Source organism: Ochotona curzoniae, unplaced genomic scaffold (genome assembly GCF_017591425.1).
Source record: "Ochotona curzoniae isolate NIBS_2020 unplaced genomic scaffold, NIBS_Ocur_1.0 scaffold_1037, whole genome shotgun sequence".
Taxonomy (NCBI): domain Eukaryota; kingdom Metazoa; phylum Chordata; class Mammalia; order Lagomorpha; family Ochotonidae; genus Ochotona; species Ochotona curzoniae.
In genome coordinates, this window is record NW_024467083.1 from 31,932,825 (window position 1) to 32,001,077 (window position 68,253).

Genomic DNA, 68,253 nt, shown 5'->3' on the forward strand with positions numbered 1-68,253 from the left:
ACCCCTCCTACTCCCCACTGTTTTCCCCTATATTATAACAACAGTCCTTCATCAATAGTCATAAGTCTATTTAAGTATATCATGACGATAGAGACAATGGTAGAAAATCCTTCATCCTATTGTCAAGATATATTTATCTAGAGCAAACTGTTTTTTGAAACCCCTCCTCACCCTGGGAATGAGGGGGCTCGCCCTGCACAGCCCTGCTCTCCTCCCAGGAGCTTAGCTCTACCCATCTTGCACAGGCACGGTCCGGCTAGGGAAGCACGTGAGTACTGGCCAATGCAGGACAAGTCCTACGCCCCTCTACCCCTGGGTGCACCTCCACACACCATGCCCGTGTCCAGCCCTGGCCCAGACTTGCTCAGGCCATCTCATCCCTGTTTCTACCCCCATCACCCCATCTGAACTTGACTCCTGCAGGAGCTCATCCTTTGCCCCTGCTAGAATAATATCCTGGGTCTGTTGCCTCCAGGAGAGGCTGCGTCTTCCTGCCCCAGGCCAAATCCCCCTGTAGACCAGAGCAAGCTTTTTTCCTTCACCTTACATGGTCCTCAGGAGCCGGAGCTGTGGCCCTGCTTCTATAGTAAGCTACACAGCATCTCAACCTCCCTACTCCGACCCCAAGGGATTCTCACCCTCTGGTACACTCTTGCTCTCTCTCTCATTCTCTGCTTTGAGAATGCAGAAGGACCCAAGGAGCCTTCACCCTAGTCAGAGATCAAAACCTGGGGAGGGAGAGAGAGGAGCTCCCAGGAGGTCAGCAAAGGTAGGGGTTGGATACTGAGAGGTGCCATTTGGGCTTCTGAAAAGGGTTTGACTGGCACCCAAGTTCCAGCTCCCAAGGCCCTGGCAGAACTGTCAATGGCCAGGGCCTCAGGGAGAGCCGTTACAGGTGCCCAGGGCCCTTGTCCCGAGCACAGTGAGCCTCCTTCAAGGTCATCCTCGCAGTTTCACTGGCTCTGCAGGGACGCTGACAAGGAGGTCAATGACTGCGTGCAGCTCATGCCCACCGTGAGTTACAGGCTATTGCTGAGCATTCTGCAATAGTCCTGGAAAAGGAGAAACCACCCACCACTTTCCAGGCCGAACTCTGCCACAACCCCTGCACTACGTGCAGCTTCACCCAGGACCTTGTCCCTGGCACCTACCCAAGAGCTGCTGGTGATGGGCAATGGCAGCCCTCAGTCAGCAAATATTGGTGAGCAACACGGTGCAGGAGCTAATCCGATTAGTACTGGGCCTCTTCCTCAGTCTCACCCATCAACTTGCTGGCTTTGCTCAAAGCTGCAGTCAAGGGAGGCGAGGCGCAGCGGGGCACACACCTGACCTCGCCAGTACTGCGGTTTTCCTACAGAACCTGCCCAGGGATTTAACCAAAGCACTAAACAGAAATCCTCCCACAGTTATTCACCAGAGACACTTCCTCTTCCTAAAACCCCACTTCAATGCAAAAACAAATCTCTCCAACTCTCACCCAGTTCTCTCTGTCCTCTTTATCCTTCGCCACATTTGCCATTCCAGGCCAAGACTTGCCACTTCAACTTCTGTTCCCCCAGCCATTGGCTGGCCGCCATGGGGAGCAGAGTCCCGCTCGGCTTCCCAGGAACTCCACTGGCCTGCTCCCTTTCCCCGCCCCCACACCAGGAGGCACAGGCATACACAGAAAGTGGGAATATCGCTATATAGCAGTAACTATTGTGTTAGAGCAAAACTTTCAAATAACTAGATCTCCACCTAACAAAATGCTGTGATTCAGAGACAGGTGTGGAAAACTTCAGATATGCTTGAAGATGGACAGACCGCGGCCTGGCTCTGCTAGATGGCAGGTGCATTGCTCAGGGGTGACTGCTAAGGTGCCAGGGTGAAGGTATGAAGGTGGAGAAGTACAGTGGAGCAAAGATCCCAGCACTGGAGCCAGGAACGTGTGGAAAACATCTTTGGGAGAGGGTGGAGGAAGGGCACCCTGGGAATCAGCGAGCAGTGACATAGTGCGGCCAGGAGAAAAAGAGCCCAACCCAAGAAAAATGTCCTCACATTACAGCGTTTATCAAAAGGCACCAATGAAAACAAAAGCCATAGATATAATGGGATAAAAATGTTACACATAGAACTGACAAATGGGTAGTTAACAAAAACGTCCAAAGACTCCCACATATTAACCACAGACAATAAATAAACACAATATAAAATATTTAAGGAATTAAAACAAGCAGTCCATAGAAGAAGAACAATAGAAATGTAAGTTTTAAGTATGTCATTCTGACATATGGTTAGGAAAAAATTCTTTAATATTTTAGCATTTTGAGCAATAAATATTTGCATGATCTTTTCAGACGGAAGTTCCATAATATCAACTAGAACCTAAAAATATACACTCGCCGTATCATATCTGATATATTCCCTAGAGAATCTGTTGACACCTGCTTGAGAATTGTATGTCGGATTATGTTGAAGCATCATTGTAACAGCAATAAAAGGAAGCAATCCGCCAGATGTGAATAAATGGGAGACTGGACAAACAAATTGCACAGAATTCCTCAGATGAAATACAGCATGTACTTCAATGTTTTTTTTAAAGATTTATTTTTTTATTTTTATTGGAAAGGCGGATATACAGAGAGGAGAGACAGAGAGGAAGATCTTCCGTCCGATGATTCACTCCCCAAGTGAGCGCAACGGCCGATGTTATGCCGGTCCGAAGCCAGGAGCCTCTTCCGGGTCTCCCACGCGGGTGCAGGCTCCCAAAGCTTTGGGCCATCCTCGACTGCTTTCCCGGGCCACAGGCAGAGAAGCCGGAAGGGAAGCGGGGCTGCCGGGATTAGAACCAGCGCCCATATGGGATCCTGGGCGTGCAAGGCGAGGACCTTAACCACTGCGCCACTGCGCCGGGCGCCATGTACTTCAATGTTAAGGAATGGTGAAGATGAACTATCCAGCATTGCATCTGTCCATACGCACAGATCTCAGAAAAAAAATAATAATAATGCTAGGCAAAAATAAGTCAGATTTCAGAAGCATAAAGCAATCACGCCAAAAAATGCTAACTATAGGGCCCAGTATAATGCCTTAATGGCTAATCCGCTGCTGCAAACACTAGGATCCCGTATGGGCACTGGTTCATGCCCTGGCGGCTGGACTTTCCATCCAGCTCTCTGCTTATGCCTAAGAAAGTGGTCAAAGATGCCCAAAGCCTGGGACCCTGCACCTGTGTGGAAGACCCAAAAGAAGCTCCTGGCTCCTGGCTTTGGATAAGCTCAGCTCCAGCCATTGTGACCACTTGAAGAGTGAACCAGCACATGGAAGATCTTTCTCTCTCTTTTTCTCTGTAAATCTGACTTTCAAATAAAATAAATCTGTTTTAAAATGCTAGCTATGCAAAGGAGACAGTAAACACTGAATTCAAGGTTTTTTTTTCCTTTGAGTGTGGGGAGAACAGGAGCGCATGGGACTGAAGGGGACGCAGCTCTACGTGGGATGCTCTCTTGTTCAATCATAGCAAAGTTCACATAGCTTACCATTCACCATCTGACCATGTTTAGATAGTCAGTGTTGCTATGCACATGCGTACTGCTATTCACCAGGCTTTATCAGCCATCATTGTCTGTGACTAACTTATTCCACTATTGGAAAAAAGCAATCAGAAAAGAGACAAAGACCTCAACACCTATGGATCAGGAGCCACACTTCAGTTGGCAGAGCAGAAGTTCCTCCAGCAGATGCCAAGAGAATGCAGGCACGCACAAGCTGGCGGCAAGCAGAGGTTCATATGTGGGTTTTTTACATTCTGCTGAAGACAGTGTGGGAGAGAAACTTCTTGATTGTCTGGGCTGTTTGGGCTCCTCTGCTTCTCGGTCGTGGGTCCAGTTTAACATCTCTGGGCTTTGCTTTCCTTGCTTGCATCAGGGGTGTAATTACATTCACTTCTCAGAGTTGAAAAGTGGTTAGCATGGTGCCTGGTGCAGAGAGAGCACCCAGGACACAGTCTGATGAGTGATGAAAGGCTGGGGTCCGTGCGGTAGCTGTGGCTGACAGGAAGGTGTGAAGAGAACAGCTCCCTGTTTGGCAGGGTCCAGGGGAGCTTTCAGTTGTTTGGCAGGGCCTGGCGGATGTCTCTCTGACCACCTTGACTCAGTTTCACCCCCTCTTTGCATGGACACTCAACCACCCCACTAAGAATTCTGTAACCTATTGAGGCATTTGTTTGCCCCTGGAATATGGGTTTTGTAACCGACGTGAGCCTCGGAATTAATGTTATTGATAATGCCCTGGTGAGTGGGCCTTTACGCACAGGAGTACAATTAAGCCCATGCCATTTCTGGATATCTTATTGTGTGCCTACACATTGCCCTGGCATCTGGCCCAGACATATAGCATGTCTTCTGGGAAATGGCTTGATAAGAATCTTACAAACCGATGAAAGTGATGAGAGTATGAGTGGAAACTGCTATGGCAAAAAAATATAGTTACTGTGACCTTAAAGATTAGCCTGTCTTTGCAACTCTTTAGAGCATAGAAAATGTAGCTGTTTTAGGTGCTTTCCTAATTTTTTAACTAGAGGAATTACAGGGAGATTTTATTAATGTCATAGAGATATGCTTTTGATTATTGTTTGGTTGTTTATGGGGTTATGGAGCCTGTAATTATAGGGGGACTTAATAGTTGAAACTTTTGTCTTGTATTTTTACGTTTTCTCCCTTGTAACATATTTCTCCCATTAAATGATGGGCAAGTTGTGGAAATAGAAATGTGGTAGGAATGTACTACTGATTAGCAGGTAATCACATGTGCCTTGGCGTTGGAGCCCTGACTGTCGCTCCATGGCTGTTACTGAAAAATGAACAATGGCTTGCTTGGAAGAATATGAACACAGTATTTTGCAGAATCATCTTTAGGGACAGCTGCTTAGCCCTGAAATACAGACAGAATAACCAAATGTCTGTACGTGCCCCCTTAGTCTTGAAAGTAAAAATAGAACAATCTGTTGTTTGTGTAGAAGCTTGTGATGTGTCTAAGTAATAAAAAAGGACAGCTTCCTGAGTTGTTGCAAGAGGTCACCAAGTGACAGTGTCCGTGTCTTGTCTTATCACCGACTCCATACACCCTTCTCCAGCTCCCTCCAACTCAGCTGGAGCTGGATCTGGCAGTGAAAGGCACCAGGAGGCAACATGCAATCTACAAAGGCAGACAGGTGGTCGAAACAGTGCTACAGGGACCAGCACTGTGGCATAGCACAGGAAACCTGTACCTGAACACTGGCATTCCACCCCCTCTATCCACTTTCCTTCTCAAGACAGAAGTCAGGACCCGGCCTTTACTCTGGATCCCAGCAAGCCTCACCACTCTGTGAGTTCCCCCCAACCCCCCAAAACATCCTCACCATACCTAATGACCAGGTGAGATGTGGCCCAATTTTTCTTTGCATTTTCTCTGCTGTTGCAGTTATTAACCAATCCCACACCTGGCAAGTAAGAAGCACAAAACACCCCCTGGGGGTGTGACAGCAAGCTCTCACCTAAACTCATCAGAAAAGGCTGGAACCAACCTACCCTGAGCACCAACTCAGTGCCATTTGGATGAGAGCAATCCTGTGCCCATGTGTGTGTCCACTAATTTCCCCAAGGTCACCCAGCATCAGTGTTTCCACCAAGGACTCAAAATTTAAAAAAAAAAAAAAAATCTTACTGATTTGAAAAGCACAATGACAGAGAGAGAGAGATTTTCCAGTGGCCAGTGCTATGACATAGCCCGATAAGCCTCCATCTGCGGTGCCAGCATCTCATGAGTATCAGCTCGCGTCCTGGCTGCTCCACTTCTGATCCAACTCCCTGCTTGTGGCCTGGGAAAGCAACAGAGAATGGCCCAAGTCCTTGGCCCCTGCACCCACATGGGAGATCTGGAAGAAGCTCCTGGATGCAAGTTTCTTTTTTTTTTTTTTTCAGATGTTTCAGGGACTTTACAGAACCTAAATTTTGTCATTATTATTATTTTGGACTACGTTAATATAGTTGATCAGAGTGGGATGGATCGAAGGTTAGGGAAAAGTGGATGGGATCATTGTTTCCAAATTTTCTGTTTTTCTTTCTTGTTTCGAGCGGTGGAGGTTGATGGAGGATACAGGAAGAAGCCATACCCAACCTCCCAACCAGCCCAGTACCCAGGGATTGAGAACGTCCACCCGATAGCAAGCTAGGGTCCCAACACAGCTCATACGCCGAGGGTTCTGCCCAGGTAATTTCGATAGTTCTGAAATGTTGTCAATCTTGCCAATCCTAGGATGAGGTGCCCCTTTCAATGTCATTTGGCTGACATCGTTGGCCTCAACGTCTCCATTCACCCAGATATTTGCTGTCATCGTTTGGCTGGATTGTTGTCCGATTTGTTCTGCCAGACGTCTTATAGGTCCATACTTCCAGGCACACAGAATTCACCTAGCGTGACTCAAGGGCCTGCCAAGGCATCCCGACATCTGGCAGGGTGAAAGTCCCTGGTCACGGGCCTAGGCTGCCTTCCCTCCCCACAGCCACCACTGTGTGCTGCTGGGGTGCAGGGGGAGAGGGGCGGATGGAGCTCCTGTCGGAGGGCCTAGCACAACCCAAGATCCCACCAGTGCTTCTCATCACTTGGTGGAGTATCCAAAGGGGTGAGGGGTAAGGGATGTAGACCCTGTTAGGTATGAACAATGTGGTCCAAAGACCCACCAGTGCCTCTCAACATCTGGCCCATAACTTTGTTTTGTGTCTGGGTATGCCATTCTTTGCTCCATCTAAACCATCAAGGAAGCTCTGATTTGCAGGCGGGGGACCTGTCCATGAAAGTCCCTCAGCAGTCACCCCTCACCTGGAGAGGAACCCCCAAGTCCCTGAACGCCCCCACCTGTGCCATAAGCCAAGCCTCCTCTGAGCGCAGAACCTCAAGCACTCGGAGGACCAGCTGGGCGGCCAGTGGGCTTCACTGGCACCAAGGTGCCCAGGCGGCCTGGGCCCAGGTAGGGAACCCCAGACCCAGCCAAACCACTGCCCCAACCTCAGGGCTCAGAGGCCCAGTACAGCGGCACCACGTAAGCTACTGAAAAAGGCCTAGAGAGGAGACCCCAGGCCTTGTTGGACCCATTCTCCCGTGGGGCTCAGTGGCCTGTGCACCCAGGCTTCAGACAAGGCCGGTTCCAACTGTTGCAGCCACTTAGGATGCATCCACAATGGGTGGAAAATCTCTCCCTCTCTCTCTTCCTCTCCCACCAATTCTGCCTTTCAAATAAACCTTTAAAAAATTAGAGATCTTCCATTCACTTACTCCCTCCCCAAAAATGTTCAGGGATAATGGAGATGGAGTGACTCCCCGAGGTCACAAGCTGGTGACAACAGCACCAAGCGCTAAATCAGGCAAAAACTGGCTTCCGCCTGGCCCCGTCCTGGCTATTGCAATCCTTTGGGGATGGCAGATCTCTCTCTCTCCCCCATGCCCTACCACTCTATCCCCATAACCAGCTTTCAAATGAATCTGTAATTGAGAGAGAGAGAGAGAGAGAGAAAAGTGTGCTCTGGTGCCTACCCCTTCCAGGTTCTTAATTTCCAGCATACCCAGGAGTGGCCTGGTCTGTGGAGTCTCTCTCCATGGGGGAGACAAGGAGTTCTGCTACCAACAAATCAACAGCCCGGCCCTGGGCCTCCACATTCAAGGTGAGTTTTCCAGGTTGAAACTGGCTGGAGGGCAGAGAGACTGAGGCGGCTTTGATCTCACACAGTGCTGGCAAGGGTGGAGCATCCCTCACAGCCAACACCCAACCCAGGGTGTGTTTGGACCCCAGGAGACAGGCCAGAGCTCTCCTCCTCCCCTCCTCCGCGGTTCTTCCAGGTGCCTCGTCTGTCAGGTTTTCAGCAGTCACTACTGGCCACCGCTCCTCCCTTCCAGCAGACAGCTCCTCAGTTGCCCCACCCCAACTCTCCCTATCCACCCCCTTACCCCTTCTACCCTCCCTTATCTCCCCCCTCCCCGCCCCCGACACATCTGCCACAAAAACTGGAAGTACTAGACACCTGTTTTCCAAGCCTGCTTTGTACCTGAGGGCACCTAGCTGGAACCCAGCCCTGGTGCAAAGAAGTTCAGAAGGTTGGGGTGGGGGACTGGAGGGATAAAGTGGCTTTGCAAGAAAGCTTCCTGCCCACCCCCCCCCCACTCTCCCTCCCCACCTTGCTGCTTTCCACACTGTCAGGGGGAGGAGGTAGGATCATAGCGCCTGCACATGAGGAAAGCATCACAGAGCATTGCCATAATGGAGCTGCAGAATTCACCCCACCAGTGGTTCACGCCTCTGGATCTCCTGTGGCTGTCCTGTGAGATAAGCAGCCCATGTTTGTAATCTGCCTTTAGCCAGCTCCTCTGTTGTTTTGCTTTCGCAAATAAAAGCATCCCAACTACTGCCAAGATCCTTCTCCCTATCACTGTTGAGATCAATACAATATCCAGCTCCCCTCTGCATCAACCACACACCACCTTCCTTGGGCTAAACTCCCGCCCCGCAGCCTACCACTGAGGGACCAGGCGATGGAGCATTGACTCAGATTAGAAACCTTGCCCCTAGAGGAGGCACTGGGGTGATGGTGCTGGAGCGATCCCACGCTGCTGCAGTCGGAGCGAGAATTCTGCCATCTTGTGGATGCCCAGTTGTCTGACCTCCTCCTTCTGTGGTTCTCTCCTCATCGAGTCTACTTCTCAGTACACCTCTCCTTACCACTGCCACCCTTGCCTTCAAGGCCCTCTGTAGCCCACCCCAGCCAGCCTCCCCCATAAGCCAAAGTAGCAGGCTGTGCTCCAAACTGACAGGCCTCCCAGCACTGCACACAAGTGCTGAGAACCCACTGCCTGTCTGCCCTTGGGCTGTGCCCCAGCCTGCCCGTCCCCCCTCTCTTGCCTGCCCATGGCTGCCCCTCTGTCCAAGTTCAGCTCTCACGTCCCGCTTGCTCTGTAAAGTCTCCCTAGCCACAGAACCCTTCTATGTTCTTCCAGCTGCAAGTAGAACTGTTTTCTCCACCACACCTGGGCCAGTCCCCAGCAACTGCCCAGTCATCTCATTCACAGCCAAGAATGCTTATTGCACATCACACCAGAGAACAGAGAAGATGCAGGCTCCACTGGCTGGCAGGTGCTCCAGCCCAAGGAAGCAGGTTTAATCTGTCCCAAAGCTGACTCAAAGCTGGACGCGTTTATAAAAGTTTGCTTTGGGAAAACATGCACTCTGCCATCACCCCAACACAAGCCCAATATGCCATCATCCAAAGCAGCACATCCCACAAATGATACCTGATGTCTTTAAGTCAAATAGCAGCTTCAGATGTGTCGCTTTAAATTTTATTTATTTATTTATTTATCCAAAAGGCATAGTTACACAGAGAGAGAGAGAAAGAGAAAGAGAGAGATCGCACTTCCATCTGCTGGTTCACTCCCGAGATGACCACAACAGCCAGAGATGCACCAGGCCCAAGTTGGGAGCCTGGAGCTTCATCCAGGTCTCTCACATGAGAGCAGGGGCCCACTAACGTGAGCCGTCTTCTGCTGCTTTCCCAGGCACATTAGCAGGAAGCTGAATGGGAAGTGGAGCAGCCGAGACTTGAAGTGGCACCCATATGGGAGGTCAGTATCACAGGCGGCAGCTTTACTCATTATGCAGCAACACTGGCCCCAGCTTATCACTTCAACACCTGTGATCCATAAACCACCAACACTGTCTCCAGGCATTTCAAGCTTTTCCAACACATGCCTCCAAAACAGGCTATGTGTGTGTTTCTCTCAGCTGCAGCCTATGACACATTCTCGTGGCCTTTGAAGCCCCCAGTGACGCCCAGGGCCCTGTCTCTAGCCCTGGTCCTGCCCCAATGCTATCCCCTGTCCCATGTGTGTCCAAGCCCTCCCCAAGATTCTCACAAAGCATGGGAGACCCCACGTACTGGAACTCACCCCTGCGCCTGGAGCCTGTCCACTGATGAAATGCCCGTCCTGTGCCATGAGCCTCAAGAGAACCTCAGCCTTTTCCTCCCACTTCTGGCCAGCTCTCTCCCCGCTGGGATTCTGCTGCCCCCTGCTGGCCTTGTCTGCTCTCCAGCCAGTGGTCCCCGTCTGACCAGAATTTTTAGACTGTAGGTCTAATGTTTCCCTTTTTGCCACCCCGGCTCTCCCAGGAGGCCATGGGCACGTTGTCACCTTCTTGGCTCAGACTGGAGGGGTCTTAAGGGAGGATGTTGGGGTGTCTGATACCTCGGAGAGGTGCTGCATGGTGTCCTAGCATTATTACCTTTAGCCCAGCAAGTCCAATGGCATGATCATGGCTGTTGTCCCCCAGACTGGGACAAACATTGGGCAACTCTGAGTGTAGAGTCACAGCCTGTCTCCTCCTTGGCTTCCTCAGGCCAGTGGACAGCAAGCTGGTCAATCAACCAGCAGCAATAAGCAAGTGTGAACGCCCAGCTAGTGAGCACAGGTGGGTCCTGTAAGACAGGTGACTGGGGTCACACCTGCTCCCAACTGCACCAAGACAGGACAAAGCAGTCGCTCCCCAGGTGTGTTGAATTTTCCCCAGAGATTAATCCCATTACCAAGGTGCAGAACACATGGTCCCCTTCCTGTCTGCTGCCACAGCTTCCCCCACCCACCTCCAACCCAGCAGTCCATGACCTTGTCCCTGGCCTTCATTGTTCTGGGTCTCACCCCACACCCTTTCTCCCTCCTGTATATACCCCCTCTGGGTCCTCCCAGACACCATGAGCAGGCACACAGGCCACATGGACTCTGGGGATCTTCAATGGACCTTAGCAAGAACCAACACAAGGCTGCAAGACCTCTGAGAGACTGGCAGGGCGGGGCCCATGCTGCAGCCAGTGTGTGACCAGGGCATGGAATCCCACCTCTGCCTCCATCATGGTTCCTTCCCAGGTCTCCTCCAGTGTTCAATCCACGTAGCACCTGCTGAGGGGCAGGCTGCCTGCTCTGCTAGGGAAATAACGACAAGACAGACGAAACCCTCACGCACTCAGAGCTCCTAACCTGAGAAAGAAGAGGCCACCTGCCTTTTTAAAATTTTCTTTTATTCACTGTAAGTAGGAAGTCATCTTCAGGAACTTTGCAGAAACTTTGCATAAGGCCAGCGCATACTGATGAGAGAACAAAAGCCACCTGACATGACAAACAACCTTCAATGATTTGTGTTGCACTACCTTATTTTTTTGTTTCACAAAACTAATGCATGCACATCATTTTTTAAAAGTGAGATAGTTCTGTAAAGTCTATAGTAAAAAATAATAATAATAATAATAGCCTCGCCCTCCCCAGAGGTCGCCCCCTCCTCGTAGGCTCTCACAGTTTCCTCTGTATGACTACTGACGCCCTGCCCACCGGCAGCATCCACGGAACCCTTGCAATCTACTCTCCCACTTCCTACTGAGGCTGGGTCCCGGCCTTGGAGGAGGAGGGGGTGCCCACTTCCTGAGCCCCATCTCACGGTTCCTGTGTGCACATGCTAGACAGGCAGGCGTTGCAAAGCAAGACCTTGGCGTTGCCAGGACAACCAAGGCGAAGGGAGCTTCCCTGCCACTTCCCTGTCTAGACCTCGGGAGTGGGAGGCCACAAGCCGTGCTCCCAGCAGAGGACCAGACAGTCACTTGAACAAGACTTCTCTTTATCAGCCCAGACACCTGGGTCCCCATGCCCCTCCCTGTGTTCTTGATTATGAGAAAAAAACAAAGAAAAAGACTCTTTTAAAAGCCCAAGCCGTCTCCCCTGATGGCGGTGTCCAGGCGGTCACTCCACTTCCCTTCTTCATGGGAATGAAGACTCGGCCTAGCAAAATAGTCTCATTGCTAAAGTCCTCGCCTTGCATATTCCAGAATCCCATAGGAGCGCCAGTTCACCTCCCAGCTGTTCCACTTCCCATCCAGCTCCCTGCTAGTAGCCTGGGAAAGCAGTAGAAAATGGCCCAAGGTCTTGGGACCCTGCACCTGCATAGGACACCTGGAAGAAGTTTCTGGCTTCAGGTCGGCTTAGCTCTAGGTATTGTGGCCACTTAGGGAGTGAACCAATGCATGGAAGATCTTTCTCTATATATCTCATATATCTTTCTTTCCAATAAAAGTAAATAAACCTTTAAAAAAAAATAGTATGCTTGGACCTGGCACAGTAGTCTAGTGGCTAAAGACCTCACCTTACATGCACCAGCATCCCATTAGGTGCCGGTTCTAATCCCAACAACCCTGCTTCCCATCCAGCTCCACTTCCCATCCAGCTCCCTGCTCGTGGCCTGGGAAAGCAGTCGAGAACGGCCCAAAGCCTTGGGACCCTGCACCCGCGTGGGAGACCCAGAAGAGGTTCCTGGCTCCTGGCTTCGGATTGGCTCAGCTCCAGCCTTTCCAGCTGCTTGGGGAGTAAATCAATGAATGGAAGATTTTCCTCTTTGTCTCTCCTCCTCTCTGTATATTATACTTTGCAATAATTTTTTTTTAAAGTACTCTCTTACACTTAGGCTTGCTTCCCAGATTTTTATTCCAATACTAAACTGAATAAAGAACTCACTGAGCTTTACCAATAATACCTATATGCCTAGGTCCTAATAATTGCCCACCCAGCGTCTCTTTCTTCTCTCCTATAACTGCTTCCTGCCCTGTGGTCTTTCAGGAGTTGTATCCTCTCAGGAGACAGTGGGAGAAGAGGCAGGGCGCTTGCTACCACCTGTTGAGGGGTAGCCAGGGGTAGGCATTGTGAGGCAGCGGGTTAAGCACCTGCCTGCAATGCCAGCGTCCTGTAAAAGCACCAGTTCAAGCCCTGGTTTTACCACTTCTGATCCAGCTCTCTGCTTATTATGCACCTGAGAAACCAGTAAATGATGATCCAAGTCCTTAGGCCTCCGGCATTCGCTTGGGAGACCTCAATTTTGAGAGTGAGCCAGTGAATCATATCTCTCCTTCTTTCTCTCTCCTATAACTCTGCCTTGTCAAATAAATAACTAAATCTTAAAGAAGAAAATAGAGAGATAATCATGTAAAGTAAAATCAAACAAGCATTGCAGAGCTGTCTGGTGGACAATAACCCTGGGTAACCAGGAGCCTGCAGCCTGCCTACGTAGGAGCAGAAAGAGCCGCCCGCTGTGGGCATCAGCATCTGCGGAGCTCCTGGTCCTGGGGTCCTCACCGACCACGTGGAAGTTCAGCAGGAGGCACGTCCACGTGTCGAGGGAGAGGAAGGGAGGTTGAGCACCGCCCTGAGGCGGGGTCAGCCCTGACAGGGGCCGTGGAAGCCCTGGACCTCCTGTTCCTGGGCCTCCTGGTCTGTCGTTGCGCCCCATGCACTCTCTGACCTGCGGGGCAGCAGGAGGGAGAGGTCAATGAGGCTTCCAAATCCTGTCACCCTTGTACCTCCACCCTGAACATTTTTTTTTTTAATTCAAACAACGAAACTGCGATTCCTGTTTTGTTTTTTTGTGGGTTTTTTTTTTTTTTGAGGGGGTGTTCTGATCCTGTACTAACCATGTCCACGGATGACTCTGGGTCATCTGCCTGGAACCACCTAGTGAATGACACCAGAGAAGGAGGAACACACAATGGCACCCCCTCCGCAGCTCTGGGCACCCCCAGAAGCAGACCCTCTAAGACAGCGGCTCAGTCATCCACACCCACGTGCCAGGGGCCCAGGGAGTGGACCAGCGATGTGAGTTTAACAGGCCATTAGGGAGGTTCTGACGCAACTCATTTGGGAACCGATGCTCAACCCCCAGGTGTCCCCCACAACCCATGTCACTGGCTGCAGAAACAGATGTGGAGGAGGATAGAAGGGTAGGACATGTCCTTGAGTTTCCTTGTCACCAGTGTGTGCCCGGGTGAGGGTTTGTCTTTCTCCCTCCCTCCACCAGCCATTTCCCTGGAGTGTGGAGGGGTCAGGGCCACAGGACAGGTGCCTTTCCATATGGAAGCTCTCTCTAAGGCTCACTCAGCAGCTTCATGGGCTGAGTCATGTTTTGCCTGTGTTTTAGATGAAGAAACTAAATCTCTAGGAGTCAATAGAGGTTTCTATGCAGAACTCCCACTTCTTGAAATGCCACACACTGCCTCACGGGGGCGCCACCACTTTCTGCCCTAGACCAGCAGCAGATCTGGGTTTGTGTCCCGCCCGTGCCAGGAAGCCTGCACAGTGGCACGGTGCTTCACCTCCCCCTTAAGCCAAGAGCAGAGGGAACCACTCAAAGAGCTCGGGCTGTGCCCCATGAAGTTGAGGGGCAGGAACAGCTCCTGAGTCACACCTAGAAAGCTTTTTTTTTTTTTGAGATTTAGTTTATTTTCTTGAGAAAGTTGATGTAGTGAAGGAAAGACAGAGAAAGAGAGAGAAAGAGAGAGACCTTCCATCCACTGGTTCACTCTCCGAATGTTCACAACTGCCAGAACTGAGCCAATCTGAAGATCTGAAGCCAGGAGCCAGGAGCTTCTTCCAGATCTCCCATGTGTGTGCAGGGTCCCAAGGTTTTGGACCATCCTCTACTGCTTTCCCAAGCCATAAACAGGAAGCTGAATGGGAATTGGAGCAGCAAAGACACAAACCGGTGCCCATATGGGATGCGGGTGCTTGGAGGTGCAGAATAGCCTGTTGAGCCTAGAAAGTTCTAAAAGCAACAGGCTGCCACCAAGAGGAAGAGAAGAGATGTTTGCACTTCCAACTGATGCTGGGCAAGAGCTGGGATTCCAGGGGTACCCCCAAAATGGAAGCTGCCTGCAGGACAGAATGTCCCCAACAGAGTTTGTAGGGAGACTTCTGCTGGAAGCCAAGGGCAGAGCGATGAGGGCGTTAGCCGCAGGAGGCAGAGTGGGCTGGAGGAGGCACGAGTGGGGGCTCTGAGGAGCTCACACCCAGCGAGAGCTCTGAGGCCAGACTATAAAGGTGCCAGTAAAGAAACCTGGGAGATCTCTGTCTCGGCGCCCACCCTTAGAAGATCTGGTGGGAGTGATGGGGGTGGCTGGGAGGACAGAGTGGGGAGAGTGAAGGGGCTGCCCCTGGCTGCAGGCCTCATGGGGGCAGAGGAAGCCATGAATGGAAGGAGAGCGTGAACTTCAGAGTGACATTTCACTACCTGGAAAGTGAGACCCGGGAATGCCTATAGCAAGGCTATCGAAGCTGCCAAGACTGCGGGGGTGAAGAGTGGGACACGGATGTGGGTTTGCAGCTGAGCTTACAGGGATAAGAGTTTGTTCCCAATCAAGTCCAGTGCCTTTGGTAAGGATCCCTGAGGCTCGTGCTGGGCACGAGGGACTCGGCTATGAGCACAGCTGCACACGGACACCTCCTGCCTGGGGCCTGCTGCCTCGGGGACCAACCTGCCAGGCCTGAACTCAGAGGCTCCACCCATCCACCTGTCTGCAGGACAGAATGCCCCCACTACCTGTCACTACCTGAATTGACTTTCCGAGATTCATGCAGACCCAAGTCCTGCATGAAGACACCTCCCACAGGCCCCCAGCTCTGCCCCTTTTCCTACAACCATCCCATGTGGAAGCATATTCGTCCATTCATGAGGACGTCCTGAGCACCTGTTGTGAGAGTAAAGATGAGGACATCCGAGGCTCTCAGACTAGGTCTGGGTGTCACAGGAGTGGGGAGTGGGCCAATGTGTGAGCCCTGTGCAATGCAGGAGGCGCTGCTGTAAAGGAAGGTAGCAGGTGCAATGGGAGGTAAGTGCAGGGAGCGCTTGGGAACAACCTGAGATGTCCTCAAGGAAGGAACATGTGAGCTGAGTGTTGATGGCTGGAGCGGAGGTAGGAGTGCCAAGGGACAGGAGTGACTGCAAGAACCAAAGGTGGAGGTGTGAAGGGGCGGGACAGCGGTGTCCTGCAGGGAGAGCAAGGCAAGCATTGACAGTGAGTTCCTCCATTCAGCCAGCAGAGGGCGTCCACAGCACGCAACAGAGAGGAAGGAAGGGGAGGACGAGTGAGAGTTTTAGTTGCGTCAAGAAGCTAGTGGCTATTTCATGTTCTTAAACCATGTTTCCCCTCTAAAAGACTCATTAGAGGGCCCGGTGCGAGGACCCAATGGCTAAACCTTTCAAATAAACAAAGAATTTTTTAAAAACTAAGTCCAGCCTTGAGGGGCATCGGCACATTGCCCATCAGCGGGAGGGCATGGTGTGTAGTTCTGAAACCAGTCAGTCCATCTTCGTAGAATGCAGAGAGGCCCGTCTTGCAGGGCAGTGGAGGATGAAGGCTGAACCCCGCTTTGACGGGTTCTGGATGCCGCGCCTCTGCGAAGGACTTCCGCCTTCTTCCAGGAGAGACTGGGAGGCTTGGCCGAGCCTCCATCCATCAGCAGCAACAGAAAAACCGGCTGAGCCTGGGAGAGCTCATTCTTAGCAGTTACTAGCTGGGAGCTAAAGGTCAACCCTGCCTTTGCATTTCTGCATTTTTATCTCACACTTTGCAGTGGGTTTCTTGTTTCTCAGATATAGTAAAATAGTACATAGTAAATCCATCGTTCCAGTGTTTTGTGAATGCTGTAAATTCAAGAAACCTGTACTGGCATCCAGGTAGAGTCCCCGATTTAGAAAGGCCCTGCCTCTCCCTCGCCCCTCTTTTAGGGCTGGGTGAGCTGGAAGCCCCAGCAAACCCCCACGGCCAAGCCAGCCCTCTGTCAGTGAAAACTTCCCCGCGTCCCTGCATACACCTGCTTCATCCGGGGACCAACAATGAAGATAAAAAATCCAGTTCCACGTGGAGTTAATGGAGGCAACATAAAATTCCCAGGCAGCTCCACACAGTGGAAGACACCGCCCCCCACCTCATAAAAGAAGACAGGGTGGGTCAAAAGGGGAGCGTCTTTCTCACCCAAGTCTTTCTCTCCCTCCCTCAGACAGCCCTCCTCATCAGCCACCCAGGGCGGTGTGGGGCAACACACACACACACATACACACACACACACACGTGTGGATGAGTGTTTGCTTTCTCACCTTGCTCTCTCGCCATCACTTGGTGCCCTCTGCACACATCTCAACGTGAGTCTTATCTCTGCGTGAGACAGGGGCCTGCAACAGAGATGAGACAGATGCCACAGCCATGCCACCCAACTCTCCCTTCCCTGGCCACAGGCCTCAGCCCTCCAAGAATGAGTCTATCAGCTGTTTTCCTGCAGAAAAAAATTCTTATTCCTCAACAAGTGATTTTTTAAAAAATCAGAACAGCAAGTTTGTTAGTGACAGAGTACTGTCTTCATACACGCGTGCTATGGCGAATATGCGTATATGCAGGTCAGACAGAAGGAATCCCAACGCCACGACCTGACGCTCATGCCGCCTCCTGAATGCCTCTGTTCCTGCCCCTTGATCTCTCTGGCAAAAAAAACTGCAGGCAAGCCATTCCCTGCTTTGCCTGATCTTGCAAGCCTTAAGTGCTTTCTTCTGGAAAAGGGCTTGGCCGCAGAGCGCATGCGTACCAACTCACCTATAAAAAACGGCTAATCACAGATCTTTCCTTTTCTGCCTCCAGGGCCTGCTGCCCACCCCACAAGAGTTGGGACTTCTGGAAGTCTCAACTGGGTGCTGAGTACCAAGCACGAGGTCAAGGTGTCATTACTGCCTGGCTGCCTCTGTGGGCGTCAGCATGGCTCCACCAGCCCAGGAGGCAATCTTTTCTGCTCTCTGACAGTGTTCTGACTCTTGGGTTCTCTTTCTGTGGAAGGGGGAGGGATCCCTCAAGCTTAGGGGAGGAAACAGCAAAGAGAGCAGTGACACAAAGGTTTTCTGCTTTTGATCCTAAGGCTGCCTTTGCTAAAAACAAAGCCTGGGCGGCATTTAAAATGTCGGTGTTGTGTGGTGGGTTAAGCTGCCACCTGCAGTGGGACATCCTATAGAAATGCTGCTTCATAATGCAGCTGGGAGAGAAGCAGAGAATGCAGCTGGGAAAGAAGTCTAAGTCCTGGGGCCCCTAATCCATGTGGGGAGATCCAAAGGTGGCTCCTGGCTCCTTGATTCGCCCTGGCCCATTCCTGACCATTGTAGCAGCCATTTGTGGAGTGACCCAGCAGCTGAAAGATCTCTCCTTCTCTGTCTGTGTTTTCCCCCCCTTTCTCTGTCTTTCCCTTTCTCTCTGTAACTCTGCCTTTCAAATACATGATAAATTCAATCATAAAGAAAGAAAGGCTTTCTGGAGCCTCAAAGAGATGGCCAGGCAGTAAGGGGTGAATCGGTCAGATTCTCAGGGGAAGAGGTGAGTGGAGAGCGGGCAGCCGGGTGCCCTCGGGGTGTTGGCCAAGCCAAGCTCAACCTCCGCGTGGGCTTTGATGGTTTGAGGAGGGAGGAAGACAGAAACCGAAGCCCAGCACTTCCCTGAGGAGGGAATTCAAGTAGGGGACACTCAACACCCCGTGACCTGGGCCCCAAGCCAGGGGGACCCTGCTGTAACCCTCAGGAGAGTCAGGACAGCTGCTTTGCTGCTGAATACAGAAGGGCAAGAAAACAAACCTTCTCCTGGAAGCTTCTAGCTCCCAGTGACTCTGAAACCACCAGTCCTGAGGCCATGTAGGGTGCAGGGCAAGAAAAGCGTCCCTGCTTGGAGCACCCCTGCCTCCTAGGTGCCAGGGACACCCACAGCACTCGCCTTGGGGAAGCAGGCAGCTCCCAGCCAAGAGTCACCCAATCCCTGGGTGACCCGGCACAGAGGGTCCCCCAAAGCTTCCTGGGGGACTCAGTCTTCTCATCCATAAATGGGAAGCTACATCAGATGCTCTTCAAGACCCACCCCAATCCCAGTGCAGTCACGGTGGGGCTGAAGTGTGTGCCCTCCCCAACCCAACTTCCACGTGTCTCGTGGGTGCCTCTTGAGGGTGAAGGGTTAGGGAGAGGGATGTGGTGGCTCAGCCAAGGGCAGGAGGCAGCACAAGGCAGACAGCGATGCAAGGGGAGTGGTGTCTGAGGCCCAGCCTGGGTCTTTGATGTGCGCGTGGGTAGGTGGGTGGTGAGAAGGGGGGTGCGGGTGACTGTTGAAGGAAGGAGGCAGAAGGCCCCCGGGGCACCCTCATCAGTGACCTACTTGGGTCCTTGTAATTGCCCCCCTCCTGCCTTGGGAGGCTACAAATAGGGAGGGCCCAGTACTGGGCGCCCACAGCCGACACCAACAGCAGTGGTGAGTGCCAGCTGCTTAGGCGCTGCCCTGGGTTGGGGAACCCCTGTCCCTGGTGGGACTGGCTGGGTGGGGAGAGTCAGGGATAGAGGGCACGGGGAGGCGAGGTCTGGTTCCACGGGGTGGGGACCTTGAGTAGAAGTGTTGCCTTGGCTGGTCCCCTCTGCCTGCTCCTTGCCTCCCTTTGAGCCTCATGCCCGGGGGGAGTTGAGACTGGCCAGGGCTGCGGGGAAGAGAGGATGCCTGCCAGTCTCCAGCCTGGAGGGAGGATGGTGCCAGGCAGGCAGGCAGGCAGCTGGAGCCAGGTGGGGGCACACTGCACACTTGCAGGCATGGGAGTCTTTCCTGTCTGGGGACCCAGACGCCTTGCTCCCATCCTGGGCTGTCCCAAAGACTCAGCTAGGCCCCAGGCTGTGCTTGGCACCCAGGTGCCCCCCTTCCCTGCCATTCGCTCACAGCAGAGCCCTGGCAGACGTCAGGGAGGCGTCAGGGACGGAGGCTCAGCAGGCCTGAGCTGTGTGGCAGGCCTCCCTCCCTTCCTTGGGGATCAGGAGTGAGTCACTGGCTCATGTGGAAACTCTGGCTCTCCAGGCTGCCTGGGGAGGGTTTCCCAGGCCACGCATGGGGAGACTTGGAGTGTGAGGGTCAATGGGGAGACTCTGGGAGTGGCTTCTCGGCTCACAGAACAGGTGTCCCTTAGAGAGCCTGCCACCTCCAAACTCCTAGGGCAACTCACCAGCGTAGGGGAAACTCTATGGTGGCTGGCTACCCTACTGCTGCTGGCTAACTCAAAACACCATGGAGCTGGGGCCTTGTGAGCTAGGACGAGCCAGATGAGGCCGCTGGGAGCCAGAGAGGATAAAAGACCCAGGCAGGGTTGCACAGTGGGTCCCGGTTTTCCCTTTGGCTGTAGCTTCCTTGGGTGGAGGTAGGCAGGCACGGCGCGGTGGTGGCCCTCCTCTTACACCTGCCCTGAGCAGGGATCCCATGCCTTCACATCATGGGAGACCCTGAACGCAAGAGGGGCCTGGGATCTTGCAGGGCAGGAGGCTTCCAGGGCCTCGGGTAGGGTCAGGTGAAAGACAGAGCCACTGCTGGTGTAGCTAAGGTGGGAGAGAGCCCCACTGTGGGGGTGCAAGTGGAGTTGGGGACACCTCTCTCTAAGGACTTGGCAATGACATTAGGGACATGAGGCCTCTGTCTAGGTGCATGACCCTGAGGCCAGCAGGGAGGTGAATCAGGAGGAGCAGGTACAGTCAGGTCATGGGGAGGCGTCCTGGGCCTGGAGCTGGGTTATGACAGGTATGGGAAAAGTCTCTCAGAAAATATCAAGGGTATGGTGGGCAGAGGGGGCTGTCCTGGACCTGGGCTCTGGATCACACCTTTGTCTGTGGCAGTGAGGATGGCCAGACCCCTGGAGCAGGCAATAGCTGCAGTGGTGTGCACCTTCCAGGAGTATGCAGGGCGCTGTGGGGACAAGTACAAGCTCAGCCAGTCGGAGCTCAAGGAACTGCTGCAGAAGGAGCTGCCCTCCTGGACCCCGGTGAGCAGCATCTCCTCCCCATGGGGTGACACACATGGGACCCTCAGAGAGCCCTAAGACAGAAAGAGGGAATCTGTGAGTGTGTGAGTATGAGTGTGTGTGTGAGCGTGTATTAGTGTTTGTGAATGAGTTGAGTGTGTGAGTGTGTGCGTGCATGCTAGGGAGAGCAGTTCTCCTCTGTCAAATGGTATCGCCATCACCATCTGCACACCTGCTGCCCAGAGGAACTGCTGGGAGGCTTGAGGGAGAGCACTGGGAAGGATACCCAGCACACAGTAGGCTCTCAGTGGAATATGACAGGTGCTCACGAAGTGATCTGGGGAGGGAGAGTTGGGTGTGGTTGGGACCTGAGGTTGGCACTCAAGGAGGGTGTGGGTTGGACCGGCAGAGGGAGGAAGTCAGTCGTATGAGGTGGGTCTACACCACTCACCCTGGCTGTCTTCCTTCCCCCTTACCATCACAGACCGAGTCTCGGGAGTGTGACTACAACAAGTTCATGAGCCTTCTGGACACCAACAAGGACTGTGAGGTGGACTTTGCTGAGTTCCTGCGTGCACTCTCCTGTCTCTGTCTCTACTGCCATGAGTACTTCAAGGACTGTCCTCTGGAGCCCTCCTGCTCCCAGTAGCCTGCAGTGCTGCAGAGGACAGGGCAGGCTCTGCCCAACTGACTCCTACACTCCCTTCCCTGCTCTTTCCCCCACCTGCTTCAAATGGGACTGCCCAGTTCACACCTGTTAGAGAACCTGAGTGCCCAGCTGGTGAGGCAGCTCCTGCCCTAGTCCCTGGCCAGCCCAGTCATCTTGTCTGTGCAGCAGAAGGAGGCAGCGGGATGTGCCATGGGCCCTGGAGATCCAGTGTGGAATGTGCCAGTGAGCCCACAAGGGCTTGGGCCTTTCAGCTCCTAATAAAGAACTGTGACCATGTGGCTCCCTTTGGTTCTTCTGAGAGCTGGGGCGGGGCGGGAGGAGGGATGTCTTGGGACACAGCCCTGCTGCCAGCTTTGTGCTCCCCTCTGGCTTTGTCCACTAGAGAAGGGGTGGGGAGACGGCGCTGAAGGAGTCAGAGCTCTGCTGTCTATGGAGAGGAGCGGCTTCAGAGCCTGCAGAGATGCAATGGCTGCAACCAGCACAGGCGCCTGCTGCTCCATCGTCTCTTGGTTCTTAGAGCAAGAGGTACCCCCTCCGCCAATCCCCTGGCCATCAAGCAGGGCAGGAGGGCAGCTTGAGGTCCCAAGGGCCAGGAGAATGGATCCTGGACCTCGTGACTGTGACCGGATGCTCCGAGCAGGAGGAGGGTGGGGTGGAGCGTTTGTTCCCTGCCTGGGGCTGTGGGAGTCCAGAGAGCAGCACTAATACGATTAGGGTGTCTGAGGTGTTTACTCCCAGTTGGGGAGGGGACCCTGTAGTGGAGACAGCAGGGAATAGGGGGTCGCTTAAAGCAAACCCCTGCCTGAGACCTCCCCCAAGGGCCTTGAGCCCCCATGCTGCCCCTCACGCAGTCCTCAGTCTCCATGCTGCCCCATCCTAATGCAGTTTCCCCACCAGCTCCCCATTTTCTCCCATTTCACTTCTGCCTCTGCACCCAACGCCCTTTCCTGATGCCATCACAAGCCCCACGCCTCCTTCCCACCCCACTCCATCACCCTGTTCAACCCACAACTGTTTCTCCTACACACCTGAGCCTTCTCCCACCTGCCAAAAACCACCCCTGCTTCTCCCTCTGTAATGGCAAGTGGGACTCCTTCACCTCCCCTCACAGCCTCCAGCACTGACTGCTCCCTTCCCCCTGGGCGTGTGCCAACTCCATCCGACCCCCAGCACCCACTGGGACACACCCACTGCCCACAGATGCCTGGCTGGGTCAGGAAGCCTTGTTCCCCAGCTGGGGCAGTGGAGAGGATACGCATGCACACACCACACCAGCACAGAGCAGGAGGGCAGCGTCCGCTCCCCCCATCCCCTTGCCATGGGCAGGGCCTGCCCGGGGTATAAATAGTCAGACCTCTGGGCTCTCCCCACTCTTCCTCTCTCCTCAGCACTTCCTCTCTCGGCTTGGTGAGTTGTGGTGTGTGGGCCTGACTGGCACGCAAGGGGTGTCCCAGGCTGAAGCTGGGTGGAAGAAGGGGCCAGCTGTGCTGAATGGATCCAGATGTGCAGGCCCTGGGGTGGGACATGTGTGTCAAAACGTGTGTGGGAAGAGAGAAGGAAGCAGGAAAGTGTGCAACAGGGTAAGCCTGTCTGAGAAACCAGGCTTGTGTGTGGAGTGGTGTGGTGTTTGTGTGTGCATGCACATGTGTGAGTGTGTGTGTGTGAGTGTGAGCTGTGGATATGCACCCTGGCTTGGGTTTGCTGTGCTGCCCAAGGCACTGTGTGCATGTTCAGATGCAGAAAGTGAAGGAAAAAGGCAACTGAGCGCTTTTGTCTGCTTCTGCCCCGTGAGCCTCCACTCAGCACACAGAGCTCAGGCCGGGAGAGCTTGGCCTGGCATCTGCCCTGTGCACCCCTGTCTTGGCTACCTCCCTGGCCCCTCCCAACAATGGGCTTGGTGCTAAGCAGCTGGTTTTTTCCGCTACAGGCCTCTGGGCAGGCCTCCAGCTGCCACACCCAGTGCTGGGAGGGAGCAGCATGGGCTGGGGCAGCCTTTGTGGCTGTGTTGTGGGGGTGGAAGGGATGGCAGGATAGAGTGGATGGAGGAGGGGAGGCCGAGGCATACATTAGGGGGTGGGCCTGGAACTTACTGTCTGGATCCCCAGATTCAGTGTCCAGGGCTCGCAAAAGTCTGCATTCCCCAGGATGTGTCTCCCATCATGTACCCCCTTCCTGCTGGCAGCTGTGCCCGCCTCTCTGGGTGCCTCCCGGGAGGAATGCAGTTGACTGCCCAAGGGCCCCTTGAGAGATAGCAGTGCAAAGGGCGCATTCTGCACCCCTGTGGCTAGGCAGTGGGGAGACTGGGATGCCCCATGCCTCCTGCCCCCAGATCCTGACAGCTGCCATGGCGTACCCCCTGGAGAAAGCCCTGGATGTGATGGTGTCCACCTTCCACAAGTACTCGGGGAAAGAGGGAGACAAGTTCAAGCTCAACAAGGCGGAGCTGAAGGAGCTGCTGACCCGTGAACTGCCCAGCTTCTTGGGGGTGAGTGGGTCCTGCCAGGGAGCACACACTGCCCACAGTGGGGCGCAGGCTCTGAGTGTCTGGGAAACTTTCGAGGGGGTATTGGCAAAGTTTGGTGCTTCTCTCTGGGTGAGGAAGTTGGGGAGACAGAGAGCCTACTCCACTTGCCTGGGGTGGGGGCCAATGTTGGGGGGATGTCCACCTCTCACTTCCAGGCCCCCAGCAAAGAAAAGGCTGAGCCAGAAGAGGGAGGTTTTAAGACAAATGCGCTACTAGGGTCTCAAGGGAAGGAGCAACAACACTTGGAGAGTGGTCCGTGTGCCAAAGTGTGGTCTGTGTCAGGACCGCCCACTCTGCCCATTCTCCACCCCAGTGGGCAAGTGCCCGAGTTTCGGTTTGGGCTCACGGATGAGAAGACACAGGTGTGGAGACAACACACACACCTACAGGCGTTTCCCACCCAACAACATTTTACACATTCACCAAACTTCTCACAGTTTACCGGAGGATGCTGCAAAAAGGACATGGAAAGTCGAGTGAAAAAGCAAGTTTATTTTGTGCAAAATTTGCAAGTTCATAGTTTTGAAGATCATACTCATTTTCTATGAATGCTTTGGAGAGTTTTGATAAGCATGGATTTCAAACATTTTTGCAGTAAAATAAGCTTATTTTAAAATCCCATTTCTGGGCCCCTCAGGTTAAGCCATCACCTACAACACAGCACCCCATGTGGGCACTGGGTCAAGTCCCTGGTGCTCTGCTTCCAGTCTCAAGTGCCAAGAAAGATGGCCCAGAGACTTGGGCCCCTGTCACTCGTGTGGAAGACCCAGGTGGAGCTCAGGTTCCTGGCTTCAACCTGGCCCAGCCCTGGCATTTGGGGAGTGACCAGGCAGATGGAAGATCTCTCTGTCTCTGTTTCCCTCTGTAACTCTGCCTTCCAAATGAATAAATGAACCTTTAAAAACAGTTCTGTCTCTACAAACCCTTTGCAGTACCCTCGTATACGCATTCAGGATGATTACCTCATTGGCTCATGAGGACAACCTCAAGGGAAGCCGTGTGGTCACTTCATTATACACCTGCACTAGACCCTCAGATCTCCTCACTCAGGGAGTAGACTCCTCAGCCCCATGTGGCCCTGAGGGTTGGAGCCTGAAGCTCGGCCCCCTACATACCAATGCTGCGGGTGCCAACATGGTCTAGCCTCAGCTTTACCCCCAGGGCTTCTGCTTTCTACCTCCAGAAAAGAAGAGACGAAGCTGCCTTTGAGAAGCTGATGAACAACTTGGACAGCAACAAGGACAACGAGGTGGACTTCCAGGAGTACTGCGTCTTCCTGTCCTGCATCGCCATGATGTGCAATGAGTTCTTTGAAGGATTCCCGGATAAGCAGCCCAGGAAGAAGTGAATGCTCCTCGGATGCCGCTGGGGCTGGCCCGAGACAGGGAGGTGGTGTTTATTCTTCCCAGTCGGTGGTGGGTACGTGTCTTACCCTGGCCCCCTTCAGACATGGGTACCATGCTAAGCAAGCTTAATAAAGAGTCTTAGCTCCTACAAGGCTCATGGTGTGCGTGATTCTGGAGCTGTGGGTTGGGGGCTGAGGGATGGGTGTGTGTAGGGGGTTGGGCTGTGGGTGCTCAGCCTCGAGCTGCAGGCCTGTGGGTGGTCCAGGAGTGCAGGCTGGGAGCAATGAGGGGTGACTAAGCGTGTGTGTGTGTGTGTGTGTGTGCATATGTGTGTGCAGGCATGCGTGTGACACAGTGGACTAGGGAGGGGTCCAGACAGGGAAAGGGACCACCAGAGACGTGGAAGGCCTTGGCTGTGATTCTGAGCCAGCCCAGTCACTCTTCCCAGCTCCTCCCAATCTTGCCACTGGCAGGCATTTGCACTGGGGCTGGGACAATGGGAAGATCACAGTTGCTCCTGGATGGGGTCTGGTGGGAAGAGAACAGGGCTGAGTCACGAGGTTGGAGGGAACATTAGGCCAGAGTGCAGAGTGTAGTGGGCTGGCATTTAGTTCTGACACTGGGAGGTCTAGCCTGCCCTACCACCTTCACACCACAGGGGGAGATGCGTCAGGAAGGACAGCATGGAAGGATAGCAGGTGGCTTTTGGACCTACGGGCTCTGCTCACAGGCAGAGAAGGAAAGGACCTCCGAAGGAAAGAGGGAGAAAGATGGGAGTGAGACTGAAGCCCAGGAGGCGCCATGCTTGGGGAAGGCGGGATGCTGGTGGTGCCCACAGATGCTGAAGTGAGTCTCAGGCTCTGCCTGGACCCTGCATGGGGCTTGGAGCGTTGGGTCCCCCTGACTTCTCATCACACCAGGCTTTCCCCCTCAACTCTCAGAGGAGGAGGTGGTGACTCAGCTATTCCCCGAGTCGGACCCCAGAGACTTGGGTAGCATGTTGGTCCAGGAGGAAGTTCGTGTTCTCCCCTCTCCTCCCAGCAGACACTGTCCTCCCTGGAGCCTCCTGGGCTGCTCTCTCTTTGGAAAGAAACTCCTGCTGCCTAGCAACCAGCCTCTGTCAGCTGGGGGTGGGGCACAGAGGGACAGCAGCAGACCCCAGGCTCACAGTCCTGCTCTGACTCTGTCTGCTGTCATCCCCGCACTGGGCAACACCCGAGTGTCCCTGGGGGATGCTGGCTGCCGACCCCACCCATGACTGCTCTAAACCCAAACCCCAGTTCCATCCCCATCTCAGGTTCTTGCCCTCACCGTGTCACCTTGTCCCCTCAACTAGTTCCTCCCTGTCCGAACTCCAACAATTCTTTTGCATGCGATTGGTGAGGTTGACAGAAAATCACTCATGTGAAGTTTTGTAAACCCTCCCGACACTGGCTGATGGATGTCCCTGACCATGCCCTTGACGGGTGAGAAAAATCACCATGTGGAGAATGGCGGGGGACATGGTGCACACCCTGTGTAGGAACCTAGGCTTTCTGGGGTTCAATCAGGTTGCCAATTTTAATTCTGAGCAGCAAGCCTCAAGTTTCTAGGATTAAAGAAGTGTGTGTGACCACCGCACATTTTGTAAACAAGAAAGGGAAACTGGCAGAGAGGCTTCTCCCCATGCCCTGCCCTGGAGATTCTGACCTGGTCTCCTGGTGTCCCTGACACATCCTCACTGGCCCCCTTTCCTCCCGCCCCCAGGGCTCCTGGGGACTGGGAGGCAGCAATAAAGGTGTGAGCAGGGGCTGGGAGGCTGTGTGTGCTGCCAGGAGTCTCTGGGCTGGCGCTCTCCTTGTTAAGTCCTTTTTGGACGTGAGGTACCGCACTACAGGGCAGCAGAAAGACCATGTAGAGGGTGACTCCTCAGCCTCCTCATTATGATACCCACAGTCCCAAGAGTCCCCGTTGGGAGTCCCTCTGTGTGTAGGAGCTTGCTTCTCTGTGCAGTGAGCAGGGCCTGATTATGGCAGCCAGACACACACCTTCTCTCATGGTTTCTGGGACAAACCAAAGCCCCTTTTGCCCCATCCCCACCCCAGGACACAGCTGGGAGGTGTTGATTGGCAGGGTGTCGTCTGTTGCACTGAAATAATAAACCAAACAGTTGGCAGAGAGACAGGCTGCTCATTGGCTCAGATGGAGGAAGTGGGATAACAAATGCTTCCCTTACCATCAGTTAACACTGTGAAAGCCCAAGACACTGGAAGCTGATAGGAAAGGTAATCTGAGCTGGGCTGGCATTGGGGCACAACAGGTTAAGCCGTTGCCTGCAACCTTGGCATCCAATATCAATGCAATGGTTGGAGTCCTGGCTGCTCCACTTCCAATCCAGTTACCTGGTAATGTGCCTGGGAAGACAGCAGAAGATGCCCCACCCTGCCACCCAAAGGACACCCAGGCTCTTAGCTTCAGCCTGGCCCAGACCTGCCACTGAGGCCACTTGGGGAGTGAACTAACAGATGCAAGATCTCTCTCTCTCTCTCTGTCACTCTACTTTTCAAATAAATAAAATAAACCTTTTTAAATAAAGGGTTTTTTTTTTTATTTTTAGAACCTCTTTGTATCAGTGCATTTTTGAAACAACATTTTAAGAGTCATCTACCTTTCTGGTTTTCTGAAAAGCTCTTATGTACAAATTTAAAACTGAATCCAGATCAATTTATTTTTAATTTAATTTTCCACAAACTTTTTGAAGAGCCCTCAAATTTTCTTATGGCTTCAAGATTTCCATGTTTACTGCCCAAAGCTCTTCCCACCCCTCAGGGACAGCCAGGCAGGTCCACTGTCCACTACATAGACAGACCCACCGTTTGTTTCACACTTTGACCTGACCACCAGCCCCTTCCCCCTGAACACTCCCCTCCCCTTCAGAGACAGACTCCCTAGACGCCTCCCACCCCACAGGCCCCATCTCTTCCCCTGCAGCTACATTTAAGCATCTCCTCCTTCCTCTATGCCCCCATCCCCAACCCCACCACCACCAGGATTCTCAAGATGGACAGGACAGATCCCTGAGCAACAGGGTCTTCTTACCGCTGCACACGGCTTCAGCCAGCTCGGCTCTTTTTGCCGTTTGGTTCTGACTCTTTTTCATCAAAATAGACACACAGGCCACTGCACTGGTCACCCTTCTCAGCTTCATGATACCTGAGAAGGAAAGAAGGCTCAATTGATTCGTGGTCCCAGGTCAGGCAGTACCCTTGGCATCAAGCATTTAACCCATATCAGAGGATGGCAAAGGGATCAGGTCACAGGGGGAGCCAGGAAGCAGAGAGAAAAGCGAGGCCCAGTCTGGCTTTCACAACCAATCCCCTCCCAAGAACCACTTCCTGAGCTCCGAAGGGACTGTGACGCAATGGATTGACCCACTGTTTAGGATGCTCATGTCCCACAGTTCAGGTGCTTGGGGCCCTGCCACTCATGTGGGAAACCCAAGTGGAGTCCCCAGCTGCTGGTTTTGCTTTAGCTTGGCCCTGGATGTTGCAGGGCATTTGAAGAGCAAGCCATGGGATGGAAATTCTCTGTGTGAGTCTCTTTCTGCTGCTCTGCCTTTTAAGCCGATGAAAATATGTACATAAAAATGTTTACAGATAATAACACAACAACTACAAGATATTTTAAAAGAAAGACCTCCAGGGGCTCCACCACTACATCAAGCTGCCCAATCCATCAGCCATAAACATCAAGCCATCACAAACATCAAGCTCCAAGTACATGGGCCTTAGGGGACCCTCCAACTATGACCAACCTGCAGCTGTGACAAGCTCACTTGTGTCCCTCCTCCCTTCCTGCGATCGCTCTGGCTGATGTCTTTTACCTGTTTCTGCCTCGAATGCCACTGCACTCACTAAATCTTCTCCTACTGCCCATGCTACATTCATTTCCCTGTTGCTCAGTCTCTCCGCTTTGTGCTGTCATTGTTGTCATTATTGTTTGGACAACTGGATATTTAGTTTAACAATAAAAAAATTCAAGCAACTTTATAGGGAAAACAACTCCCCTCCAGCCTAACCTCCAATCCCACTCCCCACAATGGCGCTCTCTCACCACATCTGTCACTTCTGGTCTCGGACCCGTCCTCACCACAGCCCAAGAGGTCACCAGCCCATGGCGCCCCACACCCAGGCCCCCGGGGGAGGTCACGGGTGTCTGATTCCTTGCTGCCCACACTCTCAAGCTTTGAAGAATTGAGTAATGGGAAGGTATGTCTACCGTCATTCAGCCAACTCCTAACACCACCTAATAAGTATTTACTGTGTTATTAATTACTATTTATTCTTACTATGTTAATAATAATTACTATTATTATCACTATCATATTGTGTTCAGTGTTATAAATACATTATTTCGCTTCAGTCTGACAGCATCTCTAACAAGAAAGCAACTGTGTCTCCATTGAAAGGTGGCACATTTGAGACTCACAGTGTCTCAGTAGCTCACCCAGTAGTTAAGTCTTCGCCTTGCTTGCTCTGGGATCCAATATGAACGCCGGTTCTAATCCCAGCAGCCCTGCTTCTCATCCAGCTCCCTGCTGTGGCCTGGGAAAGCAGTCCAGGACGGCCCAGAGCCTTGGGACACTTCACACACGTGGGAGACCTGGAAGAGGCTCCTGGCTCCTGGCTTCAGAGTGGCGCAGCTCCAGCCGTTGCGGCCACTTGGGGAGTGAATCAGTGGACAGATGATCTTCCTCTCAGTCTCTCCTCTTCTCTGTACATCTGCCTTTCCAAAAAAATAAATAAATTTTTTAAAAAAGAAAGACATATGAGAGAGAGAGAGAGTAGGAGAGATATCATACCTACTGTTCGCTATCTAAATGCCCACCACCTTGACAAGAACTAGGCCAGGATGAGACCAGCTGCCAGGAACACAACCCAGGTCTCCCACACAGGTAGTAAGAACTTAACCATCACCGATGCCGCCCCACCCCCTGCCCCCGGATCTACAAGAGCAGTAAAGTCAGGAATTGCCATCAGGTCCTCCCATGTGGAATTGGCATGTCTTAACCTCTAGGCCAAATGCCGTCTCCTACAGTGAACAACTGAGCTTCAAATTCTGGGCTGCAAGTAGCCTACTGAGTTCTGCTCTATCCCAGCCCCCAAGCCTGGTGTGGATCAGGTAGCAGGGGAGGTCCCACATCAGGGGTCAGACAGTCAGGCAGGAGAACAGGTGTCGTACAGAGCCACAGCCCAGGGCCACAAGCATAGCGAGCTCAGTCCAGATGGCTATGTTTTCCAGTATGACAATAGATGAGACCTTCTATTGCTTTCTCTGCTCAGGGAGAGACACCGGGCTCGAAAGGAGGGTCCTGAGCTGGACACCTGCCTGGTTTGGAAAGAACTACACAGAGATAATGGTGTGACCCCTAGACACTCTCAAAGAAAGCAGAGAGCCACAGGAATGCCAGCTGAGCCACTTCCCAGAAAGAGAATCAGTGAGTTTAAATGTCATGCAGTCTGGCCCAGCACAGTAGCCTAGCGGTTAAATCCTCGCCTTGCATCCATCAGGATCCCATATGAGCACCAGTTCATACCCCGGCTGCTCCACTTCCCTTCCAGCTCCCTGCTTGTGGCCTGGGAAAGCAGCAGGAGATGACCCAAAGCCTTGGGACCCTGCACCCACATGGGAGACCCAGAAAACGTCCCTGGCTCCTGGGTTTGGACTGGCTCAGCTCTAGCCATTGTGGCCATTTGGGGTGTGAACCATCAGATGGAAGATCTTTCTGTCTCTCCTTCTTTCTGTAAATCTGCACTTTCAGTAAAAAATAAATAAAGCTTTTTTTAATTGCTAGCTAAAAATTTTAAATCTCATACACAGAAGAGGCAGTTAAATAGAAAAGACACAAGAGAAAGAAGAAAACAAAAGAGCCACTGCCTTTGAAGTGTTTTACTTCCTAAGGAAGAAAGGCTAAGCCAGAGACGCTGAGTCCACTTACAGGGGACTCCTTGAGGAAACGAGCTCAGGGAGGCAGTCAGGTGCACTGACCTGCACTCAGAACCTACCCAAGCAAAAGGCCTTAGAAACAGCATTTCAGGAGATGTAGGTTCAAACAGCTCAGAATATCTGCCCTCATGGAAGGCAGAAAAAGCTTGGCCTCAAATGAGCTACCGTGTGCTGAGCAGAATCGTCAGTGACATGGCGGATAGACAGGAAAGACAAGAGTGTACAAACAGAACAGAGATGTCCATGACAGTGTCCAGGTGACCTCCAGAGACAGCTCTTGAGTCTGTGGGCGCCATGCAATTGTCCCGTCACTTGGGTGTCTCCAGACGCTTCTGACAAAGGGCAAAAGGTCCTGATTTACATTCCAGACAGCAGCCGGGGTCATGCCTAAGTCCTGTTTCCTAACAGCCTCCTCACTCCATTTGGAAAGGCTCTTTCAAAGTTGCTTTCATTGTAATTCTCCGTTTACCTTTCCAGAATGTTGGCTCCCATGAGCCAAAGGGAACACCGGGAGTTGCTGCTAATGATATAGACTTCCAGCTTTGCAACATGAAATGAATTCTGCAAATTACTTGAACCGCAATGTGGTTGTACTCAACATTACTGAACCGTGTGCCTAGAAATGACTTAAAACAGGGGTTCACCAGTGAGATCCTGAGGTAAGGCTCATGTGCCCACCCCACTCCAGCCCAGCTCGCCACGTCCAAGGAGATCCTCATCTTCAATAACCACAGGACCCACATCTACCCAAGTCCTACCTGTCCTACATTGAAGACACACAACAGCTATCATCAGGGAGGAATGCATAGAACAGTAAATGTTACATCACATGAATCTTCTGGTACGACTTTTTATTGGAGAGCGAGAAGACAGAGAGAGCTCTCATCTGCTGGTGCATTCGCCAAATGTCCACAACAGCTGGAGCTGAACTGAGCTAGTCAAGAAGGCAAGAAGGCAACCCAGATGCTCTGTGGAATGATCCTCACCAAGTCAGCTTTCCCTCTGCGCATCTGACATTCACGCTTCTGAGTGGGGGAAGAAGAAAGTATGCTACTGGGCCCGGCGCGGTGGCGCAAGTGGTTAAAGGTCCTCGCCTTGCACGCCCGGGATCCCATATGGGCGCCGGTTCTAATCCCGGCAGCCCCGCTTGCCTGGGAAAGCAGTCAAGGATGGCCCAAGGCTTTGGGAACCTGCACCCGCGTGGGAGACCCGGAGGAGGCTCCTGGCTTTGGATCGGCATAGCACCGGCCCGTTGCGCTCACTTGGGGAGTGAATCATCGGATGGAAGATCTTCCTCTCTGTCTCTCCTCTCTGTATATCCGCCTTTCCAGTGAAAAAATAATAAAAATAAATCTTTAAAAAAAAAAAAAAGAAAATATGCTACTGATTCTTTTAATAATCAGTGGATAGTCTATGTCAGTATATGTTCTATAATATAAATCATTGCTATATTATGTATCGCAGCATTAGAGGGGCAGACCTCCGGCACAAAAGTTAAGATACCACATGAAACTCTGGCATCTGATCTCACAGTGCCTAGATTCAATTTACACTCTGTTTCCAATTCCAGCGTCTGCTAATGTGAATCCTGGGAGGCAACAGGTCCTCAGATGCTGGGGTCCTGGGCCCAGTACAACAATCGAGTGGCTAAAATCCTTTCCTTGCACACAGAAGCAGAGGATGGCCCAAAACCTTGGAACCCTGCCGTTAGGTGGGAGACCCGCTATATGGGAGATTTATATAAAAATAAATAAATCTTTTTTGAATAAAAAATTTTGGGTCTCTTCAGTATTCAGAGGGAGATTCAGATTAAATTCCAGGTTCCTGGCTTTGACCAAGCTCATCCGCTGCTATTGCAGGCATTTAGAGAGTGAACTCATGAATGGAAAATCTATCCTTCTCTCTGTCTCTTTCCCGCTGCCTCTTTTTTTTTTTCAAAGATTTATTTATTTTCATCAGAAAAACAGATTTACAGAGATAAGGAGGGACAGAGAGAAAGATGTTCCATCTGCTGGTTCACTCCCCAAGTGGCCACAATGACTGGAGCTCAGCCAATCTGAAGCCAGGAGCCCAGAGCTTCTTCTGGGTCTCTCACACAAGTGCAGAGTCCCAAGGCTTTGGGCCGTCCTCAACTGCTTCCCCAGACCACAAGCAGGGAGCTGGATGGAGGGTGGAGCAGTGAGACACAAACCAGAGCCCATACAGGATCCCCACGCTTGAAGAGGGAAGTTTAGTCAATTGAGCCATTGTGCCAGACCTTCTGCCTCACATTTTTTGAAACAAAGATATATTTATTTATTCGTTTATTTTAAAATCAGAGTTTTTAAACAGGATGAGGGAGAGCTAGAGAGAGCTTCTACTCACTAATTTATTCCCCAGATGACTAGAACATCTGCCAAAGCCAGGAACCAAGAACTTCTTCCAGGTCTCCCACATGGGTGCAGGGGCCCAAGCAGTTGGGCCGTTTTATGCTATTATTCATAAGCCGTAAACAGGGAGCCAGAAATGGAGCAGCCAGGACTCAACAGGCAGTGGTTTTGCCAACTATACCAAAATGCCAGGCTCCTCTCTCTGCCTTTCAGATAAATAAATACTTTTTTTTTTTAAGGAACTTGAAACATTGTGTAGGTATTTTTTATTTGCTTACTTACTTATGTGACAGAGTTTCCACCTGCTGGCTCACTCCCCAGATGCCACAACAGCTGAGGTTAGGCCAGGTTGAAGCCAAGAGCCAGGAGCTCCTTCTGACTTCCTCACGTGCATGATAGGATTTCAAGCCAGAGCTGAACTAACTCTAATTCAGGATCCCAGAGTTTCTCCCAGGTCTCCTACACGGGTACAGAGGCCTAAGGACCAGGCCATCCTCCATTGCTATAAGCAGGGAACTAAATCCGAAGTACAACAGTGGGAACACGATCCAGTGCTCATATGGGATGCTGGCACTGTAGATGGAGGCTTAGTCTACTATACCATGGCCCCCACCCCAGTTAATGTTTTTCACATTAAAATAATATAATAATAATAATAGGTAAAAGTGAGCCTCCCAGTCAAAAACTAAGAGCTCCAGTTCACAGATACCACCATAACTCCCTTGACTACATGATGCCCTGGGGCCTGCTCATCGGTGCACTAACTGGGTAAAGGACAACATATCTCAGTCTTCAAGCACCAGGCTGGAGGCTCAGGAAGCTCAGGGCAGGGCACGGCATAAAGGCTCAGTGGCTAAATCCTCACCTTGCAAACACCAGAATCCCACATGGGTATTGGCTCTACTTCTCTTTCAGCCCCCTTCTTTTGGCCTGGGAGAGCAGCAGGAGATGGCCCAACACTTTGGGACCCTGCACTCACCTAGGAGGCCTAAAAGAAGCTCTTGGCTCCTGGCTTCAGATCAGCTCAGCTCCAGCCACTGTGGCCACTTAGGGAGTTAACTAGTACACAAAAGATCCTTCTCTCTGTCTCTCCTTCTCTCTGTAAATCTGCGTTTCCAATAAAAATAAATAAATCTTTTAAAAGAAAAAGGGGGGAAAAAGAAAGAAAAGAAAGCTCAGAGCAGGCCAGCAGCGCCCAGGGCCTTTATGTGTAGAAACCAAATTATCTGACTGTGTCCAGCAGCCTTGCGTAGGGCAACTACAGCTGTGCCCTCTGGACTGCACCATCTCCAATGGGTCACTGGAGCACCACCCTCCTGCAGCCTGCAGCCCTACTGCCAGGCAGAATGACAGAGCGCCGGCCGAGTGCTGGGCTGCGTGTACTCCTGTGGGACGTCTTAGTGCAGCCGGGAAGCCCATTAACTCAAGTGTCTGCATAGACAAAATGACTTCCTCTGCACCCCAGCGAGCATCGAATCCCTGGGGCACAAGCTGCAGCTCCTGGCTCCAGCTGCCTGACTGGGCGGGAAGTGTCTGGCCGACCCACAGGAGGCAGGCTTGTTGACTGCAAGACTAAATGATGGCATAATAGGTTCCTTGGCCAACCAAACTGCTGCATAAAACATGAAAACTCTTTTTAAAGTGCTCAAGTGAACAATTTAGTAAGATGTATTCAGAAGCTAAGTGTGAACAAAAGCAGGAATCCAGAACAGCTTTGGGGGCTGGCATTGTGATGCAGCAAATTTTGCCGCTGTTACCTACAGCATCTCATCCCATGTGGGCACCCACTGCAGTCCACTTCTTTTTTTAAAAGATTTGCCTATCTTTATTAGAAATGCAAATTAACAGAAAGGATAGATAGAGATCTTCCATCCACTGGTTCACTCCCCAAATGGCCACAATGGCTGAAGCTGACCTGATCCGAAGCCAGGAGCTTCCCATGGACCTCCTCCGGTCTCCCACATGGGTACAGGGTCCCAAGGCTTTGGGCCGTGCTCGACTGCTTTCCCAGGCCACAAGCAAGGTGCTGGATGGGAAGTGGAGCAGCTGAGATATGAATTGGTGCCTATATGCGATCCCCATGCTTGGAGATGAAGGATTAGCCAAATGAGCCATTGCACTGGGCCCAAAACATGGTTGTTTTCTAGGTAAGTTTCTAAGACATATAAGTTTACAAAACTGATCCAAGAAGAAACAGAATGACTGAACAGCACAATAACTGTGTATTAAAAACAAAACAAAAAAATGAATTCGTAGTTGAAACTCTAACAGAGAAAACTCTGGGCAAATTTTATCAAGGAAACAAGAAACAAAAAACAAACAATGAATCAAGGAACAAGCTCAGCTCTGCCTGTTGCAGACATTTGGGGATGAAGCAGTGGATGCAAGATCTTTGTCTCTCCTTCTCTATAAAATTTGATCTGCTTTTCCAATAAAAAATAAGTAAATCTTTTTTAGAAAGAAGGATTTAGGCATCCCACACTACTACAAGCATCACCCATAGAGTGTATATTTTGAAGCAGAAAATCAACAAGAGCCAAGACATCCTTGAATAAATAGAGTGTGTGGGAGGTTCGCTTTGCCAGATATCAAGGACGGTTACTAAATACAGCAATTAAGATAGTGTTGTTTTGGCAAAGAAAACAGATCAATGAAGCAGAAAAAGAAGCCCAGAAACAGACTCACCGTGCTAAAGTAACTTTTTAAAAATATACTTATCTATTTAAAAGAGTGAGAGGTAGGGAAACGTATCTTCCATATTCTGGTTCACTCCCCAAATGGCCACAGAGACTCAAACTAGCCTGGGCAGAAAGCCAGGAGCTTGGAAATAAGGAACATACTTGAACATCAGCTTAACCCTCTGCCCCATGAAGTGTGTCTTTTGTCTTCACTGCCACCCCCTTTCTTGACACAGAGTCCCTAAAACCCTTGGCATATCTGTGATGAGTGCAGAGGAGAAGGGCTGGTGGTGGAGAGGGAGCAGCGGGCATTAGAGAGGTTTAAGATGAGGCTGGTCCCCAGAAAGACCAGCAGGGAAGGGTTCAGGAGTCGGAACCCTCATTCCCTCCCACCTGCCTCTGAGCCTCCCCCACCTCCTCCCTGCCTCCCTCCCCAGGAGAGGAACTGAAGGTTAAGCCATCACCACCAGCCATCCAGTGGTGGTATCAATCATGCCTACATCTGAAAACCCCCAGAAAAAGCCCAAAGAAAACTGGGTTCAAAAAGTTTCCAGGTAGCTGGCTAAGAATTCGTGGCAGCTCTGCAGGGCGGTGCCCAGCGAGGACATGGAAGCCCCACGCCTCTTCCCATAATCACCCCGCCCCATGTAGCCCTTCCATCTGGCTGCTTTTCCTCATCCGTGGTAACATTCTTTATAAAACCAGCAAATGCAGCTGGGCTCTGTGAGCCACCCTTGCACAACAGCCAAACCCCAGGAAGCGGCCTGTTTTACAGCCAGGTCCTCAGAGCCAGGGGTCCCCATTGCACCCTGTGCCCTGAAAGGGGGGTCGGTGTTGAGCCCCTCCACCTGGAGACAGGGTCCTCCCAGAAGGCCCAGCCACTGTAGGGTGGCTCCCCGGCTGTGTGGGGGAACACACACACACACACACACACACACACACACACACAGAAGTCTGAGATCACAGAGATAAGAAGAGGAAAAGCACAACACACTTTGGTATTTGAGATCAGAAAGGGAAAATAGGCAGATGATGCGGCACAACCGGTTCAGCCACTTCTTGGGACACCCACAAGCCGTGTCACGGAGCCAGGGAGCAAATCCACCTGTAATCCAGCTTCCTGCTGAAGTGCATCCTGGGAGGCGGCAGCAACGGCCTGTCACCGACTTGGGAACTCCCCAGTGGAGCTCCTGGCTCCTGGCTTCAGCCCCAAGTGCTGTCAGTATGTGGGGAGTGAACCAGCAGAGAAGGACACTCTTTTTTTTTTTTAATAGGTTTTTACTTATTTGAAAGGTACAGTGACAGAATAAGAAGCTCCTGGCTTCTGGCTTCAGATCAAGTCAGCTCAGTGGGGAGTGAACCAGCAGATGAAAGATCTCTCCTTCTCTTTCTCTCCTCTGTAAATCTGCCTTTCAAATAAAAATAAATAAATCTTTAAAAAAATAATTTCAAGTAGGGCCTGGTACAGCAGCCTAACAGCTAAAGTCCTCACTTTGCATGCACCAGTATCCCATGTAGGCACAGGTTCATGTCCCAGCTGCTCCACTTCCCTTCCAGCTCCCTGCTTGTGGCCTGGGAAAGCAGTCAAGGATGGTCCAGGGTCTTGAGACTTACCATTCTTTTCTTGGTTTGTGTGATGTTTGTATATTATTTAGGAAATATTTTCCTATCCTAATAAGATAATATAGGAACATATATTGCATTAGGATAGGAAAATATTTTCTAAGTAAAACACAAACCAAGAAAGAATGGTAAGTTTAGTTATATTTAAGACCTTCTCAATTCTTAAATGGAATAGGAAGGTGAGCCACAAACTATGAAAGAGATTTGCAACACATGTAAGGATGAGAGCAAGAATCTGAAACGGAAACTTCCCAGGAAGGGAGATAGATAGCCAACCAACATGGATGCTGGCACTGCAACCGGTGGCTTAACCCACTGCGTTCCAAAGGCACCCCCCAGTAATGTTCGTTTTTAAAAATGAGTGAGTTTTGTGTGGTTTTTTCATACTTGAGGGGTCCTCAGAAAGTTCATGGAAATGCATATAATGAAAAACATTGCAGTGATGTCATAGCTTCTGCACCAAAGTTAACTTATCCTTCAACTTTCTCCACGTTATTGACAGAGATGGGTGACAAGTTCCAAGAGTCCCAAACATGACCTAAACCACTGTGCCAAATGACCATTCTTTCTCTCTTAACTCCATTTTCATTAACTTTTCAAAGTACTCTTGTATCTTAGAGGTAATTGATAAAATCCTGTACATTCACTGGTGCTAACATGAGTTGCTGGTGTCACAAACAGCGGCTTAACCCACTGTGCCACTAGCTCCTTAACTGACAGGTCCTCCAGGTAAAGGCTGTGACTTCCCTATAACTTGGCTCTTTCATTGGTTAGTAGTACATATTGCATATAACTCTAAATATGACAGGAGAAAATGGATAAGAAGTGTCTTTTTTAGGATTTGTTGGTTTGAAAGTCAGAGAGAGAGACAGAGAGAGATAATCCATTGTCTCAGCGGCCCCAGGATTGAGCCAAGTTGATGACAGGAGTCAGGAGACTCTTCTGGGTCTTCTGCATGGCTGGCAGGGACCCAAGCACGTGGGCCGTCTTTTGCTGCTTAGCAGGCACATTAACAGGAAACTGGATCGGAAACCCTTACAGGATGTTGGTGTCACAAGTGGCAGCTTTAGCTGCTATGCCACAATGCCGGCCCCAAGATGTGCCTTATAAAGATAAAATGTGGGGCCAGCATTGTGGCTCAGCAAGGAAAGCCACAACTTGCACTGCCTGCATGCCATATCAGAGCTATCAAAGCACTGGTTTCTGTCCTTGTCACTCCATTCCTGGTCGGACTCCACGCTTTGTGCCTGGGACAGCAGCAGAAAATGGCATTGAGTGCTCAAGGCCCTGCATCCACATGGGAGACACAGCTGGGGCACTAGGCCTCTCTCTCTCTCTCTGCCTTTCAAACAGAATTTTTTAAAGGAACAAAATAAAACGCAACACAGTTGCAAATGGCTACATTTTAGTTCAGGTTTGCTTGGCAGAGAGCAGAACCACATCCTGTGACTCAGTCCTAAGCCCCTCTTCCCTGGGCCCGCCCCAGCTTACAGAAACCGGCTGTGCTGCTGCCGGCTCAGCTTCGGGGGCCCAAGGGTGACTCGGCTGCAGGATTCACGGTGCGCGGAGCCACTCGGGCTGCCCAGCCCATGGGGGCTCCCGCTTGTTGAGAAACCAGCTGCGAATCCCCCAGCTCTGCTCCAAGCCCAGACTGGGCTGCCCTGTGTGCTCAGAAGGTTCAATTCCGACGTGAAGCCCATGAGAGCAATAAAAACTGCCGACCGATAGACCAGTGCATGAGGCACTCCTAACTCCAGCCTTGGAGGCCACACCTGCAGATTGTACCTTAAACGCTGCTCCTTTGCCCTCCCACAGCCCCGACACTCCCCCTCCCCACACACACACACTTTTTCGAGTATATCCCGCTAGCAAATGATCAGCTATTTCTTTGGGGGGGGGGGTGGTTTTATTCTTTGAATCCATGTTCCTGTTCCCCGTACCACTGCGCCAAGGAGGAAGCAAAGCCTGGTTTCCTCAACAGGTGCAACCTTACCTTCACTTTTCACCGAGGCCTTGGCCCAACCTCCCGAGAAATAATGAGGCTGTGGCCTCACCCTAGCAAGGGGTCCCCGCCCACGGAGACTCCCCGCGCCTCTGACCTGGGCAAAGGTCTTCTTCCAGCCTATAAGGGTGGGTGGCTGGAGGAGTAGGGCTCAGAATCTGTTTCGCCTTCTTGAACTTGCTCTTGACAAGTCTCAGATGAAGTCGAGCTGTTTTCCTTTGGAAGTGCATTCCTGGCATCCCAAATATGCCCCTTACCCTGGCCACCTCTGGGCGCTCCGGTCCTGTCTCTGCCGGCCCCAGGCTGGAACCCCAACCCGTCTCCGCGTCCAGCTGTCTGCCCGCGCGAGGGCGCTCGCTCCGCGCCCCGAAGTTGGAGACGCTGGGCAGCCTGAGCGGTGCAAACGGTACTTTTCCAGCGGGGACTGTGCAGAGCCATTGGCTGGGTCACGGCCATGCAAAGGCGGGTCGGGGGGAGCTGGGCCCCCAGATCCGCTTCCCGCTGCTCCCTGAGGCGCAAGGGAGGCGAGCAGCGAGGGCGAGGCCCCGGAAGGTGTGGCTCCCCACTGTTGACCAGTTCCCCCACCCAATGGGCAATGAAGACAACTTAATTCCACCAAGCTGGGCCCCAGGGACCGAGGAGGTGAGTCAGAGGAGGTAGCCCGGGGTGACCGTGTGTGCCCCTGCAGAGTCCGCCCCGCGTGCGAAACGACCACCACCAGCCACTACGCCCTGTCTCCCGGCGTCTTCTCGGGCGGGGCAGGAGGAGGAACTTGGCTCCCAGAAGGAGCCGCTGGGTGATTCATTCTGTCGAAACCGCTGGGGACCGGCTAGGTCAATATTGACGAAGAGCCTTGAGGCTGCATCTAGCCCTGCCCCGGCGACCCCCACCCAGCCCTATTTGGTTTTGTTTCTTTTTATTTGTGTGTGTGTGTGCGTATTCTTTGCACTCAGCCCTAAGTGTGAGCCAAGGAGCACCACGCACAAAGAGAGAGCAGGGAGAGAGAGAGCAGGGAGGGACTGCTAAAACAACCCGAGCAGCCACAGTAACCCCAGTCATGCTTTTCTCCAGGCCAGGCTGGGACAATTAGATCCACCCTCTCCACCCTACTAGCAGTGGAGACGCAACGGTCGGCCCTTCCCCCTCCCCACACCCGCAGCTCTTCCGCGAGCCTTTTGGACTCTAACACCACCACCTAACACCCCCATAGCGACCCACCTTCCCAAGCCCACCAGGCCTGGCTCCTTTACTTCTCCAAGCTCATCCTGCAGGAGACCAGCTGAGCCCTGCCTGACAGCCTTTTGTCCCTTAGACACCTTAGAGGAACAAGCCAGCAGCCCTGTGCCAGGACTGGGAGCCCCTGAGTCACTCTCAGAGGTTAACCGTCTGGTGGCCTGTACGGGTGGCGCCAGGTCCCCGGGGGGAATCCAAAATCACCGGGAAGCCAGGACACAAGGGTAGACTGACCCACAAAACACAAGGGTAGACTGACCCACAAACAAAATATATATTTATGTTACAATGACTGAGACAGGTTCCCCCCGGGGGTGTCTCCACCTTGCCCCGCCCCGTCTTCAGCCCTTGAGGGCTTCGTTGTAGATCATGGCCAGGGCCCCCAGGAAGGTGACGTACTCCTGGAAATTCACCTCCTGGTCCTTATTGCGATCCAGGTCATCCATGAGCTTAGCAATTTCAGCATCCTGCAGTTTCTGATGGAGTGGGAGAGGAAATGCCACTGAGCAGCAGTGATGGGGGGGAGACCGTCCCGGCTCTTCCTTTCACAGGCAGCCCTCTCTCCAAGAGCTCCTGGCTCACTGTCACCAGAAAACCACAGCCACCTTACTGCTTAGCTCTTGTTCTTCACTCATGGAAAGTGAATGCCATGCTGAGAGTGCCCCCTGCATCCCTTCCTCCCAGAGCTGGGGGAAGTGGGCCCAAGGTTCACTAAAGGCATGTGGACCAGGGCCCCAGGATGCGGTTGCCTGGGAGTCAGGTGCACCTGCCACAGCTTCCCCAACCCTGGTTCTGTGGCTGCGGGTGGGCGGGGCAGGGGAGCAGCTACTCACAGAGCCAATGGTGAGCTCCTTCTGGATTAGCTCCTTCAGTTCCTTCTTGCTCAGGGTATGCTTGTCACCTTCCTTGCCGGAGTACTTGTGGAAGATGCCAATCAGCAGGCCAATAGCTTGGTCCAGGGGGCATGCCATGGTTACAGTTGAGCTAGGGCTGGCGGCAGAGGGGAGCTAGTCAGGGCACGGAGCTCACCTCACTGCCTGCCGGGACACCTAGCCTTGACCACATCGGGTGGCATCCAGGGGAGGGGAATGGGGACAGGACCAGGATCCGGGAGCAGATGTCCAAGGGGTGGGGGCACCGTTAGAGAGCAGAGTTTCTAACTATCCCCCTCCGGAGCTTTCATGGAAGGCCAAGCATGCAGCTTCGCAGGGACCCAGGGCGGTTGCACACACAGCCTCTGGCACAGACTGGCTGGGGCACACACTGCGTTAGAAATACGCCCCAGACACACCCTCCCGCACCCCGAGAGGGAGCCGGTTACAGAGAGCCACCCCAAAGGATGCCTTAGCCCCGAGGCCTGCCTGGCGCGGTCCTGCAGCTCCAGCCCGGGGAGCCCCAGAGCAGATGCAAACGTGCAAAGACCGTGGCCGCCTGGCAGTCCGGAGCCCGCAGCGCCAGCAGCCCAGGAAGAACCCAGAACCGCCCAGGGCAGGGGAGAACTCACGGTAGCGAAAGGCAGAACAGCGCAGAGGGAACGGTCCGGACATGGGCTGGGCCGCAGTCCTACCGACCTTATAGCGGCCGGCGCCGGGGAGGCCGGCGGGGCGGACCCACCCCACGGCCCTCGTCCCGCCCCGAGCCGCACCCTGCGCCCGGACTTACACAACCCACTCCCGCCGGCCCCCCGCGGCCCCCTCCCGCCCCGCCTGCGGCTCCGGGTTGGGAGCCGGACACTCGGGGAAGTATGGTGGGCTTAGGAGGACCCCATAAGCGGTGATGTTGAGTTTCCCTAATTGACCTAACTCGGTTTGTTTTTTGGGATGCGTGACACGGTGTAGGGAAAAGAAGGGGAAGGGAGGGGAGGAGAAAGAAACAATTTCCCCTCAACTCCAGCTTCTTCCTCTCCCTCCTTAGCACCAGAGCATAGGACCACCCCCCCCACCCACCCCACCCCCCGGGAGGCAGGGTCTCTGTTGTGAGGATAGTGGGGGAGAGGGAGTCCCGGGGTGCTTGTGCCGGGAAGGTGTGTGCAGGGCGGGTGGTCTGCAGGTGCACGGCTTAAAACATCGTGCTCTCCCGCCTCCCCCGCATGCCGGGAATCACTCGCCGAGCCTCTGCCAGTTACAGTGCCCACACACCAGGGCCAAGCCCAGGAAACATAATTAGCTATTCACACTTGAGTGGAAAGTTTCCAGATTGCCTCCAGAGAAAAGATTTGGATAGGGAGAAGGGTAGACTGATTGTTGGCGTTGGGAGGAGGGAGGGTTGTTGAGGGGAGTGGAGGGCAGGACAGGGCTGGGTGGGAGCGCAGGGCAGGGCTGGGCGGGAGGCCAGGTTGTCCCCCCACCCACCATCCATCGCCCCAGGAGCCCATCGCTGCTCCCAGAGCCGCGCCCACTCACCCTGCACCCTCACTCTCACTGCACTTCCTCTTTGCTTTCTCTCTGCATCTCCTTGGCTTTCCCTGAATCTTCCCAGTGTTACGGGAGGTGTGCAAACTCAAGGCTGCAGCAGGGTCCTGGGGGCAGTCAGCAGTAACCTCCGGCACCTCCCCCCAAAAGTGGAAGTGAAGTGAGAACCCAGGAGCCTCCCACCCACAGCTATCCCAGCTACCAAGGCAGAAAAGACACCCTCAAACCCTATACACCCCCAGCGGAAGAAATCTTTATTGCTGGAAGGAGAGTGGGAGAAACAGGAGGAATAGGGGCCAAAGAAGATCTGGGAGAAGGGCTGCCAAGGTCAGGGACAAGGGTTGGCAGGATGGTCATTTGTTATCCTCCAGGAAAAAATCGTTGTAGGCCATGCACAGGGTGGTCAGGAACACCGAGTACTCCTTGAAGTCGATCTCCTGGTCGCTGTTTTTGTCTAAGCTCTTCATCAGCCGATCAATGCTGCTCTCCTTCATCTTCTGTGAGGGCCACAGGTACAGAAGGAGCTCAGCAACAGCCGCAGGCCCTGCCCCACCAAGGCCTGTGCCTCCATTCCTCCCCACCTGCCAGGGGGCTGCCCAGCTGGGAATGCCTGGAGTCCCTGGATGTATCCCAGTGCACACCAAGCAGAGCCTGGCACCAGCAAGTGACACAAGCAAAGGAACCTGGCCTCCCTCCCTCCCTCCCCGCCCCCCAACACACACACACCTCTTCCCATCCTGAGACATAATCAGCTCAGCTTTATACCAGCAGCCAAAGCAGATGGCTTAGGATGCAGGTATTCGGTTAACTTCCAGTTAGACACCACATCCCCTATCACCATGTGTCGGGGTACAAGTCCCAATTCTGCTCCTGATTGCAGATTCCTGCTCATGCAGGCCCCCTCTGTCAGTAGATAGTGGCTTTAAGTAACTAGGATCCCTGTCACCCATGAGGGAGATCCAGATTGAGTTTGCAGCTGCAGTTGGGCGTCTGGGCAATTAACCAGAGGATGGGAGCTCTTAGTGCCTCTCCACCTCTTCTACTATGAAACACAAAAAGAGTCATGATGCTTTGGGGATACAGTGGCAGCAAGCTTCATCTACAGCCTGCAGGTCTTCGTAGGGGATGGATACTGGGACTCATGGACATGGCAACTGCCTGTCTGACATAATCCTGGTCCCCAGGCACAGCTCCAGTTCTAGCCAGGCCTTCCCTTGGGCCTCTGGCCTGGTATAATTAACTCCTGCTGGACCCACAGCCCCTCCCTCTGCCCTCATTAACTCCAGGATGTGGACGCCGACAGGAAGGGCAGAGAGCAGACCTGGGGACACCTTCATCTGCTTCATCCCCCGCCTTGGGCAACTTGACAGGGTTCAGGATGAAGGCAAGGGCCAAATATTCAAGGACATAATGTGGGTGAGACATAGACCTGGTGTCCAGTTTAGCCTCTCTCCAGCCGGAAGTCCCTGGATGAGTTTCACTCACTTTCCTTGCCTGTGGAATTAATACACTGCCTACTTCACAGGCCACCTCCTCTGTCTGTCACTCCTCCCTCTCACCATCTCCACCTGTTATTTCTCCCCCTTCCTGCCCATGTTTACAAGTCACTCTTGAAGTTCATGTGTCAACACAGCCTGGCTATGTTGGCACAGGGAGGAGAACCTGATGTGGTCCCCCAGTGCCTTGGGATGTACACAGCAGGGTCCTGGATCCCTTGGTTCCCCCCTGACCCCGAGACCATAGCACAGCCCCTGCTACCCCCGCGAGAGCCTATCCCCACCATCGAAGGCTCTCAATCCCTCACACAAGCTCAAGTCCACCTCCAGATTCAGCCCTCCTCCTTCACAGCAAGACCTTGACCTAGCCCCCAGCGCAGGGTCCAGAGCTCTGTTATCCCAAGATATCCTGGTTCAGTCACACAACCTTAGGGCACCAGGGTGGTGGTGAGGGAACCTTCTCCTACCTCCCCAAGATGCAGTTCCTCCTTTATCAGCTCCTTCAGTTCCTTCCTGCTCAGGGTCAGCTTGCTGCCCTCTCTCCCCGAGTATTTGTGGAATGTGGTGACCATGGTGGTCAGGGCCTTCTCGAGAGGGGTCTCCATCACGTGTTCAGGTCTGCAGCAGGGAGAGGTGAGTGCCATATTCCTCAGGGGGCCAGAGCTCCCTGATGCCCCTTAACCAGCCCTCCACCCGCAAGGCCCTTCACTCAAATACCTAGGGGCTGGAGCCCATAATGAAACCAGAATCCTCCAACCAGGGGACCTGTGCCAGTGCTCTGAGCCAACCAGCTGCCCTGGGATGTGGCTCCTTAGGAGCTGTCAAAAGAGGGGACCTAGGGGACAGCAGGAGGACAGGATAATACCACAACACCTGCAAACTGGTGGCAGGTGGTGAACATTGTCCCTCCAGTGTGGGCGCTAGGTCACCAGCAGTAGCTCCCACCTTGGTCATCCTCCTTTGCCCAGGTGCCTGAATCATTTGAGATGGAGAATCCAATTATAAACGTGGAGGTGCACAGGACAAGGACAGGGCCAAGACAGAGTCCAGAGCTAGAGGAGGCTGGGATTGGAGCAGGGGGACAAGATCCCAACAGGAAGCAGGAGGGAAGTGATTGGATTTGCCTGAGTGCTGTGCAGTCTCCATCCCAGGGCTAGCCAGGACCCGGCAGCCAAAGGACATCTCCAAGATGACTCTGAAACGTGCATCCAGAGCTCAGGTGTGCATGGCAACCTCAGTTCCATCAGCAGAGACACCTCCACCAAGGGCAGAGGGAGGAAGCTGGAGCTCTCCACCACTCGGGCTTGAAAACCACTTCCCCCAGGGAGGAAGAAGGGCACACCCACTTGAGTCACAGATGAGTCCCGTGGTGAGTGCTTAGCCTCAAGGAAGACGTCCTTGGCTCTCACCTCCAGACCCAAACCCTGCTCTTGCTGTTACTGAACTGCGTGTGCATTGTTGATCTCCCACGACCTAGAAAGGTCAGCTTCTCCCACCTTAAGAAGACCCAGCCAAGGCCACATGGCAGCCCAGGGCCTTGAGATGCCTGCAAGAGACCACGGCTGGGTCTCTCTCACCACTCCTACCCTTCACAGGAGGTTCTGGTATGTGCCCAGTACTCGCAGAGCACCCTATACCAGGCTTTCCTTGCAGAGGATACCACGCTTTCTCACCCCAATCTTCCTGACTCATCACCAGAAACCAAAACAGGCAGGGATACCCAGAAGGACTTACCAAGGAGAGCGCCAGCCCAGAGACTCCTGGCAGCACACACAGCCTCCCAGCCCCTGCTCACACCTTTATTGCTGCCTCCCAGTCCCCAGGAGCCCTGGGGGCGGGAGGAAAGGGGGCCAGTGAGGATGTGTCAGGGACACCAGGAGACCAGGTCAGAATCTCCAGGGCAGGGCATGGGGAGAAGCCTCTCTGCCAGTTTCCCTTTCTTGTTTACAAAATGTGCGGTGGTCACACACACTTCTTTAATCCTAGAAACTTGAGGCTTGCTGCTCAGAATTAAAATTGGCAACCTGATTGAACCCCAGAAAGCCTAGGTCCCTACACAGGGTGTGCACCATGTCCCCCGCCATTCTCCACATGGTGATTTTTCTCACCCGTCAAGGGCATGGTCAGGGACATCCATCAGCCAGTGTCGGGAGGGTTTACAAAACTTCACATGAGTGATTTTCTGTCAACCTCACCAATCGCATGCAAAAGAATTGTTGGAGTTCGGACAGGGAGGAACTAGTTGAGGGGACAAGGTGACACGGTGAGGGCAAGAACCTGAGATGGGGATGGAACTGGGGTTTGGGTTTAGAGCAGTCATGGGTGGGGTCGGCAGCCAGCATCCCCCAGGGACACTCAGGTGTTGCCCAGTGCGGGGATGACAGCAGAGTCAGAGCAGGACTGTGAGCCTGGGGTCTGCTGCTGTCCCTCTATGCCCCACCCCCAGCTGACAAAGGCTGGTTGCTAGGCAGCAGGAGTTTCTTTCCAAAGAGAGAGCAGCCCAGGAGGCTCCAGGGAGGACAGTGTCTGCTGGGAGGAGAGGGGAGAACACGAACTTCCTCCTGGACCAACATGCTACCCAAGTCTCTGGGGTCCGACTCGGGGAATAGCTGAGTCACCACCTCCTCCTCTGAGAGTTGAGGGGGAAAGCCTGGTGTGATGAGAAGTCAGGGGGACCCAACGCTCCAAGCCCCATGCAGGGTCCAGGCAGAGCCTGAGACTCACTTCAGCATCTGCGGGCACCACCAGCATCCCGCCTTCCCCAAGCATGGCGCCTCCTGGGCTTCAGTCTCACTCCCATCTTTCTCCCTCTTTCCTTCGGAGGTCCTTTCCTTCTCTGCCTGTGAGCAGAGCCCGTAGGTCCAAAAGCCACCTGCTATCCTTCCATGCTGCCCTTCCTGACGCATCTCCCCCTGTGGTGTGAAGGTGGTAGGGAAGCCTAGACCCCCCAGTGTCAGAACTAAATGCCAGCCCACTACACTCTGCACTCTGGCCTAATGTTCCCTCCAACCTCGTGACTCAGCCCTGTTCTCTTCCCACCAGACCCCATCCAGGAGCAACTGTGATCTTCCCATTGTCCCAGCCCCAGTGCAAATGCCTGCCAGTGGCAAGATTGGGAGGAGCTGGGAAGAATGACTGGGCTGGCTCAGAATCACAGCCAAGGCCTTCCACGTCTCTGGTGGTCCCTTTCCCTGTCTGGGCCCCTCCCTAGTCCACTGTGTCACACGCATGCCTGCACACACATATGCACACACACACATACACACACGCTTAGTCACCCCTCATTGCTCCCAGCCTGCACTCCTGGACCACCCACAAGCCTGCAGCTCGAGGCTGAGCACCCACAGCCCAACCCCCTACACACCCATCCCTCAGACCCCATTCCACAGCCCCAGAATCACGCACACCATGAGCCTTGTAGGAGCTAAGACTCTTTATTAAGCTTGCTTAGCATGGTACCCATGTCTGAAGGGGGCCAGGGTAAGACACGTACCCACCACCGACTGGGAAGAATAAACACCACCTCCCTGTCTCGGGCCAGCCCCAGCGGCATCCGAGGAGCATTCACTTCTTCCTGGGCTGCTTATCCGGGAATCCTTCAAAGAACTCATTGCACATCATGGCGATGCAGGACAGGAAGACGCAGTACTCCTGGAAGTCCACCTCGTTGTCCTGGTTGCTGTCCAAGTTGTTCATCAGCTTCTCAAAGGCAGCTTCGTCTCTTCTTTTCTGGAGGTAGAAAGCAGAAGCCCTGGGGGTAAAGCTGAGGCTAGACCGTGTTGGCACCCGCAGCATTGGTAGGTAGGGGGCCCAGCTTCAGGCTCCAACCCTCAGGGCCACACGGGGCTGAGGAGGCTCCGTGAGTGAGGAGGTCTGAGGGTCTAGTGCAGGTGTATAATGAAGTGACCACACGGCTTCCCTTGAGGTTGTCCTCATGAGCCAATGAGGTAATCATCCTGAATGCGTATACGAGGGTACTGCAAAGGGTTTGTAGAGACAGAACTATATTTAGAGGTTCATTTATTCATTTGGAAGGCAGAGTTACAGAGGGAAACAGAGAGACAGAGAGATCTTCCATCTGCCTGGTCACTCCCCAAATGCCAGGGCTGGGCCAGGTTGAAGCCAGGAACCTGAGCTCCACCTGGGTCTTCCGCATGAGTGACAGGGGCCCAAGTCTCTGGGCCATCTTTCTTGGCACTTGAGACTGGAAGCAGAGCACCAGGGACTTGACCCAGTGCCCACATGGGGTGCTGGTGTTGTAGATGATGGCTTAACCTGAGGAGCCCAGAAATGGGATTTTAAAATAAGCTGATTTTACTGCAAAAATGTTTGAAATCGGGCCCGGCGCGGTGGCGCAAGTGGTTAAGGTCCTCACCTAGCACGCCCGGGATCCCATATGGGCGCCGGTTCTAATCCCGGCAGCCCCGCTTCCTTTCCAGCTCCCTGCTTGTGGCCCGGGAAAGCAGTCCAGGACGGCCCAAAGCTTTGGGACCCTGCACCCGCGTGGGAGACCCGAAAGAGGCTCCTGGCTTCGGATAGGCATAGTATTGGCCCGTTGCGCTCACTTGGGGAGTGAATCATCGGATGGAAGATCTTCCTCTCTGTCTCTCCTCTCTGTATATCCGCCTTTCCAATCAAAAAATAATAAAAATAAATCTAAGAAAAAAAAATGTTTGAAATCCATGCTTATCAAAACTCTCCAAAGCATTCATAGAAAATGTGTATGATCTTCAAAACTATGAACTTGCAAATTTTGCACAAAATAAACTTGCTTTTTCACTCGACTTTCCATGTCCTTTTTGCAGCATCCTCCGGTAAACTGTGAGAAGTTTGGTGAATGTGTAAAATGTTGTTGGGTGGGAAACGCCTGTAGGTGTGTGTGTTGTCTCCACACCTGTGTCTTCTCATCCGTGAGCCCAAACCGAAACTCGGGCACTTGCCCACTGGGGTGGAGAATGGGCAGAGTGGGCGGTCCTGACACAGACCACACTTTGGCACACGGACCACTCTCCAAGTGTTGTTGCTCCTTCCCTTGAGACCCTAGTAGCGCATTTGTCTTAAAACCTCCCTCTTCTGGCTCAGCCTTTTCTTTGCTGGGGGCCTGGAAGTGAGAGGTGGACATCCTCCCAACATTGGCCCCCACCCCAGGCAAGTGGAGTAGGCTCTCTGTCTCCCCAACTTCCTCACCCAGAGAGAAGCACCAGACTTTGTCAATACCCCTCGAAAGTTTCCGAGACACTCAGAGCCTGTGCCCCACTGTGGGCAGTGTGTGCTCCCTGGCAGGACCCACTCACCCCCAAGAAGCTGGGCAGTTCACGGGTCAGCAGCTCCTTCAGCTCCGCCTTGTTGAGCTTGAACTTGTCTCCCTCTTTCCCCGAGTACTTGTGGAAGGTGGACACCATCACATCCAGGGCTTTCTCCAGGGGGTACGCCATGGCAGCTGTCAGGATCTGAGGGCAGGAGGCATGGGGCGTCCCAGTCTCCCCACTGCCTAGCCACAGGGGTGCAGAATGCGCCTATTGCACTGCCATCCCTCAAGGGGCCCTTGGGCAGTCAACTGCAATCCCCCCGGGAGGCACCCAGAGAGGTGTTCACAGCTGCCAGCAAGAAGCGGGTACATGATGGGAGACACATCCTGGGGAATGCAGACTTTTTACGGGCCCTGGACACTGAATCTGGGGATCCAGACAGTAAGTTCCAGGCCTACCCCCTAATGTATGCCTTGGCCTCCCCTCCTCCATCCACTCTATCCCGCCATCCCTTCCACCCCCACAACACAGCCACAAAGGCTGCCCCAGCCCATGCTGCTCCCTCCCAGCACTGGGTGTGGCAGCTGGAGGTCTGCCCAGAGGCCTGTAGCGGAAAAAACCAGCTGCTTAGCACCAAGCCCATTGTTGGAAGGGGCCAGGGAGGTAGCCAAGGCAGGGGTGCCCAGGGCAGATGCCAGGCCAAGCTCTCCCAGCCTTAGCTCTGTGTGCTGAGTGGAGGTTCACGGGGCAGAAGCATACAAAAGCGCTCAGTTGCCTTTTTCCTTCACTTTCTGCATCTGAACATGCACACAGTGCCTTGGGCAGCACAGCAAACCCAAGCCAGGGTGCACATCCACAGCTCACACTCACACACACACACTCACAACATGTGCATGCACACAAACACCACACCACTCCACACACAAGCCTGGTTTCTCAGACAGGCTCACCCTGTTGCACACTTTCCTGCTTCCTTCTCTCTTCCCACACACGTGTGGGCACACATGTCCCACCCCAGGGCCTGCACATCTGGATCCATTCAGCACAGCTGGCCCCTTCTTCCACCCAGCTTCAGCCTGGGACACCCCTTGCGTGCCAGTCAGGCCCACACACCACAACTCACCAAGCCGAGAGAGGAAGTGCTGAGGAGAGAGGAAGAGTGGGGAGAGCCCAGAGGTCTGACTATTTATACCCCGGGCAGGCCCTGCCCATGGCAAGGGGATGGGGGGAGCGGACGCTGCCCTCCTGCTCTGTGCTGGTGTGGTGTGTGCATGCGCATCCTCTCCACTGCCCCAGCTGGGGAACAAGGCTTCCTGACCCAGCCAGGCATCTGTGGGCAGTGGGTGTGTCCCAGTGGGTGCTGGGGGTCGGATGGAGTTGGCACACGCCCAGGGGGAAGGGAGCAGTCAGTGCTGGAGGCTGCAGGGTGGGTGAAGGAGTCCCACTTGCCATTACAGAGGGAGAAGCAGGGGTGGTTTTTGGCAGGTGGGAGAAGGCTCAGGTGTGTAGGAGAAACAGTTGTGGGTTGAACAGGGTGATGGAGTGGGGTGGGAAGGAGGCGTGGGGCTTGTGATGGCATCAGGAAAGGGCGTTGGGTGCAGAGGCAGAAGTGAAATGGGAGAAAATGGGGAGCTGGTGGGGAAACTGCATTAGGATGGGGCAGCATGGAGACTGAGGACTGTGTGAGGGGCAGCATGGGGGCTCAAGGCCCTTGGGGGAGGTCTCAGGCAGGGGTTTGCTTTAAGCGACCCCCTATTCCCTGCTGTCTCCACTACAGGGTCCCCTCCCCAACTGGGAGTAAACACCTCAGACACCCTAATCCTATTAGTGCTGCTCTTTGGACTCCCACAGCCCCAGGCAGGGAACAAACACTCCACCCCACCCTCCTCCTGCTCAGAGCATCCGGTCACAGTCACGAGGTCTAGGATCCAGTCTCCTGGCCCTTGGGACCTCAAGCTGCCCTCCTGCCCTGCTTGATGGCCAGGGGATTGGCGGAGGGGGGGACTTTTCGCTCTAAGAACCAAGAGACGATGGAGCAGCAGGCGCCTGTGCTGGTTGCAGCCATTGCATCTCTGCAGGCTCTGAAGCCGCTCCCCTCCATAGACAGCAGAGCTCTGACTCCTTCAGCACCGTCTCCCCTCCCCTTCTCTAGTGGACAAAGCCAGAGGGGAGCACAAAGCTGGCAGCAGGGCTGTGTCCCAAGACACCCCTCCTCCCGCCCCGCCCCAGCTCTCAGAAGAACCAAAGGGAGCCACATGGTCACAGTTCTTTATTAGGAGCTGAAAGGCCCAAGCCCTTGTGGGCTCACTGGCACATTCCACACTGGATCTCCAGGGCCCATGGCACATCCCGCTGCCTCCTTCTGCTGCACAGACAAGATGACTGGGCTGGCCAGGGGCTAGGGCAGGAGCTGCCTCACCAGCTGGGCACCCAGGTTCTCTAACAGGTGTGAACTGGGCAGTCCCATTTGAAGCAGGTGGGGGAAAGAGCAGGGAAGGGAGTGTAGGAGTCAGTTGGGCAGAGCCTGCCCTGTCCTCTGCAGCACTGCAGGCTACTGGGAGCAGGAGGGCTCCAGAGGACAGTCCTTGAAGTACTCATGGCAGTAGAGACAGAGGCAGGAGAGTGCACGCAGGAACTCGGCAAAGTCCACCTCACAGTCCTTGTTGGTGTCCAGAAGGCTCATGAACTTGCTGTAGTCACACTCCCGAGACTCGGTCTGTGATGGTGAGGGGGAAGGAAGACAATCAGGGTGAGTGGTGTAGACCCACCTCATACGACCGACTTCCTCCCTCTGCCGGTCCAACCCACACCCTCCTTGAGTGCCAACCTCAGGTCCCAACCACACCCAACTCTCCTTCCCCAGATCACTTCGTGAGCACCTGTCATATTCCACTGAGAGCCTACTGTGTGCTGGGTATCCTTCCCAGTGCTCTCCCTCAAGCCTCCCAGCAGTTCCTCCGGGCAGCAGGTGTGCAGATGGTGATGGCGATACCATTTGACAGAGGAGAACTGCTCTCCCTAGCATGCACACACACACTCACACACTCAACTCATTCACAAACACTAATACACGCACACACACACACTCATACTCACACACACACACTCACAGATTCCCTCTTTCTGTCTTAGGGCTCTCTGAGGGTCCCATGTGTGTCACCCCATGGGGAGGAGATGCTGCTCACCGGGGTCCAGGAGGGCAGCTCCTTCTGCAGCAGTTCCTTGAGCTCCGACTGGCTGAGCTTGTACTTGTCCCCGCAGCGCCCTGCATACTCCTGGAAGGTGCATATCACCGCAACTATTGCCTGCTCCAGGGGTCTGGCCATCCTCACTGCCACAGACAAAAGTGTGATCCAGAGCCCAGGTCCAGGACAGCCCCCCTGCCCACCATACCCTTGATATTTTCTGAGAGACTTTTCCCATACCTGTCATAACTCAGCTCCAGGCCCAGGACACCTCCCCATGACCTGACTGCACCTGCTCCTCCTGATTCACCTCCCTGCTGGCCTCAGGGTCATGCACCTAGACAGAGGCCTCATGTCCCTAATGTCATTGCAAGTCCTTAGAGAGAGGTGTCCCCAACTCCACTTGCACCCCCACAGTGGGGCTCTCTCCCACCTTAGCTACACCAGCAGTGGCTCTGTCTTTCACCTGACCCAACCCGAGGCCCTGGAAGCTTCTTGCCCTGCAAGATCCCAGGCCCCTCTTGCGTTCAGGGTCTCCCATGATGTGGAGGCATGGGATCCCTGCTCAGGGCAGGTGTAAGAGGAGGCCCACCACCGCGCCGTGCCTGCCTACCTCCACCCAAGGAAGCTACAGTCAAAGGGAAAACCGGGATCTACTGTGCAACCCTGCCTGGGTCTTTTATCCTCTCTGGCTCCCAGCGGCCTCATCTGGCTCATCCTAGCTCACAAGGCCCCAGCTCCATGGTGTTTTGAGTTAGCCAGCAGCAGTAAGGTAGCCAGCCACCATAGAGTTTCCCCTACGCTGGTGAGTTGCCCTAGGAGTCAGGAGGAGGTGGCAGGCTCTCTAAGGGACACCTGTTCTGTGAGCCGAGAAGCCCTTCCCAGAGTCTCCCCATTGACTCTCACACTCCAAGTCTCCCCATGCGTGGCCTGGGAAACCCTCCCCAGGCAGCCTGGAGAGCCAGAGTTTCCACATGACTCAGTGACTCACTCCTGATCCCCAAGGAAGGGAGGGAGGCCTGCCACACAGCTCAGGCCTGCTGAGCCTCCGTCCCTGACGCCTCGCTGACGTCTGCCAGGGCTCTGCTGTGAGTGAATGGCAGGGAAGGGGGGCACCTGGGTGCCAAGCACACCTGGGGCCTAGCTGAGTCTTTGGGACAGCCCAGGATGGGAGCAAGGCATCTGGGTCCCCAGACAGGAAAGACTCCCATGCCTGCAAGTGTGCAGTGTGCCCCCACCTGGCTCCAGCTGCCTGCCTGCCTGCCTGCCTGGCACCATCCTCCCTCCAGGCTGGAGACTGGCAGGCATCCTCTCTTCCCCGCAGCCCTGGCCAGTCTCAACTCCCCCCGGGCATGAGGCTCAAAGGGAGGCAAGGAGGAGGCAAGGGTAACCAGCCAAGGCAACACTTTTACTCAAGGTCCCCACCCTGTGGAACCAGACCTCGCCTCCCCTTGCCCTCTAGCCCTGACTCTCCCCACCCAGCCAGTCCCACCAGGGACAGGGGTTCCCCAACCCAGGGCAGCGCCCAAGCAGCTGGCACTCACCACTGCTGTTGGTGTCGGCTGTGGGCGCCCAGTACTGGGCCCTCCCTATTTGTAGCCTCCCAAGGCAGGAGGGGGGCAATTACAAGGACCCAAGTAGGTCACTGATGAGGGTGCCCCGGGGGCCTTCTGCCTCCTTCCTTCAACAGTCACCCGCACCCCCCTTCTCACCACCCACCTACCCACGCGCACATCAAAGACCCAGGCTGGGCCTCAGACACCACTCCCCTTGCATCGCTGTCTGCCTTGTGCTGCCTCCTGCCCTTGGCTGAGCCACCACATCCCTCTCCCTAACCCTTCACCCTCAAGAGGCACCCACGAGAAACGTGGAAGTTGGGTTGAGGAGGGCACACACTTCAGCCCCACCGTGACTGCACTGGGATTGGGGTGGGTCTTGAAGTGCATCTGATGTAGCTTCCCATTTATGGATGAGAAGACTGATTCCCCCAGGAAGCTTTGGGGGACCCTCTGTGCCGGGTCACCCAGGTGTTGGGTGACTCTTGGCTGGGAGCTGCCTGCTTCCCCAAGGCGAGTGCTGTGGGTGTCCCTGGCACCTAGGAGGCAGGGGTGCTCCAAGCAAGGCGCTTTTCTTGCCCTGCACCCTACATGGCCTCAGGACTGGTGGTTTCAGAGTCACTGGGAGCTAGAAGCTTCCAGGAGAAGGTTTGTTTTCTTGCCCTTCTGTATTCAGCAGCAAAGCAGCTGTCCTGACTCTCCTGAGGGTTACAGCGGGGTCCCCCTGGCTTGGGGCCCAGGTCACGGGGTGTTGAGTGTCCCCTACTTGAATTCCCTCCTCAGGGAAGTGCTGGGCTTCGGTTTCTGTCTTCCTCCCTCCTCAAACCATCAAAGCCCACGCGGAGGTTGAGCTTGGCTTGGCCAACACCCCGAGGGCACCCGGCTGCCCGCTCTCCACTCACCTCTTCCCCTGAGAATCTGACCGATTCACCCCTTACTGCCTGGCCATCTCTTTGAGGCTCCAGAAAGCCTTTCTTTCTTTATGATTGAATTTATCATGTATTTGAAAGGCAGAGTTACAGAGAGAAAGGGAAAGACAGAGAAAGGGGGGGAAAACACAGACAGAGAAGGAGAGATCTTTCAGCTGCTGGGTCACTCCACAAATGGCTGCTACAATGGTCAGGACTGGGCCAGGGCGAATCAAGGAGTTAGGAGCCACCTTTGGATCGCCCCACATGGATTAGGGGCCCCAGGACTTAGACCATTCTCTGCTTCTCTCCCAGCTGCATTATGAAGCAGCATTTCTATAGGATGTCCCACTGCAGGTGGCAGCTTAACCCACCACACCACAACACCGACATTTTAAATGCCGCCCAGGCTTTGTTTTTAGCAAAGGCAGCCATAGGATCAAAAGCAGAAAACCTTTGTGTCACTGCTCTCTTTGCTGTTTCCTCCCCTAAGCTTGAGGGATCCCTCCCCCTTCCACAGAAAGAGAACCCAAGAGTCAGAAGACTGTCAGAGAGCAGAAAAGATTGCCTTCTGGGCTGGTGGAGCCATCCTGACGCCCACAGAGGCAGCCAGGCAGTAATGACACCTTGACCTCGTGCTTGGTACTCAGCACCCAGTTGAGACTTCCGGAAGTCCCAACCCTCATGAACAGGAAAGAAGAGCTGTGATTAGCCCCGTTTTATTGATGGGGGCGGGGCATAGAGAACAGAGCACAGTGATGCAACACTAGTTGGGGCCGCAGCCTCCCAGCAATTAGCCCAGTGGCAGGTGGGCCGTGCCAACCACCGACCCCTGCCAATCTAGCCCTACCACCTCCCTGTAGCAGGTTGCCTTTCCTCTCTGGCTTTCATTTTTCCCCATGTGTCAGTGGTAGTGGAAGACGGCAGTAGGAACTGCTCCCAGAGTTGCCGTGAGGCTGCAGAGAGCTACTTCTTCCACAGCTCCAGGGATAAGCAGAGCCTAGCATGTGGTAGGGACTTGAGCAACATGAGTTGCAACTTCCTCAAAAGGCTGAGGTTTGGCTGGCACAGGAGCTATTCATGGTTCTGTGTTGAATGGTAGAGGTACCTGTACAAGGCCTGGGGTGATTCACTGTAAGCAGACAAAGTCCCTGCTCTGTAGACACAAACCATCCTGCAGGGGAAGCAGACAAGACCAAGTTCCACATTTAATAGGTAGTGATGCAAATGCTGCAAAGAAAAATAAGGCAGAGCTAAGAGAAAGAAAGTTATTTGAGGGGCCTGGCACCGTAGTCTAATAGTTAAAGTCCTCACCTTGCATGCACCAAGGACCCACATGGACACCCATTCTAATCCCGGCTGCTCCAATTCTCTTCCAGCTCCCTTTTTGTGGCCTGGGAAAGCAGTCAAAGACAGCCCAAAGCCTTAAGACCCTGCACCTGTGTGAGAGACCCACAGAAAGCTCCTGGCTGCTGGCTTCAGATTAGCTTAGCTCCAGCCATTGCAGCCACTTGGGGAGTAAACCAGCAGATAAAATATCTGTCTCTCCTCTCTGTAAATCTGACTTTCCAATAAAAATAAGTCTTTAAAAAAAGAAAAGAATTTTGGAATGGAAGCACCTTTTTTTTTTTTTAAGAATTGGTTGATTGATTGACTGATTTGAAAGGCAGAGTTGCAGAGAGAGGTGAAGAGAGATGTAGAGGTTTTCTAGCCCCTGGTTCACACCCCAGATGGCCACAGTGGCTGGAGCTGCTCCAGGTCAGCGTCAGAAGTGTAGAACTCTGTCTGGGTCTTCTGCGTGAGTACAAGCATCCAAGTACTTCTACTGCTTGCCCAATGCATTAGCAAGAAGCTGCATTTGAAGCAGAGCAGCCAGGACTTGAACCAGAGCTTGAATTCTGATAGGAGCTGTGGGTGTCACAAGCAACGATTTAACCCACTGCACCAAGTTGCCAGCCAAGGGGGCACTTGGTATGGGTGCTCACAAATGAACCTGAGCCCACATCCCTCTTGCCCAACCTTCCACATTCCTCAAAGCGCCTGTACCTCCCTAGAAACAGCCCCTGCATCCTCTGGGAACGTGGGAAAGGGGCCTAGAGCTCACCCCAGGAGAGCTCAGATGGAGAAACACAGAGAGGCCTTGGTCCAGGTACCCGGAGTTGATCCCTTAACTGGAACCACCCCCTGCCACCTGATCCCTTCGGCATGTTGCAGCCTTTAGCTCCTTGGGGCCTTCATTTCTCTGGGGAAATTCCTACCCAAAGCATCCCATGTGACAGCACTTTGGCTCGCTTGTTGCTGCTGTGACCAATGGCCATGCTCAGCTCTCTGAACTGAACAACCACCTGCTGAATCACGGGAGCAGGTGGTGGGGCAGCCCCTCCTTATCGGGTCATCTTGTACAACCTCCTGTCTCTCTGCCGATGTGGAACTTCTCTTCTCTCCTTAGAGTTATTGGAGAGACTGGAGTCCTCACCTGAGCAGGTACAGGCTTTATTTTTTTTTTAAGATTTATTTATTTTTATTGGAAAAGCAGATTTACAGAGAGGAGAGACAGAAAGATCTTCCATCCGCTGGTTCACTCCCCAGGTAGCCACAATGGCCAGAGCTAAGCCAATCCAAGATCTGAAGCCAGGGGCCTCTTCTGGGTCTCCCACATGGGTGCAGGGTCCCAAGGCCTTGGGCCATCCTGTGCTGCTTTCCCAGGCCACAAACAGGGAGCTGGATGGGAAGTGGAGTAGGTGGGATTTGAACCAGCACCCATATGAGATTCAGGCACATGCAAGTTGAAGATTTAGCCACTGAGTCATCATGCCAGCCATGGCTTCTCACCGTTACAGGTGTGGAACTGACTGCCAAGCAGGGTCCATCCTGAAGCAACCTACAGCTGGTGCAGGGCGAGAGTTGCTGCTGTCTCATCTGACAGGACTTGCAGTGGCACCCACCCTCTCCCACTGTTCCCTGCTTTCTCCTCCACCAGTTACCAAGGCCCTGGAAACGGCATTTATGCCTGGAGGTCCCAGGGGTGTGGCTCTGCATCTCAGAGTGAAATACAATGAAGATTATGAGCCATGGAGGCTTCCTGTGCCTGTGCCAAAAGAGTCAGGGATAACTGACCTCAACTTCCATCCCACAGCCCCTAGGAGCAACAAAATCCATCAGCCTGGGTAACCTCCTTCCTCATCTTCTGATGGGAAAGTGGGAAGAATGTATAGGAGGGGGTGTTTGGTCACTGTAACTGGGGCTGCAGTAGGGCGCCAAAGGTGGGAAAAGGATCTAAACTGGGATCAAGGACAGCCTGTGTGGTTGAGCCCTACCACTTCTTTTGACAGCCAAGACAATGGCTGAGAGGGCCCATTTCACAGAACAGAGCAGTGAGTCAATGTGAAGATCAAGTGACCCAATTTAATCACTCCTTTGTCTAAGAACCCACTGCTGCCTTTAATCTCCCTTTTCTTGCAAGGTTAATAGGGTCTGTTTCCAGACCCTCTGACTCCAGACGTTGACACTGAGATTTGTGGAGCGTGACCAGGGGATGAGGGCAGGACACAGATGTGGGCTAGAAAAGTCTGCTGAGCTTGCCAAACACCCAGAAAGTTCTAACCTTAGGACCTGCCCAGCTGAAGGTAGTTTCAAGTCAGCTGCTAGGCCCACCTCCCAAAACCAGCATAGCCCCAAAACTCAGAACAGAGCATGAGAGAAGAGCTGGGACCCAAGTTGAGCTGAGACCCAGCAGGGATCTGACTGCCTGGATGCAGTCGCTTGCGGGAGGGGGAGGAAAGCAAGCTCTCCATTTGTTTGTTTGTTTGTTTTGAAAGGCAGAATATAAACAGAAGAGACACAGAGAGAAATCTTCCATGTATTGGTTCAATCCTAAAGTGGCCACAATGTTCAACGCCTGGATCCAGGAGCTTCTTCCAGTTCTGCCATCTGGCTGCAGAGTTCCAAGGACTTGGGCTAACCTCTACTGTTTTCCCAGGTGCATTAGCAGGGAGCTGGGTCAGAAGTGCAGCAGCCAGGACTTGAACCAGCACCCACATCAGGGAGACTTAGCTTACTACGTGACATCACCGGCCCCGGGGAGGGTTCTTACACACGTGAGTGGGACCCTATCACCAGTCCTCTGCTAACCTCTCTGGGTCTCCATTTCTTCGTGTGCGAGGAGTGGCAGTGAGCAGCACACCCTGCTCCCTGTGGCTCGGGGAGTGAGGAAGACGCTGTTGACGCCCAGGCAGGCCTGAAGCCGAGATGACGCCCAAAAGGCACCCAAGACAGGCTGCACAAGTGCTCATTACCGTCACCACCGCTTCCTGGCCTGTACTTACTGGCTCCCTTCGCTACAGGTATTAGGAGGTGGGCTTCTCTTTATTGCTATGAAAAGAGATAGCTTGTGCTTGAAGGCCCGTCAGGCCTTGCTTCAGCAGCAGCTGATGGAGGTTAAAGGCAGATCAGTAAATGGAAGCCATCAGGAGGCCCAGAGCCTTCTCACTTGCTCCTTTTTGTTCAGGGATTCCATCTCCATCCACTACTATGTAAATGATTCCCAAGCACTGGAGTTGCCCAGGGGAGAAGGGAACAATCCATGGGCCCAGCCTTGCACCAGGGCAGGCATCCATACGGCTGATGGTTCAAGTCCTGCCTGCTCCACTTCTGATCCAGATCTTTGCTAATGGCTGGGAAGGCAGCGGAGAATGGCCCAAGTGTTGGAATCCTGCACCCACATGGGAGAACTGGAAGAAGCATCCAGTTCCTGATTTCAGAGCAGTACAGCCTTGGCTATTTTGGCCATTTCAGGAATAAACCAGCAGATGGAAGATCTCTCTCTTACTCTTTGAAATAAATAAAGCAAAATAAATACATTTTTTAATCAGAAATATTTTACCTGTTAATTGTCCACTATCCATATTATTACTATTACTATTACTATTACTATTACTATTACTATTACTATTACTATTACTATTACTATTACTATTACTATTACTATTATTTGAAAGACAGAAAGAGACCTTCCACTCACTAGTTGACTCCCCCACACATCCCAGGCCAGATTGAAGTTTTAGGATCCAGGAATTCTAACACCTGAAGAGCAAGGGCCAAAGTGCTCGAGCCACCATCTGTTGTTTCCCAGGCACATTAGCAGGGAGCTGGATGGAAGCAGAGCAGCCAGAGCTGGAGCCACCATTCTGACACGGGTCTCAGGCATCACAGGCAGTAGCTGAGCTCACTGTGCCACAGCGCCCACTCACATTTGCTTTTCGCTCAAGATGTTAGTGTTTCCAGCTTGACAAAAACTTGATTGCAGCTAGGAGTAGCCACGTTGCATCATTAAAGCTAAAAAGGCACAAGTGGAAGTGTCTGGGAAGTACAACTTCTATCACAATGAAAACAAGGCTCCTGAGGATAAAACATTTTTGTGCCTCACCCTTCCTCTGCCTGCTAGTCTGGAAGACAGACTGTGAGACCTGGAGCTGTGGCAGCCATTTGTGTTCATGAAACCAAATGTGTGGAAAGTAGAGTGACAGGAAGAGAATTTACTGCAGATTAAAAGGCAAAAAGAGAAAAAAGAAAAAGGCCAGGCACAATGGCTCAAAAGCTAAATCCACCTTTGTTAGCACCAGGCTCTCATATGGGCACCAGTTTGTGCCCTGGTTGCTCCACTTCCCATTCAACTCCCTGCTTGTGGCCTGGGAAGATAGTGGAGGATGGCCCAAAGCCTTCGGACCCTGCACCTATGTGGGAGACCGGAGGAAGCTTCTGGCTCCTTGGTTCGGATCAGCTCAGCTCTCTCTGGCCATTAAGGCCACTTGGGGAGTGAACCAGCAGATGGAAGATCTTTCACTCTGTCTCCGCTTCTCTCCATAAATCGGATCGGCCTTCCAATGAAATAAATGAAGCTAAAAAAAGAAGAAGGCAAAACACTGGGACACAGGTGGCATTTCTGGGCCCCTGGGACAATGCTGAACTTCCTATGCCAGACCTCTTGTGGAAGACAAAGCCACTAGCATCAGGCAGGTTTTCTGAAATGTCCAGCGGAATTAATCCCTAGCTTATAGAAAATTTGACATCTTAAAGGGGAGTCCTCCTTTCAGCCCACCTGTGAGGTAGGTGAGAGATTCATGAGCCCCAGGATTATGGGGTCTGGCTTAGCTCAGGTCGCCTGCTCAGGTCCATGAACCCACCTAGGAGAAGTACTCCTCCTCAGCTGTAAAGGATGGACTGCTGGACAGCAGACCACGGTGCCCATAGAGGACATGGCAGCCCATTGGAGCTTGCAGAAGACATCTGGTACCATAGCAGAGAATGGAGAACAGAACAACTGGACAACTACCCCAGCCAAACAATGACAGCAAATATCTGGGCGATTGGAGACTATAAGGTTGACTGTTTCAGCCAGTGGACATTGGAAAGGATCGCCCATCCACAGATCAGCGAGATCAACAGCATTTCAGAACTATCACATCCACCTGGGCAGAGCCCACAGAGCATGCGCTACATTGTGACCCTGGGTTGATATTGGAAGGCCTTTCTCCATTTTTGGGTATCTGGGATGGTTAGGAGGCTGGGTATGGCTTCTCCCCTGATCTTTCCCTTCCCCTTAGAAATGGCAAAAAGAAATGGAAAGTTTGGAAACAATTATCACATACACTTCTCCCTAACCCTAGATACTTCCCTGATAGACTATGTAAACATCATTTGAAATATTTTTAAAAAAAAAAAAAGGGGGGGTGGAGAGGGAGTCCTCAAGTGAAAGATGCCAAACTGTGGACTTCACTAAGCAGGGGGGAGGCAGACATGGGCTGTGAGGACCCAGTGAGTATAGGTTAGGACCCTTGTTAGGAAATGACAAAAAATCTGGTCAACTTGATGTATGTTAGGAAGACCAGGCAAAACCTGTGCGTAAGAAACAAGGAAACAGCAGGGAAAGTTTAAACATTCGGCATGAGCTGGCTGCCAGCACATTTTGCCAAAGCACTGCAAGAGTAGGATGCACTGTTATAAAACACTAAAGCAGGTGTCACCGGCTCCAGGGCCAAGCCATCAAGGAAACCTGGAAGGGCCTCAGAAGCTTGTTGGCAATTACCTGAAGCACAGGGAGGAGACTGTTGCTGGAGAGTGGAGAAAGAGACCTTACTTGTGGCCATGGGGTTCCTGATGAGCTTCTCTTCTTTTTCTTTTTCTTTTTTTTTTAAATTTATTTCTAGTGGAAAATTGGATATACAGAGAAAAGGAGAGACAGAGAGAAAGATCTTCCATCCATTGATTCACTCCCCAAGTGGCTACAACGGCCAGAGTTGTGCCACTCTGAAGCCAGGAACCCAGAGCTTCTTCCGGGTCTCCCACACGGGTGCAGGGTCCCAAGGCTTTGGGCCGTCCTTGACTGCTCTCCCAGGCCACAGGCAGGGAGCTGGATGGGAAGTGGGGCAGCCAGAATTAGAACTAGCACCCATATGGGATCCTGGTGTGTGCAAGGCAAGAACTTTAGCCTCTAGACTACCACCCCAAGCCCCCTGATGAGCTTTTGAACCTGCCCGAGGAAGTCCTTGCCAGGGACTGACCAACATAGACATCGACAGCCTGAGAATCGGTGAGGCAGCTGAGCCATCTAGCAGCAAACTCTGCAAGGGCATTCTGAGCACAAAGACCCTCAGATGCCACTGTGTTCTAAGGTAAGAGCTTTCCCAGAGCACCCTCTCAGCCTCTACCCTGAAGGCTATTTGTAGATGCAGCGTTTGCCTCATTGAGTCAGCACAGGAAGATCACAACACTGTTTTTTGTTTTGGATTTTTTAGTATTTTTAATTGGAAAGTTAGATTTTTACAGAGAGATGACATCGAGGAAGATCTTCCACCCACTTGTTCCCTCCCCAAGTGGCCACAACAGCCAAAGTGGGGCTGATCCGAAGCCAGGAGCTTCTTCTGATCTCCCATGTGGGTGCAAGGTCCCAAGGCTTTGGGCCGTCCTCAACTGCTTTCCCAGGCCACGAGCAGGGAGCTGGATGGGAAGTGGAACAGCTGGCAATACGAACTGGCGCCCATATGGGATTCCAGCACATGCAAGGCGAGAACTTTAGCCACTAGCCTACCATGCTAGGCCCACATTGTCTAAAAACTGTTTAACACAACCACATGACATCTTTTCTTTTTAAAATGTTTATCTGTTTGACAGGCAGAAAGAGAAACACACAGAGAGACCTCCTGTCTCATGTTTCATGTCCCAAATGCCCACTGAGCCAGGCTGAACCCGGGAGACTGGAGCTCAACTCGGGTCTCCCTCATGGGAGGTCGGACCCGAGCACTCGAGCTGCCTCCCAGGTACAAATTAGCAGCTGCTGGCTCAGTACTTGAACCAGGTGTTCTGGATCTGAGATGTGGTGTCACTAATGTTATCCTCCCCTTGTCCCAACACACACATGTTAATAAATGAATCGTATCATCTTAAAAGACACAGAGAGCTCAAAAAGTAAAGAAGTTTTGGCAGCTTTAGCTTTCTCCAGGCAGGGAGCAGGCTGAGAAAGTTCAGCTGTATACATGGCCATTTCTTGAAGAAAAGAGATTCAATTCAGAATGTGAAGCCAAGAGCCCAAAAGGTGGAGCCAAGAGTCAAGAATCATCATTGACAGAGCAGCCTTGGGGCTGGCAGCAAAGCCGGGGATGCAGTGACGCATGTCTGACTCGCCTCATGATGGTTATGCACCACGGCCCCTCAGGCCTCCAGCACACCGTACCTCTGTGTGAGGAGGAGCACACAAAGTGTTCCCCACAGGCCTTTCAGGCCCAAAGGACACGGAGCTGAGGGGCCATCCTGGAGGAGCTGCCCTTGAGAAGCCTTGTCCATGTCTGGACCTGCCCCGGGAGAACAAGCTCTCGGGCTTCATGTTAATGCCAGGAGACTTACGCATCCTGGGAAGGAGGTGAGCACATTTGCACGTGGGAGGGAACCACGTGGCTGCAGGAGGCACTTGGTGGTTTGGAGGCTCCAAGGCGATCACCATCAACTTCATGCATGAGGAGGTGTCTGCTTCCTCCCACTGACTCTGGGACAGCCCTAATGACAGGTTGGATCTGTGGAATGACGCCCGCCAGGGGATTTCTAAAACACATCTTAAGAAAGCTTTCCTCTGGGCCTTTTGCCATGCTTGCATAGAGATGGGCTCTCTACAAACTGAAATTCCATGCTCTAAGGAGCCTGAGCCCAGGCAAGGTCGGGGGTTCCACTCCAGCAATAGTTCCAGCTGAGCTACCCACTGACAACCAACGGGCGAGTGTCAGGCTGATGGAGTGGGCTGCCTTGAACGTTGAATTCACTTGAACTTTTAGATGCCTCCAGCCTCAATCTCGATCCGCAATTGCCTGAGAGGCACCCCCAGCTGGGAATCCACCGACTGCGGCCCAGGCTACCCGCAGAAACAACACATTCATGCTTTAAGCCATCACATGTGCACATAGCGCAAGCAGAGCAAAATAGCTTCTCTGAGGCGTGGAGCCCAATCTGAACTCCCCAGCCTTGTTACTGTAGGAGTCATTTAGAAAGCAGGCTATTTAAAATTTATTTATTGAAGTGGCTGATTTATAGAGAGAGAGCAAGAGTCAGAGAGATGTTTCATCTGCTGGTTCACTCCCCAAATGACTACAATGGCCGCAGCTAGAGCTTCTTCTGGATCTCCCATGTGGATGCAGGAGCCCAAACACTTGGGCCATCCTCCTCTGCTGTCTCAGGAGCATTAGTAAAAAAGTTAGATGGGAAGTAGAGCAGCCAGGGCTTGAATAAATGCCCATATGGCTTGCCAAGGCTATAAGCAGTGACTTTCCCCACTATGACACAGTGCCAACCCCCCAACACCAGGCTATTTAAATCTACAACTAAATGCATTTAGTTATGTGCTGCCAAAGTGAAAACTTAGTGCAATCTTAAATGGCAGAGAATTTGGTAACCAGAAGAGGATTCCATCAGAGAACAGGAATCTAAAACGTGGCCCTGGAGATGTACAGCCAAGAATCAAGGACAAGGACCAAGGCTCTGCGAGCCGGAGAGGCGGCCTTGTTCCCGGAATGGCAAAGCACCCGGGAACAAACACACCTTTGGTTCAGAGAGGCAAGAATACACAGCAATCCTGAGCTATGGTTTTAAGGGAAAAGCAGAATTTTCACATGAGCTGCGTCTTGGGAACTTTCAGCAGAGCTCAGTGGAGGAACAATGAGCTCAGACTTGAGCTAAGCATTATAAACGTGGATATAAAAGGACGTGAGAAGCCTTCCTGGTGCCCTGCCTGGGCCTGTAATCGGACAAGTCTCTACAAAGACGCTTTGTGGATTGACCAGATGAATTTCTGCCCTTGCGTGCACAGACAGTAGCATCCATTATCACTGTGGCTCACAGTGCCTCCTGAGGATCTACCCCTCCTTCCTATAGCAACCGGAATTTCTCCTTGCGTGAAATGATAGCGAAGGTGGCTGGTATCTACCTTGTTAAATATCCATATTTGGCAATGTAAAATGGCAGTAGCCTATCTCGATGTCCCAGTTTATGTTGTTATTTGAAATTCCAAAGCCTGGGATCTAAGGCACAGCTCTGGCCTGGGGCAAAATTCCCAGAGTCACGGCTTCCAATTCAAGCGGCTAACTTACTGGGCACTTAAAAGCTTGGTCGGGGGCTGGCTTGTGATACAGTGGCCGCATCCCATACCAGAGCTCTAGTTTAGGTCCCAGCTGCTCTGCTTCCAGGTTCAGCTCCCAGCAAATGCTCCTGCCAAAGCAGCAGAGGATGTCCCGGGCACGTGCCCCCTCCCCACCACCACCCATGTGCAGATAGGTAAATTTCCAAGCTCCTGACTTCAGCCTCACCCAGCCCCAGCTGTTACAGACACTTGGGCAATGACCCAAGGGATGAAAGGTCTCTTTCTCTTTTTCTGTCTTTTCCTCTCCCTTCCTGCCACTCTACTTTTCAAATAAATAAATCTATAAACCAGAGATTATCAATGCACAAAAGAGCTTATTGACTTCTAAACTAAAAGGAATAAAGAGTAACTGGTGAATAGGCCATGAAAGTCACTCATTTGTGTCTTGCATAATCTATGAAAGAACATATTCACCCATATTTTATTGATAGGATGTGTGTAAAGATGATATATCCCACTATGTGTCCTATTTATAGAATAATATGTATTTTCATTCATTCTTACTTGTAATAAAGCATATATAACCTTTAGATTATTATTGTCAACATATTTTGATGCATCTACGTAAATGTCATTGAAATAACTGTGTAATTGAAAACTTGCAATCTAATGGCGTAAAGATCATTGTAAAACATCTTTAAATTTAAGCATTTGGGGCTCAGAACAATAGCGCAGTGGTTAAAGTCCTCACCTTGCACTTACGGGATCCCATTTGGGCACCGGTTCTAGACCCAACAGCTCCACTTCCCATCCAGCTCCCTGCTTGTGGCCTGGGAAAGCAGTCAAGAACAACCCAAAGCTTTGGGACCCTGCACCTGTGTAAGAGACCTGGAAGAAGCTCCTGGCTCCTGGCTTTGGATTGGTTCAGCTCCAGCTGTTGAGGCCACTTGGGGAGTGAATCATCAAATGGAAGATCTTCCTCTCTGTCTCTTCTCCTCTCTGTATATCTGACTTTGTAATAAAAATAAAATAAATCTCTTTTTAATTAATTAATTAAACCATTTGTTCTCAAAACAGACAAATAAATCAACTAGAAGGAATTCAGAGTCCTCTTGAGCCCAAGAGTGCCAAGGCCAAGAGTTATGAGCTTGGCTTCAGTATCAGCCTGGAGAGCCCTGGAGACCCAGTACTCCTGGAAGTCCACCTGCTGGCCACTGTTGTCATTGGCATTGCCAAGTACCTTCTTCAGCCCCTTCTCCTCCAGCATCTTCTTCTGAAAGTCAGAAGGAATGGGATCATCCAGCTGACCTGCAGTCCCACCTCTGTACCAAACCCCACACACTCACAGGTCAGTGCCTACTGGGCAGCCAGAGCAGGGAACCCCGAGGAGCAATATTAGGGTCCACTGAGTAAGGACAGACAAGCATTCACTGGTGAGAGCCTACAGTATGTCCTGCTGGATACCAGGAGGTGGGCACTGGTATGTACCATCTATAACGCCCACAGGAGCCCAGAGAGGTGTTCGGCTGAGGAGGAAAGCGAAGCTTGCTGTGCCCTACACCAATAGGGTAAGTTCAGGAAAGATGGACTCTTTGCTTTAAAACGTATTTATTTATTTATATAAAGGGCAGAATTACAATGTGAAGGGGAAAGATAAAGAAATCTTCCATCTGCTGGTTCACTCCTCTCATGGCCCCAGTGACCCAGGGCTGGATCAGGCTGAAGCTAGGAGCCCAGGACTCCAT

General features: G+C 52.8%; 6 protein-coding genes across 7 annotated transcripts; 2 read left to right on the plus strand and 4 right to left on the minus strand.

The window, feature by feature from the left end:
* Positions 1 to 20,535: 20,535 nt before the first annotated feature.
* Positions 20,536 to 21,357, plus strand: LOC121168810 (protein S100-A3). Its single transcript, XM_040999185.1, has 2 exons — positions 20,536 to 20,676; positions 21,140 to 21,357. Exons 1-2 carry the CDS (start codon positions 20,536 to 20,538, stop codon positions 21,302 to 21,304), a joined length of 306 nt encoding a protein of 101 aa, XP_040855119.1. The 3' UTR covers positions 21,305 to 21,357.
* A 1,269-nt stretch (positions 21,358 to 22,626) lies between these two features.
* Positions 22,627 to 25,343, plus strand: LOC121168367 (protein S100-A4). Its single transcript, XM_040998401.1, has 3 exons — positions 22,627 to 22,732; positions 23,655 to 23,810; positions 25,033 to 25,343. The coding sequence occupies exons 2-3, from the start codon at positions 23,670 to 23,672 to the stop codon at positions 25,195 to 25,197; spliced, it is 306 nt and encodes a 101-aa protein (XP_040854335.1). The 5' UTR covers positions 22,627 to 22,732; positions 23,655 to 23,669; the 3' UTR covers positions 25,198 to 25,343.
* Positions 25,344 to 41,340: 15,997 nt separating this feature from the next.
* On the minus strand, positions 41,341 to 42,700 carry S100A6 (S100 calcium binding protein A6). Its single transcript, XM_040998427.1, has 3 exons — positions 42,590 to 42,700; positions 41,919 to 42,075; positions 41,341 to 41,561 (listed from the first exon to the last, which is right to left on the minus strand). Exons 2-3 carry the CDS (start codon positions 42,054 to 42,056, stop codon positions 41,427 to 41,429), a joined length of 273 nt encoding a protein of 90 aa, XP_040854361.1. The 5' UTR covers positions 42,057 to 42,075; positions 42,590 to 42,700; the 3' UTR covers positions 41,341 to 41,426.
* A 1,054-nt stretch (positions 42,701 to 43,754) lies between these two features.
* On the minus strand, positions 43,755 to 45,605 carry S100A5 (S100 calcium binding protein A5). 2 transcript variants are annotated; one of them, XM_040999008.1, is made up of 2 exons: positions 45,460 to 45,605; positions 43,755 to 43,990 (listed from the first exon to the last, which is right to left on the minus strand). In XM_040999008.1, exons 1-2 carry the CDS (start codon positions 45,595 to 45,597, stop codon positions 43,850 to 43,852), a joined length of 279 nt encoding a protein of 92 aa, XP_040854942.1. In that variant the 5' UTR covers positions 45,598 to 45,605; the 3' UTR covers positions 43,755 to 43,849. The 2 variants fall into 2 exon arrangements, with proteins under 2 accessions (XP_040854942.1, XP_040854940.1); XM_040999006.1 differs by having other exon boundaries at positions 43,755 to 43,993.
* A 2,805-nt stretch (positions 45,606 to 48,410) lies between these two features.
* Positions 48,411 to 51,449, minus strand: LOC121168396 (protein S100-A4-like). Its single transcript, XM_040998475.1, has 3 exons — positions 51,365 to 51,449; positions 50,287 to 50,442; positions 48,411 to 48,721 (listed from the first exon to the last, which is right to left on the minus strand). The coding sequence occupies exons 2-3, from the start codon at positions 50,425 to 50,427 to the stop codon at positions 48,557 to 48,559; spliced, it is 306 nt and encodes a 101-aa protein (XP_040854409.1). The 5' UTR covers positions 50,428 to 50,442; positions 51,365 to 51,449; the 3' UTR covers positions 48,411 to 48,556.
* A 1,201-nt stretch (positions 51,450 to 52,650) lies between these two features.
* Positions 52,651 to 53,567, minus strand: LOC121168833 (protein S100-A3-like). Its single transcript, XM_040999233.1, has 2 exons — positions 53,427 to 53,567; positions 52,651 to 52,957 (listed from the first exon to the last, which is right to left on the minus strand). Exons 1-2 carry the CDS (start codon positions 53,565 to 53,567, stop codon positions 52,793 to 52,795), a joined length of 306 nt encoding a protein of 101 aa, XP_040855167.1. The 3' UTR covers positions 52,651 to 52,792.
* Between the last annotated feature and the right edge of the window lie 14,686 nt (positions 53,568 to 68,253).

Coding starts and splice junctions, on each gene's coding strand:
- LOC121168810 (XM_040999185.1), top strand. CDS start 20,536: ATGGCCAGACCCCTGGAGCAGGCAATAGCTGCAGTGGTGTGCACCTTC. Junction 20,677..21,139: donor AGCTGCCCTCCTGGACCCCG/GTGAGCAGCATC, acceptor TTACCATCACAG/ACCGAGTCTCGGGAGTGTGA.
- LOC121168367 (XM_040998401.1), top strand. CDS start 23,670: ATGGCGTACCCCCTGGAGAAAGCCCTGGATGTGATGGTGTCCACCTTC. Junction 23,811..25,032: donor AACTGCCCAGCTTCTTGGGG/GTGAGTGGGTCC, acceptor TTCTACCTCCAG/AAAAGAAGAGACGAAGCTGC.
- S100A6 (XM_040998427.1), bottom strand. CDS start 42,056: ATGGCATGCCCCCTGGACCAAGCTATTGGCCTGCTGATTGGCATCTTC. Junction 41,562..41,918: donor AGGAGCTCACCATTGGCTCT/GTGAGTAGCTGC, acceptor CCACTCCATCAG/AAACTGCAGGATGCTGAAAT.
- S100A5 (XM_040999006.1), bottom strand. CDS start 45,597: ATGGAGACCCCTCTCGAGAAGGCCCTGACCACCATGGTCACCACATTC. Junction 43,994..45,459: donor AGGAACTGCATCTTGGGGAG/GTAGGAGAAGGT, acceptor TGGCCCTCACAG/AAGATGAAGGAGAGCAGCAT.
- LOC121168396 (XM_040998475.1), bottom strand. CDS start 50,427: ATGGCGTACCCCCTGGAGAAAGCCCTGGATGTGATGGTGTCCACCTTC. Junction 48,722..50,286: donor AACTGCCCAGCTTCTTGGGG/GTGAGTGGGTCC, acceptor TTCTACCTCCAG/AAAAGAAGAGACGAAGCTGC.
- LOC121168833 (XM_040999233.1), bottom strand. CDS start 53,567: ATGGCCAGACCCCTGGAGCAGGCAATAGTTGCGGTGATATGCACCTTC. Junction 52,958..53,426: donor AGCTGCCCTCCTGGACCCCG/GTGAGCAGCATC, acceptor TCACCATCACAG/ACCGAGTCTCGGGAGTGTGA.